Source organism: Hibiscus syriacus, unplaced genomic scaffold, assembly GCF_006381635.1.
Source record: "Hibiscus syriacus cultivar Baekdansim isolate YM2019G1 unplaced genomic scaffold, ASM638163v2 tig00111280_pilon, whole genome shotgun sequence".
NCBI lineage: Eukaryota > Viridiplantae > Streptophyta > Magnoliopsida > Malvales > Malvaceae > Hibiscus > Hibiscus syriacus.
In genome coordinates this window covers 106,280-178,368 of record NW_024063046.1, presented here as the reverse complement: position 1 = coordinate 178,368, position 72,089 = coordinate 106,280, and the positions used below count along the sequence as shown (strand labels likewise).

Genomic DNA, 72,089 nt, shown 5'->3' with positions numbered 1-72,089 from the left:
TCTGTTAACAAAAATCTTTGGAAGACTTATCTCTCTAAGAAGAGTCTCTAGAAGTTCTCGGAGACACCCTACTCTCAATAGAACCATCTTTCATTGGAATCGCTTTTCCAAATTATACTCCTCAGTTTTTGACATCATTCTTGACAGAACCAACAATTGATAGTCATATTTGCTATAGTTTGCCATTTTATTAACTAGGAGTGAGTAAATATCTACTCAAAAAATTGATTTTTTACTCGACTTGACCTGAAAAAACACAAATTGACTTTCGAGTAGTATTTTCATAAACTCGACTCGACTTGAAAAAAATTTGAAATTCAAATTGTGTTGTAAAATACAACTCAAATAACTCGAAATATTTAATAATTAGTGGATTGATTTTCAAGTTTATGTCGAGTTCTTTGACTTTATATGATATATGTATACCACATATGAAAAAAATATGAATATATATATATATATATTGTTATTAAAAAACCATTTAAATTGGAATAAAATAATATCATAATATTATAAATATTTACAATTAAAATTAAACAAAAACTAAAAAATTCGACTCGATCCGACTCGACTCGAAAAAAATCAAGACAACTTCGAGTTATAAAATAGAACTTGTCTACTTGAATAACTCGAAAAAAAATTACTCGACTTGATCAAACGCTCACACTAGTATTAACAAACATGATGACCTTAGGGCTGGCACCAATCATTAAAGGGTCAACATATTAATCCATCAAACAAACCTAATCTGTCTCACCTAGACTAATCATCTTCTTCTACCTTCAATCCCTCTCCTCACAAGGATCAACCCCAGGCTCACAATCAAATTAATCTTCAACGATTATGACTCTCCGTCCAAACTAAAAAAGATAAACCATCAATGACAAACGGGATAAACTTGTTCCATCAATAAAGTTGATACTAGACAACTTGATAATATTTTGAGAAAAAACTCTTTGGTAGTTTTCATTTTCTAAGAAACCTCATGGAACAAAATTGTAAATTCAGTCATAAAAGAGACATTGCACCCATTAATGCTATAAGATGATTCACCTTTCGTGTTATCTTAATTTGTTGGTGATTAAATCATTTTTCTAAAAGAAATATTTTGAACCCCACTTTTTTTTTAAATATAAATAATGTTGGTTCATTATTTTCTCCCAAATAAAATTAAAAGATTGAATAAAATTAAGTGTTTACATACATCCTCCTCCTCCTATTGATTCACCTAAATCAAAACTTTTATAAAGGAAAATATATGATGAATGACGGGTGTTGTTATTGACACCATGTAGACACTAGTTTTTGTCCGTTTCTACAAAAATATTTTATTATTATTTTATTATTATTTTTGTAGGCCCCACACTCAACCACCACGATTTAACAACCCCGATTTAGTGGGATTCAGAAAACACACCAACTTATTTGAGTCATATTGAAACACTAAAAATTGAGGCATTTGAGTCTAAGTGGGACTCTAAAACATCTCTAAAAATAGCCAATCACTAGGATATTTAAAGGCAAGAAAGGGGGAAGGTAACAGAGACAGATATTGGAACAAGCCATTGATTTGGGCAAAGAGGATTCTTTCTTTTATTTTAGCCTTCAGCCCATTATTGTTTTCCCATTTATGCTTATTCCCCTACTCTACTTCGCCTGGTCCGGAAAGACTTCCAAATCCTTGGAGCACCCGAAGGAATAAAAGTTTTCTGATCAAGTTCAGCTCGCAACAGTGCGGCTCGGTTCGCTCCACAATCCAGCACTGTACCATCGTCGTTCCATGTCTCATCAAGGGTTCCTCTCTCCAACTACATTTTCAGGTGTCCTAGGATATTTAAAGGCAGAAAGGGGGAAGGTAACAGACAGATATTGGAACAAGCCATTGATTTGGGCAAAGAGGATTCTTTCTTTATTTTTAGCCTTAGCCCATTATTGTTTCCCCCATTTATGCTTTCCCTACTCTACTTCGCCTGGTCCGGAAAGACTTCCAAATCCTTGGAGCACCCGAAGGAATAAAAGTTTTCTGATCAAGTTCAGCTCGCAACAGTGCGGCTCGGTCGCTCCACAATCCAGCACTGTACCATCGTCGTTCCATGTCTCATCAAGGGTTCCTCTCTCCAACTACATTTTCAGGTGTCCAGTTGAAGCGTGTTTCTTCTTGGAATTGATGTTGTCGTATCACTCTGCCACTGCTTCAGCTTTGATGACTTCGATGCTCACTGTTTCTCGTAGTAGCGTTGCTTGGTTCTCTGAAGGGTTAACTTTACATTGTTATAAAATTCTCCATCATAGTATGTGTAAAAAGTTGATTTTATTTTTAAATTTTAGCATTTTTATTATTATTTATTTTATGTTTTTTACTTCTTATTAATTTAATTTTATTACTTTTAGAATTTAACATTTTTAATTTTTTCCCTTTGATTCATTTAATATTATATATATATTATTATATTATTTAATATTTATTATTATTTCTTATCTAACATTTTTAACTTTTTAGGTATATTTTCAATCGATCAAAGGTAATTAGTTTGAATTGAATTTTTAAATTTCGATTTAAATTTTAATTTTAGCAATTAAGACAACTAACGAATTAATTGATACCAAAAGGGCAGTACAATGGTGTTAATCCTTCCTTGACTATAACCCAACCCGACACTTTCTGGTAAAACGCAACCAAGTAAGATGGTGTTTGATCCACCTAAATGTTTTTAAAATGATCGGTGGCGATTCTAACCCATTATTTCAAGTCGAAGCCCAATTCCGGGCCCAACAGAAAGACGATCGCGACAGCTTGGCAACTCTGCTGGGGATAGGTAAGTGAGTCAGGCCAGAATTAATTCTCGGTTGACTTTTTATGCGAAAATAATAAATTTTAATTTTAATTTATTTCTTCGATTCTAATTATTTATCTTTGATTATTTTTCAAATAAATAGTTGTACTGACATTTTTCTCAATGATTTCAGATTTTTGAAAAAGTTTTCATCTCAGGCTCTATACCTGAGCTCCGAACCCTTTTCAGTGGGGTGAAAGTGACACCTTCATGAGAATTTATTCTCCGCATAGGCCTGACAAGTAACCTTCGGGATTTATATACCTTATGTCTTCGTGTGAATTTATTCACCGTACAGACATAAGGGAATGTTTCCTCTCGAGTTTAAATTAGTCCACATAAGCTTGTAATGGGCTTAGGACTAAGGGTCTGGCAAGCCCAATGGGGCACCAACAAGGAGAACTCGGGTACCTTTTTTTAAGAACCTAAACTGGGAGACTACAAGGAGTTAGAGCCCACCCCAAAACCTCATTCTAAACCCTAGGCTATCTTAAGTTATTTCCTGCTTTACTTTCTGTTCAAAGCATGCGAACTAGAAAGATATGCGGTTAGGACTTTTTAAAAATTAACATGCAGGATAGAGATCATGTCCGAGTAGGAATACTAAGCATGCTTGGGTAGATATCATGTAGGGTAGGACTTTTTCATGACTGTTTTGATTATTATCTTTACCTCACTAACTCTTTTCATTTTTGCTCTCTTTTATTTTATTTTTATCTTTTTCATCATTCATTCAAAAGAGGTGTTGATCCACCAAAAACGTGTTTGTTAAACGTAAATAATTTTCATTAATGGACAAGAAGGTTATAATACAAGAGATGAAAAACTCAGAAGTCTAACTATGGTCAGAGAACACTCAGAATGGACTGAAATTCACACTATACGCACCAAAAGTTGACTTTTTGAGTTAGCAAAGGTTACAGGGGCAAGACGAGAAAAGGTTACCTTCAAAGACAACATGCCACTATAGACAAATTCAAGAAGCAAGCTTCGGATAGTTCCTATCGAGGGAGGACTCCAATGGCACTTTCGTTAGGAACAGGCTCAACAGAGAGTGAAAACCGGAGATGCAGTCCTTCGAGACTTTTTTGGGGCAAGCAGCTCGTCACTTGCACAGTTTAGCCAAAGGAGCCGGAACGGTTCGACATGATATTCAACCGGTGACAGAAAAAAGATGGAAAACGAATCAACTTGTCAGAGGTTGTTCGGGATCTATACCATCAAAATGTTTTTTGTCTCTTCAGATGTAACACTTTTGTCCCCAATAAGGATTGTTTATGATAACAGGCATATTTTTGGATCAATGCCTCGAACATTGCATGCATTATGCATTTAAACATATATTTGCATTTTGTTTCTTTACATTCGCATTAACTAACAGAAGCATGTCTCATCAAAAGGAACAAACACTAAACATACCACCTCAAGCATTGGACATACCCCATCCACATAATACTCGTTTCAAAAAGAAGAATATGGAAGCCAAAATTGCTCAGATCGAGGAGAACATGTTGAAGCTGCAAAGAGAGTCGGAAGACAAGATAAACCAGAGCAGTCGAAGTACTTTGGATACAATCACAAAGAGCTAAGAGTCCTTGGTCGATCAAATTGTGGCCAAGTTATCTGGTTTACATCAAAAGAAGTCCTGGCAAGTGAAACAGATGAGGGCTCTAATCCTCAACATTTGGAAATAGTGGGGCATCCTAATGAGGATTTATTCTATTTTACAGTATCCTGTTTGGACTTGTTTTTTGAACTTTCTCATATTTTATTTTTGTAACTTGCTTTTGAACTTTGACATATTTCTTTTTATGAATTTTTTATGAGCATTGAATCAAATTTACAACTTGAAATTCTTTGAATATCAACTGAATTGAAAAAACTATGTAAATGATTCAGAGTTACAGATCTTTGACAAAGTAACACGATTAAAAGCCGGTAAAACAAGGAATTTGACCTTACCCAAAAAATAAGCTCAAACACCATACCATTCTCTTGCAAATAACCAATATAGCCTTGTCCCTTCATAAGGCTTGGTATTTAGATGTGTATAGATACAGACAACATGGGGCATCTTTTGTATATGGCATTACTATACTTTTTGTTTAAGACGTTTAGTGATGATAATGATCTTCACAGATGGAATAGTCAGGTAAACAAATCTAGTTTAAGTCAGTTGCTTGGAAATTAAACTCTAAAGATGAGATTCCTTGACTTTCAACAACACATAGGCTATAACAGGTTCTTATTGACAAACTTAAGAAATTGGAGTCGTCTACCCTTATTATAATATTATATATACAATAAAGCTTGAGTTGTCCCTCTAAAGCAATTGGTTAAACGCCCTGACTTTATGGATAAGATTCAGCTAGCCTGATAAATGTGATTATAATATACAATAAAGCTTGAGTTGTCCCTCTAGAGCAATTGGTTAAACGCCCCGACTTTATGGATAATATTTAGCTAGCCTGATAAAGGTGATTATAATATTAAGTTGTCCCTATAGAGCAATTAGTTAAATGCCCCGGTTTTATGGATCTAGCTAGCCAGACAATGGTAAATTTATCTAAATAAGGAGTTTCGATAAAAGATAGACTAAGGGAGTTAAGAAACACCTATTATAGTCAACTTCACACGAGCACTCAGGAATTTCATCTTTAGACCGATATTTCGGCACTACCATTGTTAGAGGAGCCTACGAAACTTGAACAAATGGAAGATTTTAGAGGACCAAAATAGAAGATCTAGTAATTGATCATGCTAGTTGCGTCATTTTGTCTGCATCCAATTAAAATGCCAAGCCAAAGAAAAACATGTTGCAATGACCAAAAATGACATTTTTTATGGCTGAAACCTTAGGTCAACCTAAAGCCAACTCATCCATTTGAATATTTGTCAAAGAGCTATAACTCTGAAAGAGGTAAAGAGCTATTGATTCTTTTGATATTCTTTGAACTCATGTTTATGATTTGATTCGATTGCGAGTCTAGATTAAGGGGAAATGTTTTACAGAATTTTAACATTTTTATATCTTTTTTCTTCCCTCCTAAAATAAGAGAAAGGAAAAAAACATTTTCAAACAAGACAGTCTCAAATGTGAAAGGCTGCAACCCGAGAAGAAAATGGGGCATGGTCGATTCTGAGTATAAGACCGACATACAAAATGAGGCTCCATCTAGAAGATAAAGCAGAGCCAATTCATGTTGCATGCATCTTAGGCATATTTAAGAGCATCACATTTGTTGTTTTTTTCACAAACATAATTTTTGCATCTTTAGAGTCAAGTTTCAACTTCAAGGAGAAAGATACTTGATTCAAAATAGTTTGTAAAAAATCGATGGTGGTTGCTTACTTACCAACGATGAGCTACACCTCAACCAATTTGATATATTGAAAGATCGACATATCTTAGAATCAACTTCAGACGGGTTTGAGAGCTAATTCAGAATGGATCCAATTCACGTTTTCAAACCAGATTTCAACTCCACGACGGAGGATATCTAGCTGAAAAATTTTGGATTTCCCGTGAAAGGGAGTCATCTAAAGAATTATGATCAGTTTAAACCCACGGATGGGGACCATCCTTCATTTAGAGGAAATTTACAGCATTGATTAAGTTGAGAAAAGTTGTTTGTCAACAAACAACTTTCTAGTTTCACTTAGAGTCAATTTCAACTTCACCGCGAAGGATATTGAACTTGAAGCAACATTCATCTTAGATTGGATTTCAACTTCACGACGAAGGATATCCAATTCTAGGCTCAACTTTACAACGAATGGGTCATCCATGATTTCAAATTCACGGCGAAGGATATCGTGCCCACCAACAACATTCATATTTAGATTGGATTTCAACTTCACGACGAAGGATATTCAATTCAAGGCTCAACTTCACAATGAAGGGGTCATCGACGATTTTAACTTCACGACGAAGGATATCGTGCCCACCAGCAATATTCATCTTTAGATTGGATTTCAACTTCACGATGAAGGATATCCAATTCAAGGCTCAACTTCACAACGAAGGGGCCATCAACGATTTTAACTTCATGATGAAGGATATCGTGCCCACCAACAACATTCATCTTTAGTTTGGATTTCAACTTCACGACGAATGATATACAATTCAAGGCTCAACTTCACAACGAATACACCATCCACGATTTCAACTTCATGACGAAGGATATCGTGCCCACCAGCAACATTCATCTTTAGATTGGATTTCAACTTCACGACAAAGGATATCCAATTCAAGGCTCAACTTCACGATGAAAGATATCCAATTCAAGGCTCAACTTCACAACGAAGGGGCCATCCACGATTTTAACTTCACGACAAAGGATATCGTACCACCAACAACATTTATCTTTAGATTGGATTTCAACTTCACGACGAATGATATCCAATTCAAGGCTCAACTTCACAACGAATGGGTCATCCACGATTTCAACTTCATGACGACGGATATCGTGTCCACCAGCAACATTCATCTTTAGATTGGATTTCAACTTCACGACGAAGGTTATCCAATTTAAGGTTCAACTTCACAACGAAGAGGTCATCCATGATTTTAACTTCACGATGAAGAATATCATGCCCACCAACAACATTCATCTTTAGATTGGATTTCAACTTCACGATGAAGGATATCCAATTCAAGGCTCAACTTCACAACGAATGGGTCATCCACGATTTCAACTTCACGACGAATGACATCGTGCCCACCAGCAACATCCATCTTTAAATTGGATTTCAACTTCACAACGAATGATATCCAATTCAAAGATCAACTTCACAGCGAAGGGGCATCTTTTTACAAACCCTCGAGTTCGATTGCATTCAGCTCAAGGGCATAACAAATTTACAGCATAGCTCAAGGCAAGAAGGGTTATTTGTTAACAAAAAATGTCGAGCTTGATTCCATTCAGCTCGATGACGTATCAATCGTATGGTAGCAGCAAGGAATTACTTTCCGGTTAAAGTTTAAACCAAGGTCTTTAAGTTAAGAGGAAGATTTGGAGCATTCTTTCAGCTTAGTACAATATGGGTCATGGAAAGAAGGGATATATGTCAATGACGACTTTCGAGTTCGATTTCATTCAGCTCGAGGGCGTATCAACCGCGTTGCATCAACAAAGAACTACTTTCCGGTCAAATTTTCATACCCATGTCTTAAAATCGAGAAGAATACCAAGGTCGACTAAGATTGGCAACAAAGAGACACTTTTCGATTCACCTACGATTTTGACTTCACAACGAAGGATATCGTATCCAAAGGATTGACCCAACTTCACGACGAATGAGTCATCTGTGACACAACAATGAGAAACCTATTTCATTCAGGTCAAATTTCAGCTTCACAACAAAGTATATTGGGCTAGAAGACAATCCAAGAGTTACTTCCAAATACTTTGAACTCAACTCAACTTCACAACAAGGGTTATCGCACTCAAGAGGTCCATGATTTCAACTTCATGACGAAGGATATCGTGCTCAGGATTTTACAATTCAACTCAACTTCACAACGAATGAGTCACCCACGATTTCAACTTCAAGAAGAAGGATATCGTGCCCAATGGATCGACATAGTGTCACAACAAACACTATCAAGTTTCAAATCAAAGAGAACTGGACAAAAACCGATTGTCTTTTTCATCTTTTCCCTATTCTTGTTAACACAAAAATGTGCAAAGATGGGCAGCCGTAGACACCCGTTTTTGTCCGGGTCTACAAAACTATTTTATTATTATTATTATTATTATTTATTTTATTATTTTTGTAAGCCCCACACTCAACCACCATAATTTAACAACCTCGATTTAGTGGGATTCAGAAAACAAACCAACGTATTTGAGTCCTATTGAAACACTAAAAACTAAGGCATTTGAGTCTAAAAACTAAGGCATTTGAGTCCAAGTGGGATACTAAAACGTCTCTAAAAATAGCCAATCACTAGGCTATTTAAAGGCAAGCAAGGGGGAAGGTAACAGAGACAGATATTGGAATAAGCCATTGATTTGGGCAAAGAGGGTTCTTTCTTTTATTTTAGCCTTCGACCCATTATAGTTTTCCCATTTATGCTTATTCCCCTACTCTACTTCGCCTAGTCTGGAAAGGCTTCCAAATCCTTGGAGCACCCGAAGGAATAAAAGTTTTCCGATCAAGTTCAGCTCGCAACGCTGCGGCTCGGTTCACTCCATAATCCAGCGCTGCACCATCGTTGTTCCGTGTCTCATCAAGGGTTCCTCTCTCCAATTGCATTTTTAGGTGTCCAATTGAAGCGCGTTTCTGCTTGGAATCGATGCTACCGTATCACTCTGCCACTGCTTCGGCTTTGATGACTCTGATGCTCACTGTTTCTCGCAGCAGCGCTGCTTGGTTCTCTGAAGGGTTGACTTTACATTGCTATAAAATTCTCCATCATAGTATGTATAAAAAGTTGGTTTTATTTTATTTATTTAATTTTAGCATTTTTTTATTATTATTTATTTTATGTTTTTTACTTCTTATTATTTTTATTTTATTTTATTACTTTTAGATTTAACATTTTTTTTATTTTTTCCCTTTGATTCATTTAATATTATATATATATTATTTATTTAATATTTATTTATTATTTCTTATTTAACATTTGCAACTTTTTATGTATATTTTCAATCGATCAAATGTAATTAATTTGAATTGAATTTTTAAATTTCGATTTAAATTTAAATTTTCGCAATTAAGAAAGCCGATGAATTAATTGGTACCGAAAGGGCAGTACAAGGGTGCTAATCCTTCCTTGACTGTAACTGACTCCCGAACCCGACATATTTCTAGTAAAACGCAGACCAGGTAAGATGGTGTCTGATCCACCTAAATGTTTTTAAAATGAACGGTGGCGACTCTAACCCATTATTTCAAGTCGAAGCCCAATTCCGGGCCCAATCGAAAGACAGTCGCGACACACCCAAACCCTCATCGAATATTATTTGTGCCCAATCTAATTTCTATATAAGTCTTCAGACTATTATAATTTATTTAAAAAAATTTATATGCTAATATTTTGATATATTTTCTATAATAATTTTATTTGAAAATTCAGAATTGAATAAAAACAGAGAATTTTTATGAAACGGGCCTCCAAATAAATTTTTTAGTGCAAAAAGATTTTTTTTGCTAAAAATAAGTGTCTAACGTTTTTTTCGTTACATTTTTAGGTGTATACCGCTATATTTTTTTATTTTTTTATAATAAAATATTATTTTTTAAAAAAAGAAAAAAATTAAAAAATAAAATCACCCATTTCTTCCCTCTCCCTCTCATCGCCCTACCTCTGACGACGAAAGGTCACCACTGACTTTTTAAAATTTTGTCAATACTAGTTAATATTTGACGGAAGTTCCAACATGACAATTAATAAAATTGATATAATTATACGTTTGGTCCTCAGTTTTTATATATTCTATTAATTTAGTTATATTTTTGATTTAATTCAAAAAATTAACTATCCAATCAGGAGGTGTCACGTGTCAACCGATTATTCTTACACATATCACTAGTGATGTGTGTTATCATCAGATTAAAGAGTTTTTTTTATTAATTTTAATATTTAATTCAATTAATTTGTCACCACCAGTATAAAAGGAAAACAAATAAGAGAAAACATTATGTTGTCTGGGGGAATCGAACCGAAAAATAATTTTAATATTTGATTCATTTAATTTGTGACCACCAGTTTGAAGGACATTATGCTGCCCGAGGGAATTGAACCCAAATCTCAAGTGTATGATTGTATGTGAGGGCTAAAGCCATCATTTTTACTAGCTAGTACAATATTTAATTTATCTGTTTTAAATTATAACATAAAAAGGAAATAATAAAAATCTAATAAATTAATTATATTTCATATATATATATATATAATTATAGTTAATGTAAGATTTTCATATATATATATAATATTTTAAAGTAAATGTGAAATAATCTTTTAAAAAATAAAAAAAAATTGAATTATAAATTTTTTATTTTTATGATTTAATTTAATTTTGTAACTTTGGATTCTCTAAATAATTTTTTAATATAATTATATTTTAAATAAAATTCATGTATAATCATTTAAAAATAAAAAAACTAAACTCATTTTTAGTTTTAATCCTTGTATTATCTAAAATTTAATATATATATATATATATATATATATATATATATATATGAAATTAATTTATTTATTATATTTGTTTAAATGACTTATTTCTATCATTAACATATATTAAGGATATATATATAATCTTGTAAATGTTACTCAAGTATGTGATTTGTCTTGGTTGTTAAAATGCTTTCATTTCAAGTAGGTCTTAGTTTCAGATCCTATCAATTCCATATTATTTCCTTTTTATGTCATAGTTTAAAATAAATAAAACATTGTACAATGTAAAACCAAATGTTGGTTTCAGTCTAGTGGTAAAGGCATGCCTACATGTACTTGAGGTCCTCAGTTCAGTCCCCTAAATAGCCAAAAATATGTATATTCTTATTTGTCGAAAACTTTGGATTATTACTTTTTTAAATTAAATTAAAAATATGACTAAATAAATATGACTAAAAATATGGTATGGCTTGTTTGAAACCAATTAAACAGTGTATACACTCATTTTCGCCCGGGGCTTATTTAGTATATGTATCAATATAGTATAGTTTTTGAAAACATTTTGAAAATATATAATATATGGTTTTGAAAGCATTTTTCGAAAATATATATAATACTATTTTTTAAAATATAATGCTATTTTATTTATTTCTTTTCAGTTATTTATTCATTTTGTTATTTTTCTTTTTCTTTTTTTAGGGGTCCAATAAGTCCAAAACAGTCCAAGAGGCCCAACAAGGACCCAACCGGGCAAGTAATGTGTGTTCTGAATCGGGTCTGATGTGGCAGTTTCTAGAAGGTCCAGTCAGCGTTTCTAGAAAAACAATAGATCAACTGCACGTTTCTGAAATTCGGATTTGAATTAAACTCATGTTTTAGGATATTATTTTAATTTTATCTTTAGGAATTTTAGTTTAAATTGTTTTAAGTATTTTAATTAGGATTTAGGATATTATTTTTAATATATTTTATCTTATCTTTGTTTTAGGAATTTTAGTCTAAATAGTTTTAAGTGTTTTAATTATGATTTAAGATATTATTTTATGAATTATCTTTAGCTTGTTTTTAGGAATTTGAAGGTTATAAATACCCTTTCAAGGTAAGACTAGATCTCTCACATATGAGAACAAAATCTTCTTTTTCTCTCTAGCTTTCTCTCTATTTTCGCATATTCCTTTATTTTCCTTTAAATTTCGTTTTCAAATATGCTAAGTATGACATTGGTCATGCTTAGCTAATTTTCTTTTCAGTCGAGGGCTAAAGCGAAGACACAATTTCAAACATGAGAATTGTAAGAAGGATTGACTTATTGAAGCACATTCGAATTCCTAATAACACGCTTAGCAAAATTGTTTGCTAAGAGAAAACTGAGATCGGAATCAGTTATTGTTGAAACAACATAATCCAAGTTGGTAGCGAAGAATTGTCATTGTAAGCCGACATGATTTTGAAGTAAAGATATGTTTCGATGATCCGAAGAATTTGAGGCAAAGCTGAAGTCTGAGGTTGCTTTCACTATAAGTTTCTCTTTATCTCAATCTCTTTAGATTATTTATTTAATTATTTTCTTTTATTTAATTCTTATCTTTTATTTTAAAAATAACTTTTAAAAAATCCATTTTTCATCTTTACTACTATTATTTATTATTTTATCATATTTCCCTTTTATTTATTATTATTTTTATTTTTTCTTTTAACATTTTTATATTTTATTATTTTTCTTTTCTGAAATTTAATATTTTCTTCATTTATTTTATTTTTTCTTTTAACATTTTTTATATAACATTTTTTTAAAATTTAATATTTCATTCTTTGATTTTTTAATTTAATTTTTTATATTTCTTTTATTTTATAATCTAACGTTTTAACCTTTTTAGAGGTAATTTCAATCGATCAAAGCTAAGTAATCGAATCGAGTCTTTAAATTTTAATTTTAATTTTCGCAATTAAGACAACCGATAAATTAAAATGGTACCGAAAATGCAGTTAAAGGGTGCTAATCCTACATTGACTGTAATTGACTCCCAAATCTGACATATTTCTGGTAAAACGCAGATCATGTAAGATGGTGTCCGATCAACCTAAATATTTTTTAAATGATCTGTGATGACTCTAATGTGTTTTATTAAAGTCAAAGCCCAATTTCGGGCCCAACCCGAAAGACGGTCGCGACAACTTGGTGACTCTGTTGGGACAGAGTCAGGCTAAGGCTAATTTTCAGTTATCTTCTTAAGTGAAAATTGTAAGTTTAAATTTTAAGTTAATTTTTTGATCCTTATTACCTATCTTTGATTATTTTTCAAGTAAATAGTTGTACTGACGTTTTTTCAATGATTTAAGATTTTTTTTTTAAAAAAAAATCATCTCTGGCTCTATACCTGAGCTCCGAATCGTTTCTAAGTGGAGGTGAAAGTGACACCTTCGTGGGAATTTATTCTCCATATAGGCCTAGCAAGTAACCTTCGGGATTCATATACCTTATGTCTTTATGTGAATTTATTCTCCGTATAGACATAAGGGAATGTATCATCTCGAGTTTAACTTGGTCCACATAGGCTTGTATTTGGCTTAGGACTAAGGGTCTGGCAAGCCCAAGTGGGCACCGACAAGGAGAACTCGGGTACCTTCTTTAGAACCTAAACCGGGAGACTAAAGGGAATTAGAGCCCACCCCGAAACTCCATTTCAAAACCTAGGATGTTTTACTTCCGGTTCAAAGCATGCAGTTTGTTAATTTTTACTTTTATCATTATTATTTATATCTTACTAACTGATTTTTCTTTCATGCTTTCTTTTTTATCATTTACATCATAAAAAGAGGTAATTAGTCCAAAAGAAGTGTAATCCACATTTATGGACAAAGGGGTTGTAATGCAAGACATGAAAAACGCCGAGGTTCGACTATGGTCCGAAAAGACTCAGAAAGAAAAGGAAGACAATCTACAAGGAAATTATGTGTCATATCTGGTTGGCTATGTTTCTATCAGCCTAAAGCAAAATGATGTTTAAGAATTACAAAGTATTTAGGACAGCTGGAAAAGTGACCAGAAAGGGAGGTTCTACCAATGGTACGGTGATATTCCACTTCTACTCTATGTCAATACCAATGAGCCCCTAATTTGAGCCTTAGTACAATTATGGAATCCAGGGTACAACTGTTTCACATTTAACCAAGAAGACATGGTACACACAATTTAAGAATATACTGCTTTGCTGCACTGCGAAGGAATCAGAATGGGTTAGGTTTACATCAAGCACATCAGGAGTCAACCTTTCAAGAACGAGTTGGGAAAAGTGGCGGGGTACATGAGAAATGGGTAACTGATTGGATTCAACATAAAGGTAATGGAGAAGGAATTGCTTGGACTCATATCAAGCAACTAATGAAGAATCACCCTGATAAATAGAAGGCAATGGATCTTTTTGCACTGGGCATTTATGGTTTGGTTATTTTCCCAAAGACATTGAGGTACATTGAGGCAGTTGTGGTGTAATTGTTCGATCAACTCCTGAAACAAGTTAATCCAGCACCAAAAATTTTAGCCGAAACTTTTCGCTCCCTCAACCACTGCAGAAAGACTGGAGGAGGAAGATTTATAGGGTGTGCACAGCTTCTCCAAGTTTGGATCCATAGTCACTTCTGGATGACTAATGAGATTTCTTACTGTCGATTTAGCACCACTTATTCTCCTTTGGAGGAATTCCTCACCTTAAAATGGCAAAAAGGCATCCCAAAAGAAAAATGGATAAAGGTATTCACACACCTTCATGATAGGGATGTTGTCTAGAGAGCCCCCTAGTTGACCCATAGTGACATTCTTTTCTGATGTGGAGATTCAGAAACTATGACATTACTCATATTATGGGGAGGAGTCAGATACTCTCCACTTTTGGCACTTCGAAAATATGGGGCACGCCAGTTTGTCCCAACAACACATGGAATATCTAGAACGAAATTTGCATATCATGGGGACAACTACAAGAAAAATGTAAAAAAAGTAGCTGAGTCATGGATGAAAATGTTCTGTATGGATGTCGTGGCCGCTAAGGACATGCTTACTCCAGACTATTTGGAATAGCGAAGGTTAAGGAAAAATGACATCATCCCAATGCTAGACCATGAAGACACTCGAATCATGGAAGAACATCTTAAGCATGTTCCCTCCAAGCTAGAGATATCAAGAAAATAATTTGAAGACGAAAAGCAGGAGATGAAACAAAGTCTAAGGGAACTCGAGGCTGAAAGATTCTAGTAGAAGTTGGATGTTGATACTCAGAAGGATCGGGCAGACAAATTAGAGAATGAACAAAAGAGAATTTGTTTTGAGCTTGAGGATTTGAGAAAATGATATCAAGAACAAGTGCAGAGCAATTCCAATCTGAAAAGGTCTTATGAGTACTGAAAAAGTGAAGCTAACGGCCTGAAAAGGAAGTTTGAAGGGCATGAGGAAAGAGAAACCTTGAAAGAACAGCTAAAGACCACTCAGAGACGTTTGTTAGACAGCCAGCACCAGAATAAACATTTGAGGATCCAGATAACTGATTTAGAGAAGTCTCTTCAGAAACAACAAGAGCAGGATGACAAAACCATAGCTGAGTTAGAAGTCATTGTGGACGGGTTCAAGAAATAAGCAAGTGAGCTTCAGATAGTTCCTTTTGATGGAGGATTTTAGTGGCATTTTTGTTGGGAACACACCCAGCAAAGGGTGAAAGATAGAGATGCAGTTATCCGAGATTTCTTGGAACAAGTACGAAAAGCAGCTCATCACTTGCACGGTTTAACAAGAGAAGCCAAAATAGTCCGACAAGGTATTCAACCAGTGACAGAGGAAGAAAGAAAACTTGTTAACCCTATTAGAAACTATTCGGGGTTTAGACAATTTAGTCAGGATATACCTTTAAGACATTTTTGTCTCTTAAAAAAAATATTTTTGTCTCAATAAAGATTATTTATAATAACAGACAGTTTCTCGATCAATGCCTCTAATTCTCATACATCATGCATCATTTTCATATCTTGCATTTCATTTTTATTTTCCATATTTTTTACATTCACATTAACTAGCAGAAAATGTCTAGGGAACAAACATCAGATATACCTCCACGAGCCTTGGACACACATCATCCTTACAACACCCGCATAAAGAAAAGGCAAATGGAAGCCAAAATTACTCAACTCGAAGAGAACATGTTGAAGTTGTAAAGAAAGTTAAAAGAAAATATAAGCTAGAATAACCAAAGTATTATGGAAACGATCACTAAAAGCCAAGAGTATTTGGTTGATCAAATTTTTGAAAGGCTATCTAGCTTGAGTCAGGTAAGCACGCTTGGGCAGGGTCTTCTGAAGGGGTAGCTATGTCACCTACCCCGTAGGCAGTTATTTCACATGGAATCTTACCATGAATACAAGAGGACTCGTCCACTGCAAAAGTGAAAGCCTCGTCAACTGTAAAGATACAAACTTTATTATCAAACCCTAAGAATAATCTGGATGACTACAATATACCAGATTTTGATGAAGAAGATAAGGCAAAGAAAATAGATAAAAAATCAAACTACTGGAAGACCAAATGAACGTGGTTAAGGGGGACCATGATTATTATAGGGTTGGTGCTCTAGAACTGAGTTTAGTCTCGGATTTGGTGCTATTACTAAAATTCAAAGCTCACGAGTTTGAGAAATTTGATGGAATAATTGCTCTTCATCTCACATTATCATGTTCTGTCGAAAGATGAAAAGATATGTAGGAAATGATCAGCTCCTGATTCATTGCTTCTAAGAGAGTCTGTCTAGTTCAACCATCCGGTGGTACAATCAGCTAAATTGATCTCATATCAAGACCTGGAAAGATCTAGCCAAGTCATTCTTGGAACAATACAAACATATAAACGATATTAGACCTGATCGAGTCAAGCTACAAAGCATGGAGAAAAAACATAATGAGAGTTTCAACAATATGCACAGAGATGGAGGGATTTATCTGTGTAAGTTCATCCACCCTTGGATGAGAAAAAAACTAGGAAACTCTTCATACAAACCCTGAAGACTCCTTACTTCGGGTTACAATCACATCAAGAAATTTCTCTAACTTAGTTATGGTCGGGGAAATGATTGAAATGGCCATAAAACAAGGCAAGATCGATGGAGGGGAATCATGTAAGAAACCTCCTATGAAGAAGAAAGAGAGAGAGATTAATAACATCAACACCTACAATGCCAACAAAGGTGTTATAATCTTCAACTCAAAAATAACTGCAGCTGTACCATCAAATACTTCTGTTCAAAATCTAAGGGAACTTAGGAAACAAAGAGAAAATGAGTATTTTGATCTTATTCTCATGACGTACAAGGAACTGTATCAATAACTCTTTGACACTCATGTAGTGTCACCATACCTGGTGAAACCTATGAAGCCCCCATACCCCAGATGGTATGATGTGAACGCTCACTACGAATATCATGGTGGACTGACATGGCATACTATTGAGAATTCCTCGCATTCAAGAGGCTCGAACAAAGAATGCGTAACAAGAATTGGATCCACTTCGACTCAGGAGCACCAAACATTGCACAAAATTATTTGCCTAATCATCAAGAGACTGAGATTAATGCAAATACTACAAATAAAAAAAATGAAAGTTAAGACTTGTGTTTCTGAAATAACGTCTCATTTGGCTTGGGTATGGAGACAAATGGAAAAAGTAGGGTTTCTTGCACCACATTTTGATACATCAAGGAGTGGAGTTGATAACCACTGTTGTTACCATAATAAAGAAGGGAATGAAGTGCAAGATTGCCCAAAGTTTAAAGATTTGATCCATCTCGTGATGGATATGAAGGAGTTGGAATTCTATGATGAAATCCAAGACTCTCCAGAAATGGATGTTTGTGCCACCGGAGAATCATCCGAAAGTAGATATGGCAGGGGTAATCCTTTAGTAATTACCCCTAAATCGAAGATAGCAAAGAAAACACAAGCAAAGGTGGTGATCACAGCACCTCGACCTTTTTCCTACAAGGACAGCATGCTAGTGCCTTAGAAGTATGAATGCCAAGTAAGCACCCTGAAAGAAGATGATAATGAAGCAGAATATGTCATGGGGAAACGCTACTTCCAAATAGGCTAAGTCCCCTTAGAGACCACTTGATCCCTTCAAGTGGGATGTGCTGACAATAAACGAGCCAATAAAGAAGAAAGAAGTTATATAATTCCTAAAATTTTTAAAGTACAATGAGTACAACATCATAGACCAATTACATAGCTTGCTGACACGTGTTTCAATATTGACACTGATGCTAAGTTCAAAGGCACACATAGAAGTACTTTTGAATGTCCTAAATCAGACCTTTGTGCCACAAGACATACAAGTCAGCAAGATGGATCGACTGGTTAACAATATTCATGTTAATAATCTCATTTCATTTTTTGATGATGAGATTCTGTTTGGAGGACGAGGTCGAGCTAAGGCATTACACATCACCACTCATTGTAAGGGGCACACCTTACCGAGTGTGTTAATTGAAAATGGCTCAGCCCTAAATATAATACTTAGTTACGTTGAAAAGGCTGACAATAGATGCTTCCCACATGAGAACATGCCAGAGCATGGTCCGAGCATTTGACGGGACCAAGAGGGAGGTAATCGACAAGATTGAGGTTCCTTTAACCATCTGACCTGCTACTTACAATGTTGAATTCTTGGTAATGGATATCATGCCTTCCTACAACTTCCTTTTGGGAAGACCTTGGATCCATCAAGCTGGAGCAGTACCGTCTACGCCGCACGAGAAAGTCAGGTTTGTCATCGATGGGGCTTTGGTAATTGTTAATGCTGAAGAAGATATTGTGGAGAGTGTGACCACTAATGCCCCATACATATAAGCAAATGATGAAGTGGTAGAATGTTCGTTCCGCTCCTTAGAATTTGTGAATGCCACATTTGTGGCTGAAGGAGGAAAGATTTCTAAACCCCGGCTCTCCGAATGCACTAAAATGGAGATCAAATAGACATTGGGAAGAGATGCCAAGATGGGAAGAGGATTTGGGAGTCTATTGCAATGAATGATCAACCCTATCATTCCTATAACAAAGCTAGACTAGTTCGGGCTTGGTTTTCAGCCCAGCCAACAACAGAAGTTGAAGAAATCCAGAAAGGCTGAGACAGAAGGTGGACCAGATTAAACAGGAAAGATTTTCAATGGGAACCCATGGTTTTTCCACCTCTTCATGAAACATTTAAATCCGGTGGTTATGAGTTTGGGTCGACTTCACCAGATTTGGAGGCTGCTTTGAAAGATTGGAGTATTAACACTATAACCACAGAGAATGCCGAAAATACTGACGGGTCAGGAATCCGCCCTTTACCACTTGGATTGGTGCTTAGCAACTGGATGACTAAAGAATTACTTGTGGTTTTCAAATTTCTTTCAGAGTAATACTCAAACTATCCCTATTCGCTTACACTCAGGGTAATAGGTCATCTTTTGTAAGGGTGAATTTTTTTTTTAAATTCAATAAAAGTTGCAGTTTCTTTCACGACAAATATTTTCCTTATTCTTTTGAACTTAATTTTTTTTTCATTTAATACTTTTCTTTTGAATTCAATTTTCTTTCGTTTTATCCTCTTTGGAATTTAAGTTTCGGCCATTCTATGTAGGATATTTTCCTTTCACATATAAACATTGCATTTCTCATTCAGGTCCCAAGATAATGATAATACATGTACTGATGATACTGACCCGGAAGTGGATTTTGAACAGTTTGATTGTCTTGGGGAAGTTGATGAATGTGACAATGAAGACGAGTGCAGTTTATCTTCCAAATTGTTAAGGATGGTAGAAAGAGAAAACAAGAAAATATTGCCGCATGAAGAGAAAATCGAAGTCTTGAATCTAGGTACGGAAGAGGAAAGAAAGGAAGTCAAAATTGGCACAACTCTCTCAACTGAAGCAAGACAAAACTTAATATACTTATTTCAAGAATACAAAGATGTGTTTGTATGGTCGTATCAAGACATGCCGGGACTAGATATGAATATGGTAGTCCATAAACTGCCCATCAAACCAGAATGCAAATTGGTGTAACAAAAGCTAATGAAAATGAGACCTGAAATGCTCTTTAAGATCAAGGAAGAGGTCAAGAAACAATTCGATGTCGACTTCCTCCAAGTGGCCAAGTATCTGAAATGGGTGGCTAACATAATGTTGGTTCCAAAGAAAGATGGTAAAGTATGCATGTGTGTCGATTACCGAGATATTAACAAGGCGAGTCCCAAAGATAACTTTTCTCTGCCGTACATAGACTCTTTGGTGGATAATACTGCCAGGAACACTTTTTTCTCATTCATGGACTGATTCTCAGGATATAACCAGATTAAGATGCATCCTGAGGACATGGAAAAGACCACATTCATCTCAATGTGAGGAACTTTATGTTACAAGGTAATGCCCTTCGGATTAAAGAATGTCGGGGCAACATATCAAAGAGCCATGGTGACCTTGTTTCATGACATGATGCACAAAGAAATCGAGGTTTATGTTGATGACATGATTATCAAAGCACAAACCGAAGATGAACATGTCGAGAATCTAAGAAAACTCCTTCAAATATTAAGAAAGTTCCAGCTGAAAGTGAACCCCAATAAATGTACCTTCAGGCTAACATCCGGAAAACTATTAGGCTTCGTTGTCAGTAGGATAGGTATCGAAGTCGATCCAGATATAGTCAAAGCCATCAAAAATTTACCTCCCCCACAAACACAAAAAGAGGTTCGAGAATTTTAGGCAGGTTAAATTACATAGCGCAGTTTATATCTCAATTGACCGATAAGTACGACCCAATTTTCCGCATTCTTCGAAAGAAAATTCTGGAACATGGGATGAGGATTGTCAGACTGAATTCGAGAAGATAAAAGAATACTTATATCGCACCCCTATCTTAATGTCTCACAACTAGGGCAAACATCTTTTCTTGTATTTATCAATATTTGAGAATTCAATGGGGTGTGTTATGGGTCAGCATGATGAATCTGGGAGAAAAGAAAGGGTAATTTATTACCTGAGTAGAAACTTCACTGATTGCGAGGTCAGATATCCTCCTATCAAAAAGGTTTGATGTGCTTTAGTCTGGGCTACACGTAGACTCAGACAATACATGATGTACCACACCACTTGGCTGATTTCCAAGTTAGACTCACTAAAGTATTGATGGGTGTACGTGAGTCAAAAAACTATAAAGGGAAGTACCATATTAGATTTCTTGGCAAGCAGAACTGCTGAAAATTACGAGCTGCTGGACTTTGACTTCCCAGACGAAGACTTGATGGCCATATCCTTAGAAGAAACAAGTACTTCCACATGTGATTCTTGGAAAATGCATTTTGATGGTGCATCAAATGCATTAGGATATGGCATTGGGGCAATACTAATCTCCCCTGAAGGAAATCATTACCCATTCACTAGCAGACTGAATTTTGATTGCACTAACAACATGGCAGAGTATGAGGCTTGTGTTTTTGGGAATCAAACTGCTATTGAACAAAATATAAAGACCTTACGAGTATATAGAGATTCAGCTTTAGTGATCTATCAGCTATGCAAAGAATGGGAAACGAATGATGTAAAGCTGGTGGAAAACTAATATTGGATAAACTCGAAGAATTTGACGAAGTCTCTTTCCATTACGTACCAAAAGAAGAAAACCAAATGGCCGATGCTTTAGCTACCTTGGCAGTCACATTCAAGGTTGGTGGTGAGTCTGATATGATGCCAATTGAAATGCAGTCGTATGAGTACCTGACTCATTATTACCAAACTGAGGAAGTAAAAGTCATTAAGCCCTGGTATCATGACATTCTACAATACATCAAAAATCGAAGTTATCCAGAAGAAGCCATCGAAACCGATAAAATAACTATTAGAATGTTGGTGGTTATATATGTTCTTGATGGAGAAGTCTTGTACAAGAAAAACCATGATCAGATCTTATTGATATGTGTAGATGCAAAAGAGGCAAAGATGATATTAGAAGAGGTACATAATAGAGTTTGCGGAATGCATGCAAATAGACATATGATGTCAAGGCAAATTATGAGATACAAATATTTCTGGTCCACATTGGAAAGCGACTGCATCAACTATGCTAGAAGATGTCCAAATGTCAAATTTATGGGGATAAAATCAATGTTCCACCTCAACCTCTTCATGTGATGACCGCACCATGGCCATTCTCTATGTGGGGCATGGATGTTATCAGGCAATTTCATCCGAAGGCTTCAAATGGCCATCGTTTCATTCTTGTGGTAATTGACTATTTTACGAAATGGGTAGAGACTACATCATATGCCAGTGTTACTCAGTCCATTGTTTGTAAGTTCCTGAAGAAAGAGATCATATTTCGGTATGGTTTACCTGGAAGAATCATTACCGATAATGCCACGAACCTGAACAGTAAGATGATGGACGTTGCGTGTGAATAATTTAACATAAAACATCATAATTCTACTGTTTATAGACCGAAGATGAATGGAACGGTAGAAGTAGCAAACAAAAACATCAAGAAAATAGTGGAGAAAACAACTAAGATATACAAGGATTGACACGAGAAATTACCTTTTGCTTTTTTAATTACCGAACCTAGGAACGAACTTTGACTGGGGTAACCCCGTTCTCATTAGCATATGGGATAGTAGCAATACTGCCTATTGAGGTAGAGATTTCATCACTCCAAGTCATGTCAGAAGTTAAACTAGATGATGCATAATAGGTCCAAACTCAATATGATCAGTTGAACCTAATAGAGGAAAAGAGGTTGAAAACCATTCACCATGGTCAACTCTACCAAAAATGAATGATTCGAGCACATAATAAAAAGGTGCGTTCAAGGGTATTCCATGAAGGGGATCTTGTACTAAAGAGAATCTGGCCAATTCAAAAAGATTTCAGAGGAAAATGGATGTCAAATTGGGAAAGACCTTATGTTATAAAGAAAGCTTTCTCCGGAGGAGCATTGATTCTGACTGAAATGGACGGGCCATAATTACCAAATCTCGTTAATTCAGATGCAGTAAAAAAATATTTCGCTTAGGGCGCCCTAAGTTGAAAAAAACATTTAGGGTGAAAACCTGAAAGGGCACCTTAAATTAAAAAAATGTGGGTCCAAGATAGAAACCTGCAAATGACTCCTTAAGACCAATGATGGATCCAAGTTGAAAACCCGAAAGGGCAATTTGGATAAGGATTCAGGAAAGGTTCTGCGTCACGACATCCAAATCTTCTGCAGACTTAACGATTCAGGGAAATGTGGCACTTCTGAACATTGTCTCATTTTCAAAGTCCCATTGGCAAAGGTTGTACTCAAAAGTCGTCTAACGGTGTATCAGTTCAAAAGCGCTCTTATTATTGTGATCTAAGGCATCTATTTATATATTTTTCCCCAAAATGTTTGTCATATACTTTGTTCATTTTCCTTATAAATAAATATGATCATTTCTCTAAGTCAATTCCTTTTAATCATCTTGTGTTGAATTTAAACTTAATGATTTATTCACTCTTGAAAAGATAATTGGGTATTATTGTACAAAGATTTTTCTGAAAGGTACATATATTTGGAAGCCGGTCAGGGATTATGCATTATACTTGAGATGACTAAAAGGCATTTTTCTATACATCGGATTTAAACATGGTGAAGAATACAAGATCAAGATCAGAAATTCAAGATTCCATAATCAAGAGTCATCAAGACTGACAACCAGAGATTGAAGATTTCCCCCCAAATCCTAAAATAGCATATTTCACATATGCATTTTAGGCACACATACAAACATTGCATCCATAGCATAGCATATATGCGAAAGATATTGAACTCGAAAGTGAAACAATTTACAAGAGTGAATTTCAACTTCACAACGAAGGACATCCAATTCAAAGCTCAACTTCACAGCGAAGGAGCCATCCACAATTTCAACTTCAGATATTAATCTCAAAGCGATTCAATTTACAAGATTGGATTTCAACTTCACAACGAAAGACATCCAATTCAAAGCTCAACTTCACAACGAATGAGCCACCTAGGATTTTGACTTCACAACGAAGGATATCGTACCTAAAATATTGACCCAACTTCACGACGAATGAGTCATCTGTAACACAACAATGAAAAACCAGTTTCATACCAAAGTCTTCAGGTCAAATTTCAGCTTCACGATGAAGTATATTGGGCTAGAAGACGATCCAGGAGCGACTTTTCAATGCTTTGAGCTCGGTTTCAACTTCATGACGAATAATATCGTGCTCATGATTTTTAGTTCAACTCAACCTCACGGTGAGGGAGTCATCCGTAATTCAGTCCAAATTTACTATCAATCATGACATCGGATTTCAACTCTACGACAGATGATATTCGATAAGATGGAATCGACTCCCATAATAGATGATGTTAAATTCGGTGATACCTTTATATTGGACGAAAAGTGTGTCTTTTACTCTTTGATCTATTCCCGTTACACGCTATGGGCAAAGAGGGGCAGCTGTAGACACACTTTTTTTGTCCGGGTTTGTATATTCGTATATCCTATAGTATATTTACATTATATATTTATAGTATAGAACACGTGTATATTATATAGTACCTTAATATATATATTACTATTATTATTTTAACAAATTAATATTTTTCCTTTATTTTTGTTAGGTACAACCCAACTCGAAAGACGGTCGCGACAAACAGTTAAGTGGTCATAATGATAAAATTTTGAAAATGGTGGTCATATCGACACTAACCTCATAGTTAGGTGGGCATTCAAGTAGTTTACCCTAAAAGATATCATAGGTGTGTAGCTCATATGATATGACTTATTTGAAACCAATTAAAGAGTTAAATGATCATGTTGATAAAATTTTGAAAATGATGGTCATATCGACACTAACCTCATATTTAGGTGGACATTCAAGTAGTTTTCCCTAACAGATATCATGGGTGCGTAGTTGATATAGTATATAGAGTGCTTGTTTTGCATTCGAGAGCCTCTGGTTTTTTATTCACCGCACCTTCTCTTATTCTTTTTTTAATGAGTAAAATATATACATGGTCCCTTATGTTTTTGGTCTAATTGATTTTGGTTATCGGTTAAAAAAGAATAATTTTGGTTCATTGGTTTAAAAAAAGAGTGATTTTAGTCCCTTACGTTATCAGTCCGTTCGATTTTAATCCTTCAGCCGTTAACCCTTTAACGAAGGTGTTATGTGATAATAAAAAAATAAAAAAATACACACTTCTTCTTCTTCTTGAAAACGTGTCCCTATACTCCCTTGATGCCGGTAAACAAGTCATTCTCGTTGGATTTCTTGGTGCTTCATCTTCCGGATACAGGTAAACCACATATAGGCTTATATATTATAAAATTTTTTGCAAGTGGGTTCTAAACTCCCATTATTGTCATTGTTTTCACAATTCCATGCGGCATAAAGCATGTTCTAGGTTTTATTGAAAAGGCAGAGAAATATATGATGTTGTAGTTAATGACTCATATGTGATGAAGGCATGGACAACAAAGATGGTTATCGAGTGGGAGCCTGATTCTCTTGATGAAGCTTTAAGATATAGCATGCACATTCTTTAGTGAATTCTAGAACGAAACTGAAAAGAGCTTAGTAAACGCGGAGATGTTGTTTACAGATATTGAGGCAAGCTCAAACTTATTAACCATTTTGTTCATTTTATGACTAATTTTAAGCTCAAGTTCATCATTCTTTTCAAGTAGGAAACTACGGCTAAATGGAGATGTGGGGTAATTACTAATTACTATCGTCTAAACTACATCCCCTATTAAATTGTAAGAGCATGTGAGGGGGGAAAATTATCGTTTAGAGCTGTCAGAACAGTCTAAGTATCTGGAACCTTTAGGTTTATAGTAAACAAAAAACAAACTACAATGACAAGAGATAGAACAGCCAAGGAAGTGTATGAGATGACAAATAGTGATTTTAATTTTGTGGGTTAGTAATACTCGATTAGGACACATGAAAAGTTGTCTCAAATGCTGCGACGCATTTGTTCTTTAGGCTTAGGAATTTAGATAAGTGTTAATTGCTTAGGCATGCAAATGCTTGAAAAAATACCTAACAAGTGGCTGCATGCTTTCCCATGTAGGGAATTCGTATTTGCATGGATAATCATAATATCCACCACCATGGATAATGCATAATATTCAGCACTATGCTTTCCCAATGGATAATGCATAATATTCAGCACCATGCTTTCCCATGGTGGGAATTCGTGTTTGCATGCTTTTTCAGTGATTGATTCGTTGGTGGGAGGAAGAAGAAGAAGACATGATTTATCTTTTACTTTTTAGTTGTCCAGGTTTCCGTTAACGAGTTAATGGAAGTTAATGATTAAGAGACTAAAATCAAACGGATCAATAACGTAAGAGATCAAGCACACTTAACTTTTAAATCAGTGACCAAAATCAGTTAGACAGAAAATAAAGGGAACTATTTGTATAATACGTAAGCATTTATTAAACTCCTCATTGAAACTCTTTTGACAACAAAGATATAAGTTGGTTTACTCTTATTGATCTTATAGTATATACAATCATCAACTAAATTTATATCAAAACCGATGAGATAATCACTTACTGACATTTATAACACCATTAACGAGATGCTTACTTGAATTCAGAGATCGATTAACTCAACAAGTCTTCTATCACATTTCTTATCTACTTAGAGTGTTTATCCATTCAATTAATTTATCTTGATGGATTTGTTAACCACACTATTTTATGTGAGATCGATACATCACACACGAGAGTGTATCCACTTTATTACTTGAAGCGATAATGCAAGCTTACATTTGTCGGTACACACATCAATATCTAACTGTACGTACCAAAAAAATTAGATATGCATAAATAATAAAGTTAAGTATATATTTAATCAAAAAGAAACTTTTTCAACAAACAAATTTTAAAAAGTTGAATTTATTTATAAACATAATGAGAATAAGGCATTGGCTTATGGGAGGTTAACACTTATTTAAGTTTTAATATGCATATATAAATATATATCATGTGTGAATTTTCATTGAAGATTTTATCTTAATTTTAAATTTATTATATGTGAGTGTTGTTCAGATACATTTTAATTATTAGTTTAATTATTAATGTGTATTTGTATAATTCTCTTATTCATTCATTTTTAAGAAATAAATTATCTACATCTCGATTCGACTACCAACTAGTTGTTTTGGTCCAAATATCATTTCTTCGGTAATTGAGTGTTTAAATATTATAGAACCGAACCCTGTACTTTATCAAATATTTGAATTTCCCTCTAACTTCATTTCCCACATTCCATTTGTTGTTTCCAGTGAGATAATAACAGATTTGGTACCTATAATTTGTCAAGTTTTTTTTAATATAATTTCTCCACTTCCAATTCCTTGTAAAATTATCACCTAAAGTTTCATTTAGTGCATCAATGTAGTACCTCCCTCTGATGTTTTTTAATGGGATGATTGAGAGATTTGACCCTTTTACTTTATCAAGCCTTTTAATTTAGTCCATACGATATATAAACACACACAAAAAAATATATGGGGTGGGCCATGGTATAAGGTAGGCCCAGGATAACATGGAATCAAGAATCAAACTGCTTCTTCTCCAATCTCCCATAACTGTTCCCGCTCTCCCATCTGAATATCTGATCCCCATTACCATTCTCGTTTCTTTCTCGGGCAGCCGTTGAATCTCCGTTCAAGGACCGGTGGAACGCCGCCCCGGAACTGCCAACGCCGGTCACAAGGCTTCTTTCATGCAAAAACGCTGGCAAGATAATATTCCACGAATACAGAGTTTTTGCCATTGATCTTAGTAAACGGGTGAGCAAGATAATATTCCAAGAATCTCTGAAATTGTCTCTTTAAATTGTTGTTCATAGGTTAACCAGAGTCTTTAAATTTTTGTTCATAGGTTAAGCAGAGTCTTCACTCACATATGGCTGATTTGGTTCAAAGACTATCCAAGAAAAGGAGCGTGGAAAAGGAAAAGGAAAAAGATATGGAAAAGGGTCAAAAACACATTGATCAACTTAGCAACCTACCAGACTCCATTATTTGCCACATCCTTTCCTTTCTCCCCACCAAATTGTCAGTTGCCACCAGTACCTTGTCAAAGCGATGGAAGCATTTATGGACTGCTGTTCCCGTCCTCTCCTTCAGTTCAGCTGAATTCCTTGGTACATTGGGCAGCTTTGTGGATTCTATAGGTAAGTTTTTAACCAACTGTCAAGCTCAAAATGTGTACCAGTTTACCATAGACTTTAAACCTTTCTTGGAAGTGGATGAAGAGCATCTGGGTACATGGGTTGCTGCTGCAGTAGAAAGGAATGTTCAAGAGCTGAAACTCAGCCTCAATTTTTCACATGTACCAACGGTTAGACTGCCTGGTCGTTTATTTGCTTGCAGAACACTCGTATCTCTCAAGCTGATTGATAATATTTTCATCGATCTCCCTGAAAATGTTTGTTTACAAAATCTAAGGACTCTGCAACTGGAGCGATTACACTATGCAAATGAAGGGTCTTTCAACATCCTACTTTCTGGTTGTCCAGTTCTTGAGGACTTGGTTGTTGAGAGGATTTTGGATGATGGGATTCTTGATATGGTCATCAATGTTGCTTCATTGAAGAGACTGAATCTGAAGAATTATGAAGCTAATGATCACGGTTTACTGATCAGCGCTCCGCTCTTGGAAAGGATAGAGCTGTCGCAGAAGAATTTTAATGTTTTGAATTTTCAGATAGATTCTTCCAGCTTGGTGGAAGCAATCATAGATATCCATGTAACATGTGAGCCCATTGAAGCGTTCGCTAATCTTGAATTTCTTTCTTTATCAGAATTTGCCTTATTTAGTATGGCGTTTCATGAGTTCCATAATCTGGTATGCCTGGAAACTACAACAAGCTGTGCAAATTGGGATGATCTGGAAGAGTTGCTTCACGGCTCAAACAATCTCAAGACTTTGGTATATCACATTGAAGTACCAATACTCCACAGGGGTCACAACTGTGATAAGTCATTTTCGAAGACTGTTCCGGTGTGTGTGTCTGCGAGTTTGAAGGCCCTTAAACTGACGGGATTCATCAATCAAAACTGTAACTGGACATTCATTCAATATATGCTGAAGAACGCCAAATTCTTGGAGGAAGTGAAGATCAGGACTTCCTCGATGTTGAAGAAACGACGCAGGCATATTAGAAACATGTTGAACTGCCCTAGGGCCTCAACAGAATGCCAGATTCGTTTTTTCTTGGACTCGACAGGCAAAGAATATCGGTTCTGATTGAAGTTCTCTGCATTCTGGTTTTGTAAATGTAGTTGCTTGTGAATATTGCTTGTTTGAGTGTTGAACACTGAATGAACTGAACAGGTACATTTGATAATAGTAGTCCCTGACTCCCTGCTATAATCTACAAAGTTGCTTGTTTGCGAATATTATCTCTTGTTCCATAATCTGAACAGGTACAAAGTTGTTTTTTTGATGAGTCAACTCCTTCGCTAATTAATGCTGCAAATACCTTTTCTTTCTGTTTTTTAACTTGTTCCTTTTTCTTTTACATCCATGTAGTTTATGTTTTGTAATAATCAAAACTAACAACAAACGGGATATATAGAAAAATCCAAATGAAAAAATATAACCAATGAAGGAACGAATATCACCTCTTGTGCTGCTATGTTTGGTATAATGTTTATTTCCATGATTTTAGACAACTTTAATTCAAGGAGCTTTCTATTATGATATCAGATAAGAGGATAAAGGAGATTGGGACAATAGTCATAATTAATTTTAAATATACGAGTAATTTTTTATGTAAATTATATAAATTAAAATTTATATAATCATAATTATTTGAAATATAAATCTTAAATCTTAAACTCTAAGTCTTAACTAATAGACTGTGTATAAAATTTCCCTAAATATATTTATCAATATTTATTTATAAATCTTGCATGAAACTTTTTATTTATCGATTGATAAAGTGACATTTTATGATTTACCGAAATATATAAGACTTACCATCAACAATACACTAAAATATTATCTCTATAAATAAAATGAAAAAAAAAAACTCCAACAAATTAAGTAATGTTTGAAATTGTTGATAGAACATAGGTGATTCTGTCAGTTGATGACAGTACATCTCTTTTAATTTTGGTGGAAAGTCGTAGTTAATAATTTATCGATAATTAGTCATTTCATGGTAGAGCAACAAGATGTTAAGGTCACATACTTACACCGGTGTAAAGTGTTACAATTAACACATACTTGCTTGGGGTGTGCAAAAAAACCCGATCCGACCGATCCGATCCGTTGATCCGATCCAAAAATTCGGATATCGGATCCATTTTTTTAATTTTCGGATACTTCGGATCAGATATCCAAAATATTTTCCGGATTATCGGATCGAATACGGATCGATAAAAAACCATGTTCGGATTATCTGAAAACCCGAAAAAATTTGAGCTATATTCGACCCAGAGCTGTTTTCTCTGTCCACTGCCGTCTTGATCTCCATATTCATGGCCAATTTGGACAAGGACCTCATAAGCTCTATTTCTAGTTCTCTTATTAGCCTGCATAAATTTCGATCACACATAAGAAATTAGAAAGAACGTGTAGGAATTAATCCCACAAACATTGTATTATACAGGAGTACCATACAAAAATAACATGCAATGCAATAATTTTTACTTCCAACAGATCTTGAAAATTAGACAAACAACGGATAGATGTCTACCAAAAACCTCTTCCAAAGCAAGGATTATTTCAGTCGGGAAAGAACTAAGAATTTCGTGTCTCCTCAAGTTTGAATCCTCCTGTACTCTGAAATTTTGAAGTACTTAGTGATCCTATAATCTCTTTTATTATGTTGTTAAGACTTGATACTCTTGTGTGATATTTTGAAATTTTGAAATTTTGCACATCTTGTGTTGGTTTATTGTGTTGTTAATGTACATTATTTTATGCTATTTAACATTTAGGGGACTATATTATTGTACTATGTTATTTAAAATTTTAATTGTAGTGGGGCATGTAATTACATAAACAAATTGTTGGAAAACAAGTAAATATGAATATTTTAATTTCTATTAATTTTTTTTGATTTTTTTGTAAAAAAATGGATTCGGATCCGGATATTTGGATATACGATCTCGGATATCCGATTTTTTCGGATCGGATATGGATCATTACTTTAGGTATCTGAAATTTTCGGATATCCAAAAACTCGGATCGGATAATATCCGATATCTGATAATGCACACCCCTAATACTTACAGTGGTGTAAAGTGTTATATACATTGATATAAATTTATTTTAGGGTAAAATACACAAATGACCCCCTAACTATAGGATACTACTTTGATGAGTCATTGGCTATTAAAAGTTATAAAATGGTCCCTCGATTATAATAAGTTGTTTTGTTGAGTCATTCGACTATTAAAAGTTACAAAATGGTCACCGACTATTCATTATGTTCCAAACTCGTCATTTTCTGTTAAAAAATTAACGACAGTTCGAGTTGGATGTTAAACTGCTGACTGAGATATGATAAAACTTGATCTCAAAATCTCAAACGACAATCATATCTCAGTCGACATGTTAATTTCCAACTCAGATGACCGTTAACGTTTCAACAAAAAAAGATGAGTTTAGAACATAATGAATAGTTGAGTGATCATTTTGTAACTTTTAATATTTGAGGGACTTAACAAAGCAACTCCCTATAGTCGGGCTACCATTTTATGACTTTTAATAGTCGAGGGACTCAACAAAGAAACTCCCTATAGAACATAGGTGATTGTGTCAGTTGATGACAATACATCTCTTTTAATTTTGGTGGAAAATCATAGGCGATAATTTATCGATAAGATGATGTTGGCACGCTCGACGAGCGTTGATGAGTACGGTAAACAATGAGCACCATTAAATTAAATTAAATTATAAAAACGTTAAATCATAAATTACTAAACGTATAATTATAAATTAGTTAAAATCTAAATGTAATTTAATTAAAATATAATATTTATAAAACATTATTTTTAGGGTAAACTATACCATTGACTATCTAACTATTTACCCTTTTTACTTTAACCATTGATTTTCCAATTTTATCAATCGGGAGACCTAACTATTTAAATCTTGTCAATCAAGCCACCTGCCGTTAAATATTAATGGAAGAGATGATGTGGCAGTTAATAAAATTTGTATAATTATACATTTAGTCTTCATTACTTTCATATTCTGTTAATTTGGTCCTAACTTTTATTTCATTAAATAAATTTAATCTTCAATTCGATGGTGACATATGTCACTGTGTAATTGGATTTTTTTAATTTTTTAATTTAATAAATTTTCCATCCAATCAAGTGGTGCCATGTGTCACCAATTTAATGAATAGAAAATAAATTAAATCAATAACTATTGCTGGTGGGATTTGAACCTGGGACACAAGTTGAAAAACTAAGCGTCTTAACTACTAAGCTAGACCACTAAATTTGTCTAATATACAAAACATAAATTTATAATAAAGTTAATGGTAATAAATGACCTTATAAAAACTCAGACATGAAATAACTGAATAATATGAAATTATATATATATATTATAATTGATTAATAAATGAATATGTTTTATTTAAATTTTAAATCACATTTAATGCAAAAATAAAATAAAAGTGAATTTAATATGTTATAATTGAAATATATAATTTTACAAATTTTAAATTAATAAATTATCTTCATTATTCTAATTTTATTGAACTAAAATGTATCATATCTTATATTTTAAAATATTATAACAGCGATCGAATTCTAATCTTATTTAACAATTCTATATTAAAATAGACTAATTCAATAAAATCAAGTTTCTCCTAAAATTTTCTTTAAATATATAATGAATAAATAATAAAATATAAAATTCTTACTCTAACTGGGATATAAACAAGTCAATGTGTAAGTTAAAATGCTTACTACGATAAGCCTTCAACCATTAGAAAAATTCTAAGTTAACGAAGCTCTTCGTTATATTTTAATTATAATATATTTCAATTATTTTTATTTTTTCATTAAAATAATTTAAAATATAAATAAAATACATTCACATATTAATCAATTATAATATTTGTAAGTGTGTGTATATATATATATATCATATTATCGTATTATTCAATTATTTCATGTTGGAGTTCTTATTAGGTCATTTTCCCTTTTCTTATTGCCATTAACTATATATATTATGTCGTTATAGGTTTGTCATTTGAATGGTGCAACCCAGTGGTTGGGGCGTTTTTGCTTCTTCTCCTCATGTATTGGATTCAAACCCCACTAGCATCGGTTATTGATTCAATTTATTTTCTATTAATTCAATTGGTGACACATGACACCATTTGATTAGATGAAAATTTTATTAAATTAAATAAAAATATTAAGAAAAAATATTCAATCACATAGTGACACATTTCACCATCTAATTAAGGATTAAATTTATTAAATTAATTAAAAATTAGGATCAAATTAATAAAATGCATAAGTAATGAGGACTAAATGTGTAATTATATAAATTTTATTAACTGCCACATCACCTCCTCCGTTAATATTTAACGACAGGTGGTTTGATTGACAAGATTTAAATAGTTAGGTGATCCGATTGATAAAATTGAAAAATCGATGGTTAAAGTAAAAAGGGTAATCAGTCGGCTTTTCATGGTTGAACAACAAGATGTTAAGGTCACATACTTACACTGGTGTAAAGTGTTACAATTAACACATACTTATACCGGTGTAAAGGATTACATACACTGATATACATTTATTTTATGGTAAAATACAAAAATGATCTCCTAACTATAGAGATGACTTTGATGAGTCTTTGACTATTAAAAAATCATAAATTGATCCCTACTATAGAAAGTTGATTTGTTTCTTTCTCTTCCGTTATCAAAATACTTCCAACAAATTGTTGCTTTTACACGAGTTGTCTAAGGCTTTTTTAGTCTCTAGAGCTGCCTTATTCGCAGCCTGAGCAACGTACCTGAAAACGCCGTCTACGGTGGTCCAAAGCCTTAAACGCCCAACTAGAGAATGACTCTTAACCAGCTGAAGCAAAAATAAAAGAAATGTGAGCCCATCGCCGTTGTTACAGCCTATGACTACCTATCGGCGGTCCACCTCGATACCGCCGGGATCGATATCTTCCTGGTCGGAGACTCTACTTCCATGGTTGTTCACGGCCATGACACCACTCTCCCTATCTCACTCGACGAAATGCTCATCCATTGCAGTGTAGTCGCTCGCGGCGCCACGCGGCCATTACTCGTCGGTGACTTGCCATTTGGGACCTATGAGACCAACATCAGTCAGGTATGTACCTCTATGAACCAAAACAAATTCTGTGCACTGCATTATATTATTTGGTATTGATGAAGAATAATTGCTTGAATGATTTCTCTTACATTTTAAGGACAAATATCGATGACGAAACATTGCTTGGATGAATATTGATCGTGATGTAATTGCCGTTTGGAATATGAACGAGCAGTTGATACGGCTGTTAGGGTCTTAAAGATGGATGCTATCAAATTGGAAGGAAGGTTCCCTTCGAGGATCTCCGCTGTAAAAGTCATCGTCGAGGCTGGGATCGCGGTTATCAGACATGTCGAACTTACTCCATAGACAATTAACGTACTCGGCGGATTCCGACCACAAGGCAAAAATGTTGCTAGTGCAGTCAAGGTATCTTTCATTGCCTCTTTTCATTTGGATAACGTTTTGATTATTTGTGTATGTTTATCTTGAGTTTGGTTTATGCAGGTTGTAGAGACTGCAATGGCTTTGCAGGAAGCCGATGTTTTTCGGTTGTTATGGAATGTGTTCTGGTTCCCGTGGCTGCCGCAACCACGTCAGCTCTTCAAATTCCCACAATTGGCATTGGAGTTGGGCCTTTTTGTAGTTTACATGTTAATTCTGTTCTATCGTTATCTCCGTGCTTTGGTATAAAATTGTATGTATAGCAACTTCTAGTAGTATATTATGGTCTATTATTCCTTCATTTTTTGTATGAATTAATTATAATTTTTCTTGATGGAGGCAGGATCTATAGAAGGTCAGGTGGTGGAAATGGGACTTAGAAAAACAACATTACTCAACTCTGAGAAATTTCCAGTTCTGGTTCCGAACTCACTCTTTTCTAGTCATGTTAGTTTTTCTTTTATTAGAAATAGAAGAATCATCTTTTCACATCTCATTGATTGTACTGACTACTGAGAGTGCTTATTTTCTTATGGACACATTATATTAATCATATCCAAACCCATCTGTCTTGATTGTTTACCTTGTAAATGTTTAGGTTATTGTGAGCAAATCACGTGCCCAATGGCGTGCAGTGGTGACCAAAATTACCTTGCAAATTGAAAGTCTGGACAAGGTTCCCCATATATCAGATGACATTAAGAGCATGCTGCGATCAAACTCGAAAGTTTTCTTAGGAAAGGACGCCCCTTACTGTTTCCTGTCAAATGTAGATAGTTATTATGCAGAACTGACTGTTGGATGCAATCTCAGGCACATGGTAATCTCTCATCCTCGGTTCCTTCTTTCAGATGTGTGTTTCCTTTGAGTTTGATCTTGCATTGTGTTACTGGTTTCCCTAATCTTTTTATCAGTTTCATATTAAGACTTAATCCCACTTAGAGACAGAAAAAAACCTGATTTGTTATGCCCCTTTAGTAACATCCAAACACCGGGTTAGTAACCAATTTGTAAGATTTTAAAATTTCGTGATCAAATTAGAAAATTTTAAAGTTTAGGGGTTTATCTAGAAATTGTTTGTGTAAGATTGAATAGCAAAGAGAAGAAGTTGCAAGGGCATATTGGTCATTAGACAGGAAAATAATTTAAAAGCCCATTATGGGTGTTTTATATATATCCACGTGTAAGAGGGGAGGAAAATCAGAGAATTCTTGATATCTTCTTCATCCTTTCTTCCTCAACCTACCGTGACTCCATATGCTAAGGTAAGGATTCTTTTAATGGGTTATTCTTTTTTATTTTTAAGAGGTTTTGATTCTTGAAGTATTAGGAGAACTTAAGGAAAACTTAAGGTTGCTTAAAACTCAAAGATTGATAAGTTATGAGAGATTAAATATAAGAGGTTTTTAAGTGAATTGTTGAGAAAGAGTTAATAACTGAAGTTTGAAGTTAAATTTAACTTGTCCTCAGTTAGAATAAGAGAATTATAAGGTTAGAAAGGTTTTATAACCAAGTTGAAAATTTGGTATGATTTTTTATTTCAAGTAGGCTATTGAGATTTTGGATATTTAGGAGTACTAAAGTGAATTAAGTTGGTTTGAGAATATATAGTTGAGTTTGAAGGTTTTAAAGAAGAGTAAAATGAGAAAACTAGTAAAGTATTGGTAAATTTTTAGGTTAAAAGAAGAATTTTTGGGTTTAGTACCGAGATGAAATGCGCTGACTTAGTCAATCGATCAACTATCACCCAAATCGAATCTCTTTTATTCGGAGTCAAAGGTAGCCCAGTCACAAAATCCATTGTGACATTCTCCCATTTCTATTGAGGAATGGAGATTGGTTGCAACAATCCTGAAGGGACTTGATGCTCAACTTTGACTTGTCGACATGTTAAACATTTAGACACAAATTTTGTAATGTTTCTTTTCATTCCTGGACACCAATAACGACTCTTGAGATCCATGTACATTTTGTTTCCACCAGGGTGCATTGTCAACGGACTACAATTAGCTTCTGTCAACAGATCATTCTTCAATTCCTCGTCATTCAGAATCACTAGCCTCCCTCGATAATACAAATTCCCATAAGGCTTAACTTCAAAATCTTTATTTTCTTTATTCTTTACTTGCTCTATTATTCTAAAACATCTTTCATCTTTACCCTGTAATTCTTTGATTCGATCCAACAACGTTAGCCTCAGCATCAATTCTGCACATAATATACAATCTCTGTCTAATGAAAACCTTGCATCTAAAGCTCTCAAAGCTGTGAATGTCTTCCTGCTTAACGCATCTGCTACCACATTGGCTTTTCCATGATGGAAATCAATAACTACATCATAATCTTTAAGAAGCTCGATCCACATTCTTTGTCACATATTTAACTCTTTCTGAGTCATCAGATACTTCAAGCTTTTATATATGTATTAAGGTAACAACGTTCACCATATAGGTAGTGACGCCATATCTTGAGAGCGAACACTACTGCATGTAACTCCAAATCATGTGTCGAATAATTCTTCTCATGCGATTTTAATTGTCTGTATGAACATGTCATTACTTTCCCTTTCTTGCATCAGTACACATCCCAGGCCATTATAGGATGCGTCACTATAAACCAAAAAGTTCTTGCCCGATTCAGGTTGAACAAAAACTGGAGCTTCTGTTAAAATTATTTTTAATGCTTCAAAACTCTCTTGGCATTTAGGAGTCCAAGTAAAAGATACATTTTTCCTCATCAACCTTGTCAAAGGCAAAACTATCATCGAAAAGTTCTTAACGAACCTTCGATAATAACCTGCAAGACCCAAGAAACTTTGAACTTCAGACACATTCTTTGGAATTTCCCAGTCAAATAACTTTGATCTTTTGAGGATCAACTCGAATCCCCTCGGCATAAATTACATGCCCAATAAATGTCACCTCATTTAACCAAAACTCACATTTAGATAGTTTGGCATATAACTTCTTATCTCGTAAAGTTTGCAAAACTATGCTAAAATGCACATCATGTTCCTCATTAGACTTTGAATATACCAAAATATCTTCAATTGATGATATCCAGAACGTAAATCAATCTTAGAGAAAATTGAAGCCCTCTTTAACTGATCAAATAAATCATCAATTATTGGTAGGGGATATTTGTTCTTTATAGTCACCTTGTTGAGCTGTCTATAATCAATACAGAGACGCATTGAACCATTCTTCTTCTTTATAAACAACACTGAAACTCCCCAAGGTGATACACTTGATCTGATAAACCCCTTATCTAACAATTCATGCAACTGAATCTTTAGCTCATTGAATTCTTTTGGTGCCATTCGATAAGGTGCCATTGCAATCGGTTCAGTTCCATGCATTACCTCAATTTTAAATTCAACCTCCCTGTCTAGAGGTAATCTTGGCAGCTCAACAGGAAAAACATCTGGAAACTCCCTGACTGTTGAAATCTCTTATAATCCTTTCTTCTCAGCTTGAGTATCAATCACATTAGCAATGAAACCTTGATATTCTTGTAACAATAATTTCTTGGCCGTCATTACTGATATTACATTTGCTAACGGATTAAATCTGTCACTAAATATTATAACTTCTAATCCTTCTGGACTTATCAATGTTACCCTCTTCATTCTATAATCAACATTAGCATGATAATGATATAGCCAATCCATTCCCAATATCACCTCAAATTCGTCAAAGGGTAATTCCATCAGATTAACAGAAAATTCAATTCTCTGAATCCTTATGGGATACCCTCAACACACTCGATTTACCCGAACACTATGCCCTAATGGGTTTGTCACTATCACATCACTACTTGTTGCTTCTAGTTGAATTCTCAACTCTCTCACCAACTTAGTACTAATGTATGAATAAGTTGAATTCAGATCAATTAATACCAAAACAAATTTATCATACAATTAGAAAGTACCCGCAATAATCTCTGAATCATCACGTTCTTCGTTCGTGTTTATGTTATATACTGGGGCAGTTGAACGTACTTCATGTTGAGTAGAGGACTCAGGCTGATTTCTTCCTTTACCTCTTTATCTTCCTCTCTGAGATACCGAAGCGGATCGCTTCGATTGTGTAGGCTCGCCAGCCATCAACGGACAATCCCAGATAAAATGTCTGGTGTCCCCATATCGAAAACAAGCTCCGAAGACTACCCGACATATTCCGATATGGTTCCTTCCACAACGTTGACACTGTTTGGCTTGACCCTGATTAGATCTCCCAGTTCCAAACCCTACAGATTAAGTATGTGTGGCTCTCATCGGATTTGATCCTCTAGCAGAGGATGCAGCTGACTCAGACCTTGCCTGAGATCGAAAACCAGAATATCTGCCACTTTTTTATGGTGCAGAACTCGACGAAACACAAGATCTCTTAGACATCTGAACTTTCTGCTCCCCAAACCTCATTCTAAGCTCTCTCTATAGCTTTAGCACAGTTAACCACTTCCTGGAATGAATACAGATCCAAAACTATCAACATTTCTTTCAATATCAGATGCAAGCCCTCAACAAACCATTCACATGCATCATTCTCGGGCGGAACAAGTTCAATAGCAAAACGACTTAACTTATTGAACTCATACTTGTATTCATACACGGTGTGATTCCACTGCTTCGGGCTCGTAAACTCTTACTCCATTTGTCTTACAAACTAATCTCCAATATACTTGCGTTTAAACTCTTATAAGAACAAGGACCATGTGATTTGGTCACTTGTCATTCTTATGGTGAAATTCGACCACCATACTCTAGATTGTCCACGTAACATTGAAATTACTCCATCTAGATTCTCCACTTCAGAGCAGTGGAGACCTTCCAACATGATCTTCACATCATTCAACAAAAGGTCTGCATCAACAGGACTTTCCTCCGCTTCACCTTTGAATTCAGGAGCTCCTAATCCTTTCAATTCTTTAGCTACATTCATTTTGATGGTTGAAGGAACAAGAGGTTGGAAACACATCAGGATAATGTCCAACATCTTGAAGAAAACTCCTTTATCTTGTACAGGCACTCCTTGGGTGCATGTTCTTCACCTTACCTGGCCAGGGTAGGTGAATTACTACTTCCCTCAGGTCTATCATCTTCCACTTCACTTCGGGAGCTCTCGTGTTCAAATATCTAATACGATATAATCAATAAATTCTATTAGCAAGACAACATTCTCATTTCTTATCAGATAAAAAATTCTCACTATTTTGTTGGCATGTATACTTTTTAATATACTTTGGACTTCGATTTATGCCTATAATCAACTAATCCTTAGCTCTGATACCATTAAATATAACACCCTAACCCATATCTGACCCATATACGAATTCGAAGTGTTGCATTGCCTTTTTAAAGCGTTTACTTTTTCAAGATAGTTGAAAATCATCTTTCATTAAAATAAAATACAAATACTTTACATAATTAGAAAAAAAAGGTTTACAAAACCGATCAGAGCATATTTAATTTAAGTCTTTATCTACATACCAATAAAATAACATATAACAAAAATATATACTGCTTAAATTAATTCTGATCTCATCTTTAGTCGATAAATATTGTTTTGCCCGTCTGTCCTAACTTTGATCTCCTTGTTTCTTTGATCCTACGTGTGAAACACTCACATGCTAAGTCACAGATTTAGTGAGACATATAATACAATAATGCAATAATGAAATCATGAAACATGCAATACTATATAATATCAAAGTGTAATAAAAATCATCATATATATACTTAACAAGAATATACATGAATATGCATTTAACAAATAATAACCTACACATGATTCAATGTTATTTCATGTTATATCTTTTCTTAGCTCATGGTACATTACTGAGAACTTAAGGTATGTGAGTGCATTTAGGTTGTGCACCAATACTTTCACTACAGCTCGTATAAAATGCATCGAAGTGCCGCGTAGAAATTTGCACTGATGTGCCACATAGAATGTCCCAGAGGACCACATATATGTCCCGAAGTAACGCATAGAAATTCCCGAAGGACCGCATAGAAATGTCCCGAATGACCACGTAGAATTGTCCCGAAGGACCGCGTAAAACCCTCAACTCTTGGCATGTCAATTATACCATCAGCTCTCATATCATATATTATGGGCTTTACCATTTACATCATATCTTATAACTTATTTCACATAGTCAAGTAATCACATAGGTCATGTCTCATATCTTAGACCATTAATTCATATAAATGCGTAGATCCTATCACATAACTTATATCTTATACTCATTTATCCACATAGTTCATATAACACCTAGACTAACATATAATACATAACTCATGTATAACATTGCAAGTAACATATATAAATATGTATGTACTCAAATACACATAGAAACCATATTAATCACATTTTAGTATTCATGCAATCATGAAAGCAAAACATGATAAACAAACTCATCGCGAGTCTAGTTTCCATATAATTATATGTCATAGTAATATGTGCTCACCTTATCCTCACTTAGTCCAATCAACTCCTATAACTCTTTATCTCTCTCTAGATCGATCTTAACTCGTTGACTGTTCCGAAACTTACTTATGTTTGATATCTATACAAATATACATTCGATACGAATATCAGAATTCTAAGCATTATGAATCGATTATTAATAACCTAAGATAAAAGAATTACTTAATTCAAATTTTCACTTTGAATAATATCAGTACCCAAGGTACATTACCGATACTTCAAAGTGAAAATAAGAAATATTGGGTTATGGTATTGATACTGGATGAACAATATCGATACTATAAGCTAAAAGTTGGTAATTATTCATGGAGTATCGATACTAAAGGGGTAGCATCGATACCAAGGGCACCGATACCATTATGCAAGTATCGATACCATTTTTAGAGATGGAATTCCATAATCGAAAAAGGGTATCGATACTGAAGTATAGTAACGATACCACAGTAAGAAAGTATTGGTACTGTACCTTGGGTATCGATACTATTTAAAGTGAAAATTTGAATTAAGTACTTATTTTAGCTTATGTTATTAACGATCGATTCATAATGCTTAGAATTCTTATATTCATATCGAATGTATATTTGTGTAGATATCAAACATAAGCAAGTTCCGGAATAATCAACGAGTTAAGATCGATCAAGAGAGAAAGAGGTATAGGAGTTAATTGAACTAAGTGAGGCTAAGGTGAATGCATATTACTATAACATATAATTATATGGAAACTAGACTCGCGATGAGTCTGTTTATCATGTTTTGCTTTCATGATTGCATGAATATTAAAATATGGTTAATATGGTTTCTATGCGTATTTGATTACATGCATATTTATATATGTTACTTTCAATGTTATACATGAGTTATGTATTGTATGTTAGTCTAGGTGTTATATAAACTATATGGATAAATGAGTTAATGGTATAAGCTATGAGACATTACCTATGTGATTACTTGACTATGTGAAATAAGTTATAAGATATGATGTAAATGGTAAAGCCCATAGTATATGATATGAGAGCCGAGGGTATAATTGACATGCCAAGAGTCGAGGGTTCTACGCGGTCCTTCGGGATAATTCTACGTGGTATTTTGGGACATTTCTACTCGGTCCTTCGAGACATATATGTGGTCCTTCGGGACATTCTATGTGGCACTTCGGTTCAAATTTCTAAGCGGCACTTCGGTGCATTTTATACGAGCTGTGGTGACAACATTGGTGTACAACCTCAATGGACTTACATACCTTAAGTTTTCAGTAATGTACCAAGGGCTAAGAAAAGATATAAATGAAATAACATTGAATCATGTGATAGGTTATTATTTATTAAATGCATATTCATGTATATTCTTGTTAAGTAGATATATGATGATTTTTATTACACTCCAATATTATGGTATTGCATGTTTCATGATTTTATTATTGTATTAATGCTTTACGTGACTTAGCGTGTGAATGTTTCAGACGTAGGTTCAGAAAAACAAGGAGATCCAAGTTAGGACAAGCGGGCAAGACAATATTTATCGACTGAAGATCAGATCAGAATTAATTTAAGTAGTAGGTACTTTTGTTATATGTTATTTTGTTGGTATGTAAATAAATGCTTAAATTAAATATGCTTTGATCGGTTTTGTAAACCTTTTTGGTTGTAATTATGTAAAGTGTTTACATTTTATTTTAATGAAAGATGATTTTCAACTATCTTGAAAAAGTAAACGCTTTAAAAAACAATATGACACTTCGAATTCGTATCCGGGTCGGATACAGGTTAGGGGTGTTACACCACTTGCCTTTCAAAATTTCTTTTTTACCCCTAAAATAATTCATGTATCCCTTTTATATTTTAGTTTATCATATATACTATTCCAAATTTACAATATTAAATTAAAACTAAATAGCAAAAGATAGGGGTGAAGTAGCTATGGATGTAATCGATGTCCTTGGAGGCAAGTGGTTTAAACATATATGCAAAGAGCGAGGAGGATATGGATAAGGTAATCTTTGCCTTTGGCCATCTCCCTTTCCGTCCCTAATCCCACTACATAAAACAGATGTAAAAATGTTCCTCGAGTTGTTTTGCTCTTTGATTATTGCCGGGAATGTCTGGTGCTCGGCAGCATCTTTTCTAAAATTCATCAGTTCAGGTCTCACTTGTGTTTTTAATGGCATCACTGATATCCCCATTGATGTTTGACATGCAATTATAGAGCAAAGATGAATTGTACTCTGCACAACAAGATATTCTTCTGCAATCGATCCAGATTATTCGGAAGCATGGTGCTTAATTGGGGAGTGCCTCATTCCAAGGTACACCCACTCAGTGATAAGAGTCCGAGCCGTAGGAACTACGAGATCACCCGACCGACGCCTGAGGTATCAGAGGTTTGTGGGATGTCCATTTCTTTTTTCATTTTCATCTAGATGCCATAAATCATGGAATTCAATGGAAATAGGAATTAGGAACATGTTTAGTTTAAAGTGAGTTTTTCACATGGCTTTTGACTTGGTGAAATGTATTTTGCCCAACTGAGCAAATGGTTCAATCAAACTGTTATCGGACTTTTTTTTCTTTTTTTTTCTTTTTGTTTTGCCCATGCAGCTGATTTTTTTAGGAATTTATTTGCATTTTTAAGTGAAAGCATTTGAAAATCTATAAATGGTTTCATTTAATGCATTGAGTGTATTGTGTTATTTTTGGGTAAACTACACATTTAGTCACTCAAAGTAATGTGTTATCATTCAACTTGAAAAGTTTTCAAACTTATCATCTAATTTCGTTTTTTGGTCATCCGATTATTAATAGTATAATAACAGTAACAAAACAGAGTTTTCGAAAGTTTTATTTATGAAATTAGTCTAATATCTCACCCAAAGTTGTTAGACCGTTGTTGGCCATTACTTGTAACTTAACTAATTCTAAAATTTTATCTTTTCTCATTTTTATCATCTTAGTTTGTTTTTTCTTGAAATCGATAAAACTTGAATCATAATTTTAATATATTAGTTTGTAGAAGTTTGTTCTACAACTTTCACTATTATTATTTGGATTTGGAAGAAAATATTTTGACTTCAATAAATCAAAGAGAGTCCAAAAAGTTGACGTTGAGAGAAAAAATCCCGAAGTTATTTTTCTTGCACAAGTTTACTCAAAAAATTAAATAATATTATACAATTAATTATCGCATGATCATTTTTAAAATTAAATAACAAAATTAAAAATTTTAAAGTTGGATCATCAAAACATTTATATAATACATATAAAATGTATTGTGTTATTTTATCAAAATTTATACCAATCTAAAATCCCTTACTTAGCTCGGACTTACGTTTCTGTCTATATGCAGAGATTTTTACGCAGGGATTTATTTGTAGGGATTACTTCCCATTACAGACGCGCATATGTAGACTGCATATGAAGACTGTTCAACTATGTATTTATTTATTTCTACATGCATTGTATTTTATCTTTAATTTTTAATTTTCTGACTGCCGGAGGTCTTCCACGGAAGCTGCTCTCAACATAGCGTTGGGGGCAGCCTACTACCCTACCTCCACCTTACCCCATTATATACGGGAATAGGGTTTTGTTGTTGTTGTTGTAAAATCCCTTACCATATGGGCACAAATTGCCCGATCAAAGGAAACAAAAAGTAAGGAGAGAAGACATACATGTGGTGTGGAGACTCTGAAACAAAAACTGTAATGGCATTATTTTCTCCTTGATGAATTTGATTAAAGTCAGCTGAAAAATCCTGGTCTTATTTTAGTTGCTTCGAGACCGTAGGCACATGGTCATTGCTCCGTGTTCGTCTTCTCAGGCTCAGCAGCTACTTCGGTTGCCACATATGTTGCATCGTCTGAACCCAACTTTTGCAACTCCTTTATGAACGTCTCAGCGTCTTTGGGATTCATTTTGTATGGGGTGTGGGAATGACCATTTGTTACTTCTTCCTTGTATTCCAAGAGAGCTTTATTGATGACGTCGCCAACTCGTGCATACTGCTTGCAGAACTTCGGAGTAACCTGCAGGATGTGGGGCAAACGTTTTAGATAACATTTATTTCTATACGAAAGGAAAGAATCTGCTATCCGAAAGTGGCAATAGTTCGGTTAAACTTTGCATGATGCGGGTGTTGCAGCATTTTGAGTAGATCATTGTAAACGAGAACCTGTATTAATGGTCCGATCAAAATTAATGGCAATTATTATTCAAACACGCAACGGAAATGCTACCATCTTTTTCTTTTGAAGCAAAAAATGAAAGATCAAAAGTGAAGGAACATGATCACATAGCTTCATGACATGAAAATAAAGTTTTTTTTTAGTCTCTTCAAAATAAATATCATTACAGATAATGAACAAGCATTGCTGATATTCTACAATTATATTACTCGAACTTAGAATACAATACGTATATTCAACTCTTCCAAAGTTTTTCAATGCGAGAGGGGTTATATCCATATACCCATAGCTAGATATGTGTAGAACACGAGTGCCAGATAAGAAAAATGAATAGTCAGAGCAACATAGCTTATATTTTTAAATTAATATGGAGGAAGTGATGTTGAGTGTTAAAAGATAACGTGCATGGTGAGCTAAGGTGCACATAAATAGTGTGCTCTCAGTTGTATGTAAGCTAAACCTAAGTTTGTTAGGTTGTTAGTCCAGTAGTTAGGTTATTAAGGTGACGGTTTTCAACCTTTGTAAGCTATAAAGATACTGTACTTTTGTTGTATATTTCAGTGGAAATAAAATGATGTAGGTTCATCCTTGAGTTTCTAATATGGTATATTTTGCCAACCATTCTGGGCCTTTTCTTTGTTGTGCTTTCCAACGTGTTGTGCTCTGCGTCGTTCTCGTTGTTCGTCATGTTTACAAATAAGAAAGTAAATGTTATCTTGGACGAGACGAACTTTCTCCTCTGGAAGCAGCAGATCCTTCTCACGGTTCGTAGTCACTATCTCGATAGGCTTCTCAATGGCACGATGTTAGTTCCACCTAAGTTTATTGTTGATGAGAATGGAGCATCTGTTGTTAATGAAGCGTTTGAAGATTTCATGGCACAAGACAGTGCTCTTGCCTTAGGGCTTCTTTCAATGATTAGTGCTCCTCTTCTGCCTCAGTTTGTTGGTGCTGAGTCCGCAATGGCTGTTTGCCGCACTGTTATGCAGTTCTTTGCCAACATGTCTACGACAACAGTGATGAATTTGCACTATAACCTTCAGTCGTTGAGAAAAGGTGATGATTCGATGCGTGTGTATCTCACTCGAATAAAGGAGGTGTGTGATGCTCTTGCGTCGTGTGGCAGTCTTGTGTCGCAGGTCGAGCATGTTGTGAATATCGTGAAAGGCTTGCCAAGAGAATATCAATCGTTTATGTTTGTGATAACTACTAGTCCAGATACGCTTTCTCTTGATCGGATTTACTCCATGCTCATTGATACGGAGACATAGTTGGCTTGTTTTAATTCTCATACTGAGAATTTTTTGATGAGTACTAACATTGTTTAGGGAAATGTACACACCAGCTATACAACATCTGATAGTTCTCGTGATTACAAACAATAACATCCTGCCTTGATGCATGGTGGACGTTATGGTGGTACAGGTCGAGCCTGTCTGCAGTGTCAATTGTGTGGTAAGAATGGACACTCGGTTGATAGATGTTGGTATCGATTTGATCATGACTCTGTATGTGTTCTAGCAAATAATTCTCAACGACGATACAAGGGTGAATCGAGTAGTATTAACTATGTGAGTCTTGACAATGTTGGTTGTGTGTACTATGCCAGCAAGCATGGTGCTGTCTCGATGCAAGCTGGTTGTGTATCTCAGGCTAATATGGTCTCGTCTCTTCGTGCTCAGTGGGTTGTTGATTCGGGTGCTACACATCATGTGACTCCTGATGCTTCCAATATCGCTCACACTACTGATCTAGATGGTCCAGGTAATCTTTTGGTTGGGAATGGAGTTCCTCTTAATATAAATATGGTTGGTAAATCTTTATTGTGCTCGTCATCATCCTCGCGAGCTTTGTTACTTACAGAGTTGTTACATGTGCCTCAAATCAATAAACATATTCTTTCAGTGTCAAAACTTGCTAGGGATAATCACATATTTTTTTAGTTTCATGCTGATGGGTGTTACATTCGTGATGAGGTGGCGGACAAGCTTCTGCTTCAAGGAAATCAGCAAGAATGTCTTTATACATTTGCATTGGATAATAGTTCTAGTAATTGTAATAAACTAGAGGTTCTTTTGGCTGATGCCTCTTGTAATGCCCTTGATTTGTGGCATAGAAGATTAGGTCATCCAACTTTTTCTACTTCAAAATCTGTTTGTAAGACCATTGTTGTTACCATTTCAGATAATGCAAATCATACTTGTGTTGCTTGTTGTTTGGGTAAAAGTCACAAGTTACCCATTATTGAGTCTACCACAGTCTATGATGTGCCTTTTCAACTTGTGTTTACTGATCTTTGGGGGCCTTCAACTGAGCCCTCTGCTGGGTATCGATACTATATTTCTTTTGTGGATGCGTGTACTAGACATACATGGGTGTATTTCTTGAAGGACAAATCACAGGCAACTGTTGCATTTCGCATATTTCAAAGTATGGTTAAGACTCAATTTTCCTTATCCATCAAAGCAGTGCAAAGTGACTGGGGGAGTACATAAACTGCTAAAATGAGTTAGCTCAGGAAAGTGTTTTGTATAGGGCCACTTACCCTCATGCTTATGAGTAGAATATGATTGTTGAGCGTAAGCACCGATATTTATTTGAGTTGGCACTAGTGTTGTTAGCTCAAGCCTCTCTTCCATTTCGTTTCGATCATATGCAATAGCTATTGCTGCTCATCTAGTGAACAGGTTGCCAACCAAGGTGCTAGGCAATATTTCTCTGTTTGAGAAGTTGTTTGTAAAAAAACCATACTACAAGGTCTTGCGCGTGTTTGGTTGTAGGTTTTTCCCGTATCTTCGAGCGTTTCAATCGCACAAGTTGATGCCCCAGTCTCAAGTATGCACGTTTTTGGGTTACAGTCCTCAACATCGAGGATTTCAATGCCTCGACCCCACTGGACGTGTATTTATTAGCAGACATGTCAAGTTTGATGAATTTGTTTTTCCTTTTACAGAGACAAAGCCAACTGCAAGTTATCTTGCTCAGCTCTCTTCTCGGTCAGCAGCACTTGAGATTGTTGCTGAGCGCCACAACATGTGTCCTCAAGTAGTAATACTGTCACATATGCAACTACTAGTGCCACCTCACATGCAAATACTGTGTTGGGTGATGATGGTCATGATTCTTTGATGGCAGGTGCTGACTTGGGCAATAATGTTGATGAGTTAATCGATCGACGAATATGGCCAAGAGGGGGTGAATTGGCAAATAAAATTTTGGTGGAAGCTATGCAGAAAATTGAAAGAAATTGCGCAACGATTTAGAGTGGTTCGACTTTCTCAACCAAAGTCTATGTCCACTACCTTAGCTATCAACACTAAGGATTTTCCACAAATTCACTAATTTTTCTTTCTTTTGAGGACAAAGAGTAACCTTACAAATCCCTCAAGAATTATACCCCAAATTCTTGATAACACTCTCTCCCAAAGAGAACAATACAAATTTTGCAAACTTACAAGGAAATCCTCACAAGGTAGATTGTTTGCACAATTCTAGAACAAAGAAAAGAACACTCAAGAATGAATACAATTGAGTACAAGTAGTGTTCTTGAAAGCAAAATGAATATTGAATGAAAAATAGGCTTGAAGTGCTCAAACAATGAGTTTGATGCTTTCTCTTTGATTCTCACTTGATTCTTGTTTCTTGCTATCTCTTGTTTTTGATCAATGGCTTCTAAGCTTGTTTAAATACTCCTTCAAATGATTCTGAACGTTGGGGATGATTAGTGGAGTCAATAGAGCCGTTTAAGTGTGATAACAATTAATTAAAGCAGTTGGGAGCGTCAGTGCATCGATGCATAACAAGGTGAATCGGTGCATCAAGTGTAAAATTCAAATATTTTGACCATTGGAACACTTAGTGCATCAGTGCACCAAGTGTGCATCGATGCATAAAATGCATTCGATTTTTTAAAAAGCGAGTGCATCGATGCATAAAATGTATTCGATGTTTAATTTATTCATTGGTACATCGATGCATGGATTGGTGCATCGGTGCATGCCTTTGAAAAATTGATGTTAGGCTTGATTTTGGTTCAAAATACTTTGTGAAAATTGTTTCAAAAATATATTAAGTATAAAACACAATTTTACACATTTCGTAAGGTTTGAAATTGATCTTGAAAGACTTGGAGTAATAATTTGATATTCGATTAATTAAATCGAATATACTTAGAAAATCATTTGTAAAATCTTAAAATTCATTTAACTTAATTTGTTATATCGAAACATCAAAATGTTTTCAACAATCTCCCCATTTTTGATATAACAAAACACTTGAGTAATTTTAAGATTTTGAAAATCAAGTTTGAAATTACTCCCCTTACTTTAACACTTCTCCCCTTTAAAACACTTTAACATTTCTCCCCCTTTTTGTTAAATCAAAAAGACTCTAAAACGATTTTAAACAAGGATTTGAAAAACACAACCAATTGATTATAAGTAAATGTTGCTTAAGCTGCTAAGATCAAAGATCAAGAAAGGGGTTAGCCATTAGTTTCATAATCAATATTCATAAACGTAAAATGACATAATTGGTCATAATGCAACTAATATATAAATGATGCAAAAATTAAGCTCAAAATGAGAATTCAAACCAAACCATATATATATAAAATAAGTTCAAATATCCAAACATCCAACTCCTAGCAAATTCAAACGTTTAACAATCCAAAGCAAACAATCCAGAAACATCAAAATCAATCTAAGTTTGAAATTCAAGAAAGCATAACAAGGAAAAATCTATTCCATCGGAGGATCGGGAGGAGGAGGAAATCGTGCTTGCATCTCAAGAGAAATAGCATCCATACGCACAAGCATCTGCCATTGAAACTCCATCTGTTGAGCTTCCAAAGCATCCAAGCGATGATGCATGACTTCGTTGTTAGCAGTCAAATGGGATTCGATAGAAGCAAACCGTAGATCAAATGTCTCCAAAAACGAGTGAAAATATGGAGGCATTTGATCCTCTTGTGGTGCCGACGCATTGTCGGGATCGTTAATATCTTGAAATATTCCTTGAAGCTCGTGATAATCATCTGTAACCGGATCTGGAGGAGGAGGAGCACGAGAAGAGCTAGGAGCAGCTCGTCAGGAACTAGCTCCCGGAGTTTGCTTAGAGGGTCGAAAGACCCATTGACCGGTTTCCTCATCTTGTTTCCACTAGGCCTTCTTTAACGAGATGAGATTGATTGGGTTTTGGAGAGGAATGAGATTGTCAAGAGAGACATCTAGACCAAGTTTGATAAAGAGGTTACTAAGAAGACATCCATAAACTAATGTTTCGACATGTTTTGAAGGAACAATGTTTATGATATCCACTAGTTGACTAAAAATAATGTGGGACAAATTTATTTTGTTCTTATTCTTAAAACAGTGCATCCACCATAAATCTCTAGCACGAAGAGTGGAGTACCTACCTCCAGATGGTCTAAGCCACCAAGAGATCATCAAATGAAGAAAACGATCGTGATGAGAACGCAGAGTACTAACACTAGCGTTTGGAATATAGGGATAATCCACAGTTTCATTCTCATTATATAACCCATCATCATCTAACCCAAAACGTGAAGCTATAGTTGCGGGGTCAATATTAATATATTGGCCTAAAACATAGGATCTAATAGCAATAATCCCACGTTGAGTATTATTTTGAATGCACACCGCATTATGCAGACTAACTGATGATAGACGATAGGTTTGAGATGAAACAATTTATCAAACTTCCAAGTTTTAAGAATCGGAATGTATTCAAAGTCAATATCTATCATGGCTTGAAGAGAAGGAATACGTTCTTCCCGGATTCTATAGGATTGGAAAGAATTTATATACCTATGGTACAAGTCATCTCTACGATGTTCAGGCATATTGAAACATAGTCCTATAAGACTATTAGGTGGAGAAGGAACGGGATTTGGAGGTCGATTTGAATGACTAGATGAAGTCCTAGGGCGTTTGGGATTAGACATGGTTTAGGAATCGTAGTAAGGAATATAACCTGCAATTTTGAAACACATGTATGCAAAATAATCAATTCCAAAACTCAAATGAGTCCGCAATAATTCAAGGTTCTCTAATCCAAATTCTAATGGGCATAGTTTTTTGAAAAACTATTTAGAAAACAACGTTTGAAAAATTATAATATGTATAGTTTTTCATGAAGACAACATAATTAAATCAAAAACATCAAATTAAAAAAAATCAGATTTTCGATTTTTTTTCGAAAATTCAAAAATTTAGTGAACATTTGTGAGTTTTTGATGAAATTAGTTGTAAAATCTAGTTTATAATCATCAAACAATCAATGCCCAATATAATGTTCATCCTAGAACTAATCTAAACTAGTCCTAAGATCAAAAATCAATGAAATAGAGTTTTTGAAACATTACCTTGAAAATTTTTGGATTTGAGGGAATGTGATGTTATTTTACACGATTTGATGATTAAAGCAGGATTAGGAGATGAAGAGCTCGAAGATTATGATCACAAACGATGATTTTGGAGTATGAGGGTAATTTTGGTTGAGAGAAGGGCGAACAGTGGGGTGTTATGAGTTTTTAGGGTTTGAAACAAATGATAAAATAAGCCTTTTAAACCCCAAAACCCAAAAGATGCATCGATGCATGGCCTTGTGCATCGATGCACATTCAAGGCGTGCATCGGTGCACCTTCATGGTGTATCGATGCACATTCAAAGGGATGCATGGATGCACTGTTAAGTGTATCGATGCATAAAGCACAAAAATGTCAAAAATCTGTTTTAAACACTTAAAATGCTAAATTAATTAGCTCTACTGGTATTGGCAACTAATATAATGAAAATTAATCATGTTCAATCAATCAAATTAATCCTTAAATTTCATTTGAACATAAAATTAATTTTCACCAAGCAACATAAACTCCCCCTAACTAATAGCAATGAATGCAATCAAAAATTACTATTATAAGCATTTTTTCATTTATTCTTAAAAGTGCTAAAATTATTTTAAACACTAAGTGAAGATAGGTCAGTTAAACCTAATTCTCTCCTAAGTGTCCAAAATATTTCTTTGTCTAAAGGTTTTGTAAAGATATCTGCTAATTAGTGCAAAGTATCAACAAATTCTAGAACTACATCTTCCTTAGCGACATGGTCTCTAATGAAGTGATGTCTAATTTCAATGTGCTTAGTTCTAGAGTGTTGGATGGGATTTTTAGTGAGACAAATAGCACTAGTATTGTCACACTTGATAGGAATGGTACCTACTTCAATTCCATAATCAAAAAGTTATTTCATCCATAGAACTTGTGCACAACAACTACCGGCTGAAATGTATTCCGCTTCAGTGGTAGATAATGCAACACAATTTTGTTTCTTTGAAAATCAAGAAATCAGCATATTTCCAAGGAATTGGCAAGTATTGGAGGTGTTTTTCCTATCTAATTTGCATCCTCCATAATCCGCATCAGAGAAGGCATGCAAGCTAAAACTAGAGTCTCTAAGATACCAAAGTCTTAAACTAGGAGTGTCCTTAAGGCATCTAAAGATTCTCTTAACAGCTAGTAAATGTGATTCCTTAGGACATGATTGAAATCTAGCACATAAACAAACACTAAACATAATGTCTGGTCTACTTGCGGTTAGATAAAGTAAAGATCCAATCATTGACCTATATAATTTATCATCCACACATTTACCTCCTTCATCTAAGTCAAGCTTTGTTGATGAGCTCATTAGAGTGTCATGCGATTTGCCATTTTCCAGTCCAAACTTCTTGAGTATATCTTTGACGTACTTAGCTTGATTAATGAAGATGCCATCTTTTCTTTGCTTGATTTGGAGTCCCAAGAAAAATGAGAGCTCCCCCATTATGCTCATCTCAAATTCACTTTGCATTAGCTTAGAAAATTCTTGACAAAGAACATCATTAGTATAACCAAATATTATATCATCAACATAAATTTGAACTACTAATAAATCTTTACCTTTATGCTTTAAAAACAATGTAGTGTCAACATTCCCTTTTGAAAAACCTTTTTTGATTAAAAAGTTTGACAATATTTTATACCAAGCTCTAGGAGCTTGTTTTAAACCATAAAACGCTTTTGTCAATTTAATAACATTATCCGGAATTTTTGAATCTTCAAAACCTAGAGGTTGTTCCACATACACTTCTTCTTTTATAAAACCATTTAAAAATGCACTTTTAACATCCATTTGATATAATTTAAATTCATGAAAACATGCAAATGCTAATAACATTGTAATTGCTTCCATCCTAGCTACGGAAGCATTTATTTCATCATAGTCTATGCCCTCTTCTTAAGTGTACCATTGAGTAACAAGTTTAGCCTTGTTTCTCACTATATTACCACTTTCATCAAACTTATATTCTTAGACATAATCCAATGTTCATCTTTTAATGTTTCTTTAATATTCTTAGGCTCAATGCATGAGATAAATGCAACATAATTACATATATTTCTAAGAGAAGATTGAGTTGTTACCCCTTTGGATGGATCACCTATAATCTCACCATCCTTGACATAGTTGTACTCTCTTGGGTAAGATACTTCCCTTTCTTCAATGGTTGGATTGTCGAGAGGATCTTGAGTTTCCCCATCTTTCGTTTCTTCCTTTGATAATGATTCTCCAACATCATTTATATTTGTAATGCCTACATCATCATTCACACATGAATCCTTCCTCAGAAGGGGATTATCATCGAAAACAACATGTATAGACTCTTCTACAACTAAAGTTCTTTTGTTAAATACTTGATAAGATTTAGAATTTAAGGAATAACCCAAAAAAATTCCTTCATCACTTTTAGCATCAAATTTGCCAAGGTTCTCTTTACCGTTGTTTAAAACAAAACATTTACATCCAAAAGGATGAAAATAGCTAATGTTAGGCTTTTTATTTTTAAAACGTTCATATGGAGTTTTCTTCAAAATAAGCCTAATCATTACTCAATTAATAACATAAAAAGCGGTATTTGTGGCTTTCGCCCAAAAATATTTTGGCAAATTGTTTTCACAAAGCATGGTTCTAGCCATTTCTTCTAAAATTCGATTTGTCCTCTCAACAACTCCATTTTGTTGAGGGGTTCTAGGTGCTGAAAAATTATGGCTAATACCATTAGAATTACAAAATTCAATAAATCCAAGATTTTCAAATTCAGTTCCATGATCACTCCTAACACTAGTTATAAAGTAACCTTTTTCATTTTGGATTACTTTTGAAAACGTGATGATTTTTTCTAATGCTTCATCTTTAGTACTTAAAAATAGAACCCAAGTATATTAGAACAGTCATCTACCAAGACAAATGCATATTGTTTTCCACCTAAGGCTAGTAGTCCTAGTTGGCCTAAAAAGATTATATGGATCAATTGTAATACTCTACTAGTTGATACGTTATTAATGGATTTAAAAGAAATTCTCTTTTGTTTTCCTTTAGCACAAGCATCACAGATTTTATCATTATCAAATTTTACTTTAGGCAACCCTCGAACTAAATCTCCTTGAATTAGCCATTGCAAAACACTCATACTAGCATGTCCTAGTCTCCTATGCCATAACCAACTATCATGCTCATCCTTAACAACTAGGCATAAATTAGTCATAATAATAGAGTCTAAATGCACCATGAAAATGTTTCTATTCTATGACCAACAAGCATAATCTGATTAGATGCAATTTCGATAACTTTACAACCATTAGTTTCAAACATGAAATTGAATCCCTTATCACAAAATTGACTAATACTCAAAAGATTATGCTTTAATCCATTCACATATAAAACATTTTTAATTTGTATGGAAGAGGTATTACTATTGTACCTATACCTTCAATGTGACCTTTTGAGTTATCACCAAAAGTCACCTCTCCTCCATTTTTGGCGTTGACCTCTATGAACCGGCTTTTGTCTCTGGTCATGTGTCTTGAGCATCCACTATCAAGGTACCATGAGTTTGAATTTATTTCCCGTGCCTTGTAGCAATGCTACTTTTCCTACAAACATAGATTAATTTTTTATTTTTGGTACCCAAATTCTTTTGGGTCCATATTCATTAGTTTCCAAAATCCTAGTCCCCTTAGGTATCCATTTGTGTAGGATATCCTTATCTTTAGTAGTAATGAGTCCTTTAGGAACCCATATACTTCTAACGATTTTCCATTAGAGGTTCTTCGGGGACCTCTATGATTGTAGTTTTTAAAACTTTTTCTAATAAAGTTGGATTTTGAATTTTCTCCATTTTCAAAACGTTTTGTTCCAACTTTATCAAAAAGAAGCTTTAAGATCATCAATTTTCTTTTGATGATCATCATTGACCTTTGAAAGTAATTTTTGCAAATCGAAAATTGTCTTTTCAAACTCTTCTAGTTTGATTTGCAAATCTTTGATTTTACTTTCAAGATCGTTGTTGGTTTTGGATATGAGTTTATTTTCATTTTTCAATTTTGAAATATCATTTTTATATTTTAAAAACAACTTCTCATAATCCGAAGCCAACCCATTATATTCCTCTAATAACTCATCATAAGATAAATCATCTAAATGAAATGAGTTAGGGGTTACCTTAGAATCTTCCCCGAATGCCATCAAGTACAAGTTTGCTACTTCTTGTTGCTCTTCATCGGAACCTTCTTCATCGCTCCATGTAGCCACATGAGCCTTGTGCTTTCTCTTTAATTGTGGGCAATCATATTTGGCATGCCATGACTTTTTGTATTCATAGCAAATGATCGGGTCCTTCTTTTTTGGTTCATTTTTAGGCCTTCATTTCGTTTGAATTTTCTTCCTCGGTAAGGTCTCATCATCTTTCTGAACCGTTTGGCAAACAATGACATTTCCTCGTCGTCATCATCTTCATCCGAATCACTCTCATCTTTAATGGATTTGAGAGCAACTCCAATGTTTTTCTTCTTCTCCTTCTCCATTGGTGTCTCGTCAATCTTATCGAGGTCCACCTCATCTTCAAGCATCATTTTATGAGTGAGGAGGGAACCAAATAGCTCTTCAAGAGTTAAGGACTTTAGATTCTTAGCCTCGATGATTGCAGTCTTCTTGGATTGTCATGATTTTGGAAGTGAGTAAACTAACTTCCTTACAAGCTTTTCATTTGGAATGATCTTTTTCTATATGATTTGAGATCATTGACAATCGTTGAGAATCTATCCATCATAGCTTTGATATCTTCATTTGGTTTCATCTGAAATTTTCATAGTATGTTAGAAGACTAATTTTAGATTCTTTTACCTCGTCGGTGCCTTCATGAGTGATTTGTAGTTTATCCCATATTTCTTTGGCGTTGTACAAGATGAAACTCTTCCATATTCATCTGGTCCAAGAGCACAAAATATGATATGGATGGCTTTGGAGTTGAGCTGGAACATTCTTGTCTCTCCTTCACTCCACAATCTTGGATGAGTGAGAGGCTTGATATATCCGTCTTCTACAACATTCCATGCTTCTATCTCACTTGCTTGAATGAAATACATCATCCTATTCTTCCAATAGGCATAGTTAGCTCTATTGAAGAAAGGAGGCTTGTTGACGGGCATCGAATCGAGACCGGAGTCGATGTTTGAAGTGGAGGCCATTGATGACTTGATTATCGATGTAACACTTCCTGAATCGACTTAAGAGGTGATTAAACATTCAAATGAGTGAGGCTCTGATACCAATTGATGATTTAATCGATTGACAAATATGGACAAGAGGGGGTGAATTGGCAAATAAAAATTTCGGTGGAAACTATGCAGAAAATTGAAAGTAATTGCGCAGCGATTTAGAGTGGTTCGACTTTCTCAACCAAAGTCTACGTCTACTACCTTAGCTATCCACACTAAGGATTTTCCACAAATTCACAACTTTGTCTTTCTTTTGAGGACAAAGAGTAACCTTACAAATCCCTCAAGAATTATACCCCAAATTCTTGAGAACACTCTCTCCCAAAGAGAACAATACAAATTTTACAAACTTACAAGGAAATCCTCATAAGGTAGATTGTTTGCACAATTCTAGAACAAAGAAAAGAACACTCAAGAATGAATACAATTGAGTACAAGTAGTGTTCTTGAAAGCAAAATGAATATTGAATGAAAAATAGGCTTGAAGTGCTCAAACAATGAGTTTGATACTTTCTCTTTGATTCTCACTTGATTCTTGTTTCTTGCTATCTCTTGTTTTTTATCAATGGCTTCTAAGCTTGTTTAAATACTCCTTCAAATGATTCTGAACGTTGGGGATGATTAGTGGAGTCAATAGAGCCGTTTAAGTGTGATAACAATTAATTAAAGCAGTTGGGAGCGTCAGTGCATCGATGCATAACAAGGTGCATCGGTGCATCAAGTGTAAAATTCAAATATTTTGACCATTGGAACACTTAGTGCATCGGTGCACCAAGTGTGCATCGATGCATAAAATGCATTCGATGTTTTGAAAAAGCCTGAGTGCATCGATGCATGGTCTGTGCATCGATGCATAAAATGCATTCGATGTTTTCATAAAATCCTGAGTGCATCGATGCATGGAGAATGCATCGATGCATAAAATGCATTCGATGTTCAATTTATTCGTTGGTGAATCGATGCATGGATTGGTGCATCGGTGCATGCCTTTGAAAATTGATTTTAGACTTGATTTTGGTTCAAAATACTTTGTGAAAATTGTTTCAAAAATATATTAAGTATAAAACACAATTTTACACATTTAGTAAGGTTTGAAATTGATCTTGAAAGACTTGGTGTAATAATTTGTTATTCGAATAATTAAATCGAATATACTTAGAAAATCATTTGTAAAATCTTAAAATTCATTTAACTTAATTTGTTATATCGAAACATCAAAATGTTTTCAACAAATGTAGGCATTCCTTCTCTGTCTGCTGATGTTTCATTCTCGAATGCTGATCCAATCATCAGTGGTGCGAATAATGAAGCTGCTCAGTCTGTTGGTGAAGCTTCAGTTGAAGAGTTCAGTGAAACTTTACCTGTCACTAATAATCATCCCATGCTTACACAAAGTAAGTGTGGTATCTTCAAGCCGAGAGTGTTTGTCAATGAATTCGACACGACTATACCTACTGATAATCATTAGGCCATGAAATCTAGTAACTGGGCAGCTGCTGTTCAAAATGAATTAGTAGCTCTACAACGGAATGGTACGTGGTCATTGATGTCACTGCCAGCTGGACGAACAACAGTTGGTTACAAATGATTCTTCAAGTTAAAGCAAAACCCTGATGGCACGGTTAATCGTTACAACGCTCGTTCTATTGTAAAGGGTTTTTCACAAGTGCCCGGACAATATTTTAAAGAAACCTTCAGTCTGGTGGTCAAATTTCCAACTTTGAATGTTGTTTTGTCTCTTGCTATCACAAACAAGTGGTCTCTGAGGCATGTAGATGTTAATAATGCCATCTTACATGGTAACTTAAATGAGGATGTCTTCATACAGCAACCACATGGGTTCGAACAATTTATTGCATATGGTACCAAGCTTGTTTGCAAACTCCAGAAGGCTCTTTACAGGCTGCGTCAAGCACCAAAGAATTAGCATACTAAGCTGAAGGATAGCCTTGTACATATAGGATTTCGCTCATCAAAAGTTGATGCCTCACTGTTTATTTCTCATGCTCAAAGAGTCTCTACATATGTACTTGTCTATGTAGATGACATTCTTGTTACAGGGCAATCTGTTGTTGAGATTGAACGAGTAGTTCATTCACTTCGCGATAATTTTTCCTTAAAAGTTATTGGTGACTTACAATATTTTTTTGGAATTGAGGTTCATCGATATGGTGATTCCTTGGTTCTCAATCAGAAGAAGTTTATTTTATAGTTATTGGAGAAGACATGCATGTCAAAGGCTACACCAACCGCAACCCCTATGGTTTTCAATAACAAGCTCTGCAGTGATGAAGGTGAACTGCTAGAAAATGCTCGAGAATTTTGAAGCATGGTTGGTGCATTGTTATATATATGTCATACAAGACCAGATATCATTTACAATGTGAGTAAGGTAGCTCAATTCATGCATGAACCTCGAGAGTGTCATTTGTTGGCTGCCAAACGCATCTTACGTTACCTGGCAGGAACTGTGGAGTTTAGATTGGTGTTTTCACCATCCAAGGAAGCAATGTGTGTAGTGGCCTTTCCTGATGCTGACAGGGGTGGTTGTGTTGATGATAGACGATCCATGTCAGGCCATTGTGTTCTAGTTGGTGGTAACATGGTGTCATGGACTACTAAGAAGCAAAATGTTGTCTCAAGGTCAACCACGGAGGTGGAATATCGAAGCCTAGCTGATGCAGCTAAAGAGGTTACTTGGGTTGATGCACTTTTAACTGATTTGGGTGTGAAACGACACGAGAAGCCTATCATCTGGTGCGACAATATTAGTGTGATTGCGTTGAGTGCAAATCCAGTTTATCATGCTCAGTCCAAGCATGTGAATTTAGATGTTCACTCTGTAAGGGAAAATTTGCTGTCAATCAGTTATGTGTTAGCTATGTTCCTGTTGTTCATCAAATTGTAGATGGGCTAACAAAACCATTGACCAAAACAACGTTTACCACTTTTCATGCAAGGGTAAACGTGAGTTTGCTGCAAGGAGAATAAGTAGGGAGAATGTTGAAAGATAACGTGCATGGTGAACTAAGGTGCACGTAAATAGTGTGCTCTCAATTATATGTAAGCTAAACCTAAGGTTGTTAGGTTGTTAGTCCAATAGTTAGGTTGTTAAGGTGACGGTTTTCATCCTTTTTTTTATAGAAATAGGAGGTCTCGTTAAAAACCTCCCTCATAGTAGTCTTTTACCCGTAAGGCTAGTACCGACTAGCGGAAGGAGGAAAATAGTACCTAATTATATTAATGATAAACCAGTTACATAAAACTTAAACACTCTCATATTACACATGTATTCTAAAACATACACAACAACTAGAACAAAGCTTAAAATCACTCAATTCCCTCCTTTGCTAGCTTATCAGTCTCACAATTACAATATTTAGGTTTTCAGCTTTTGTAAGCTATAAAGCTACTGTACTTCTGTTGTATATTTCAGTGGAAATAAAATGATGTTTTTAGGTTCATCCTTTTCTAATATTGAGTTTCTGCAAACCTAAGCTTTTCTCTACGATATTTACGAGAGCATATTGTATTTACAGAAATAACCTAATATTGCATAAACCTAAGCTTTTCTGCATGACAATAGAACCACATAACTCGATGAGTATGACTCTGTTTTCATGGTCGAATTTCAGCTATTGATTCATATCTAAGAAAAACCTTGAAGTCCATAGTATACTACTAGAAGTTGCTATGCAAGCAATTTTATACCAAAGCACAGATAATGATATAACAAAATTAACCTGTCCACTGCAAAAAGGCCCAGCTCCAATGCCAATTGTGGGAAATTTGAAGAACACATTCCATAACAACCGAAAAACATCGGCTTCCTGCAAAGCCATTGTAGTCTCTACAACCTGCATAAACCAAACTCAAGATAAACATACACAAAGGTTATCCAAATGAAAAGAGGCAATGAAAGATACCTTGACTGCACTAGCAACATTTTTGCCTTGTGGCCGGAATCCGCCGAGTACGCTAATTACCAGTGGAGTAAGTCTAATGTGTCTGATAACCGCGATCCCAGCCTCGATGGCTTTTGCAGCGGAGATCCTCGAAGGGAGCCCTCCTTCCAATTTGATAGCATCCATATTTAAGACCCTAACAGCCGTATCAACTGCTCGTTCATAATCCAAACGGCAAATACATCACGATCAATATTCATCCAAGAAATGTTTCATCATCGATATTTGCCCTTAAAATGTAAGAGAAATCATTCAAGAAATGCTTCTTCATCAATACCAACTAATATAATGCGGTGCACAAGGGAATTTTTTTGGTTCATGGAGGTACATACCTGACTGTTGCTGGTCTCATAGGTCCCAAATGGTAAGTCACCAATGAGTAATGGTCACGTGGCGCCGCGAGCGACTGAATGGCAATGGACTAGCATTTTGTCGAGTGAGATAGGGAGAGTGGTGTCATTGCCGTGAACGACCATGGAAGCAGAATCTCCGACTAGGCAGATAACGATCCCGACGGTATCGAGGTGGACCGCCGATGGGTAGTCATATGCTGTAACAATGGCGATGGGCTCGCCTTTCTTGTATTTTTGCTTCAGCTGGTTAAGGGTCATTCTTTGGTTGGGCGTTTGAGGCTTTGGACCGTCGTAGATGGTGTTTTCAGGTACGTTGCTCAAGCGGCGAATAAGGCGGCTCTGGAGACTGCAGAAGCCTTGGACAACTTGTGTAAAAGCGACATTTTGTTGGAAGTATTTTGATAACGGAAGAGAAAGAAACAAATGATCAATGTGCTTAAATTTTGGGAGGTGAAATTAGAATTTGTTGATTTGCGTAAGTTAGTTTATTGGAGAAATTGGGAAATGTAAAGTGATGTAGCAAATAAGGATGCCAATGATGGCGGCGCCACCTGCACTCCACCAACTTGGCACCGCCTCTTTTACAAGATTACTCATAAACATATAAAAAATATAAAGGTTAAACTACAAAATTGATCACTTTTATTTTAGTTTTCTAATTTTTTATCATTAGTTTTAAAATATTTTGTTTTAATCACTTATATTATTGATATGTTATATTTTATTTATTAATATGTTACTATGTTAGTTCTAATTAATTTGATGATGACGTGACATACTAATGAAAAATATTTCTAAATTAATTACAAAATTATAATTTTTTCATAAAAATATAGAAAATATAAATATTTTTTATTATACTAGAGTGGTTATAAGTGATAGTATTTGTTTTAAAGACTCTCAATCATTCGATAATGAATACTCAAATATGGATTAATTTAGTAAAATAATGATAATGAAAAAATCCATTATTATATAATATTAATACCTGGCTATATATTATTTCTGCTTTGCTTTTCGTTTCCAGTAATCGGCAATCATGGTATTTGTTTTCAAAGTTGGTAATTCTTATTGCATCTTTACTTGATGATTTGTGATGATTTTTGTCTTAAAATTGGGTAATTTCCTTGATTTTATGTTAAATGTTTACTTTAGTGTACGGAAAAGTGTTAGCCTAACTTCGAAGGAAATAACGAACGAGTAATCCTTTCGATATGAATTCAAAGTTTTTAGTTGGACTATTAATTTAGTTATTTTGCTTTTGAATAAACTACTGAGATCTTCTAAATTATAGCTGATATGGAATATAAACATGACCCTTATTTTTTTTAAAGTACATGCAACTAAGTATTTGATTAAATTCTGGAGATTATGATGCATTTAGTTTGATTTTTCTTTTCTTAAAGTTTTACATAATATTTTTTTTTAAAACATGTTTAAAGATTCTTTTGAGAAACAATCAAAGATATTGGTTTCCGGTTTCTAATAATGTCATTTAGACAACCTTATTATGGGTTACTTCAAAAACCATGACGTGATTAGAAAATTTAATTTTTTTGTTTTTGACTGCTATGGATTATATATTATATATTTGACATTGATATATTCGATTTAGTTTGATTAAAGATTTTATTTATTAGTATGTACTTTAATTTTTACTTTTGGTTAAATGTTGATTGTTTTGAATTCAAATTTGGTAAATTAGGAAGTTACGGAGAAAATGCATTTTTAAGAAACTTTTCAAAAACAATCAAAGATTTAAGTTTTCGTTTTTATAGCACCATTTATGTAACTTTGTTTTAGGTTCTCTTGGAGAGTGTAGTCCAATAAAAAATTTCAGTTTTGATCTTTCATTGTTATAGAAATATTAAATTTAAATATCGATATTTATTTTTGAGACCACTTAATTAAAGCAATAAGTCGTTAAAGTGATATCAGTTATGGAAAATGTTTTATTTTATATGTACATTTAACTTAGGATGTTTTAGTATTAATCGTTCTAAAGGAAGATTAATAGTTGACATAATCGCATGTACAACTTTATTAATAAACATGTGATAATTATTCGGTTTGATGTGTGAGTAATAAATCAACCCAAATGAAGATTTTTGCTTGACATATTTTTATTATCAAAGTTTGGTTATCGCACCAGATATCACTTAAGGTGAATATTTTGTCTAAAGATAAAATATTAATGAAATATCTAATATCTTGAGTCGAGGATTAGGTGTATTTAAATTTATTGTTATTATAGTCATAATTGTTTTTAAAATTTAATGTTTTAAAAATATTAAATTTTAAAAATTAATTATGACTATTATGATTATCTTTTTATTTAACTAAGAGATAAAATTAAAATAAATTGATTGATTGATAATATTTATATGATTTTATTTATATTGTTAATGCAATATATGTAAATATTCAATTCGGTTTGATCAAAATTTCAGTTTTGGTTGTTGGTTATTAGAATATATGTACTGAAACAAAATAGTTCATATTTTGGCTAGATCTAATATTTTGATATATTAATTGAAACAAAATGTCGTTAAAGTGACCTCTTTTATGTAGATTGATTTATTTAAAATATCAAGATGATTATGTGTTTCTTGCAATTCATGCGTTTATTAATTGCCCCAAAGTAAAATTAATATTTGATCAGATTCCAAGGGATGCATGTGGTAATAATATGTGGTAATTATAAGGTATTTTATATGAACATTACATTAATTCAAAGATTAGTGTATTGTTGAATAAGCTTATTGTCAATGTTTGATTACTATAACAAGAGTCTCGTTTACTGTTAATATTACTGTCCAAAGATTTGATATTAATGTAGTGTTTGGTATCTTAAGATAATAATTATCTATTATTTTTTAATTTATTTGTTTAATTAAGAATTTCAATGTGAGTTTAAATTTTATTTATGTTTTGTTCTATATTCAAAGGTCGAGTAACACCGTAGATTAGATGCTTGAGGCTAAAGGAGACCCGTTTGGCTAGCGTTAATTGACATTAAATAGCACGTTCGTGGTTAGCGATCGTGGGTACAAGGAGAATCTTGGATCCAATAATGTTCCTTTTGGAAAAGGTAAGACAACTTTTAAAAATTTAAAATATCTTATATTAATAGTAATGTATTAATATTATTTAAAATCATAATATATTTATATTTTTATTAATTTTAAATAAAAAATTCGTAAATTTCAAAGTAAATAACCAATGAAAATAATTTAAGCAATATTTAGAGAAAATATATAATAGAAACCATTATCCACGATTAGAGAAAATTAAACGAATAAAAAGTTGATAAATATTTTTTCTTCCTGTTTGTGTACTTAATAAAAAAATATAAAAAAAATTTGTGAATCAATTAATATTTCTCTCACATTTACATTCATTAAATGATTTATTTTTATACATAAAAATAAAGATGGTAATCCTCTCAATTTCTTATCGGAAAATCTTTTGCTTTGAAATAATGGCCAAAATCGTGCCAAGAGAAAGGATAAACGAAACCTGTGTATTGCTTTTGCTTTCTCATCTTCATTGAAACCCAAAAGATTTCTGTTGATATACTAATCCACCTTCCTATAATTGTAGCCTACATAAAAAAATTAGTTGATTTTATTCTCATATGTAATGGGGTAAGGGGGAGATAGGGTAGTACGTTACCACCAAATGCCAAGTTGAGATCAGCTTCTATAGAAGACATCCGTTATGAATTGCTCTCAGTGGGACTCAATCCCACAACCACAAGGTTAAGAGTCTTGCGTTCTACCAACTGAGTTAGGCGGGCTAGGCATAATTGTAATATAGACATTAATAATAATAATAATAATTAATTATAAAACCCCATTTCAGTATTCTTTCTGATCCATGCGTATAGCCAAACTGGTCATGAAAATCTCAAAATGAAGATGTTTCTTACCTAAACCAGGAAGAACATTCTGCGAACCACTCTCCAAACCTTGAAAATAAATAATGAAAGTTTTCCCATCTCGGAGATCATCACTCTACTTCTTATGTTTCTTCTTTTTTCGTTTTTCTGTTTTGGTCTCCGTTCTTGCTTCTAAACGCTTCAACTGCTGGGAACGTATCTCTACCAACTTCGACTTTGCATCTCGGAATAGAGCGTCTGATCTTGAAGCCATCAATTGCTGAAATCAAATAACATGCAACAGTTGGGCATAAAATTAAGTTTCTGCTGTTGTATTAGAAATTGAATTGATAATATTGGAAAAGCCATTTTACAAACCTTTAGATGATCCATTGCTGCAAGGTTGAAACCAAGAGTATCATGGCATTCCTGAGAAATTCAAAGTTTATGTCATTGAAATAGATCCTTAAGTTTTCCCAAATCAAAAATTTATGGATTATGTGACCATTTTGAACTTAAATTCAACAGTAGAAATGAAAGAGAGATCATTAAGGCTACTAGTTGCAGAACTGAATGTTTTTGCTCCAAGTGAATGCGCGGGTTTTAAACAATCATAATCCGAAGTACAAATTTACCTTAACTCTTGCTTAAATAATCTCTTTCAGAACAGCCAACACTGGTCTGGCAGATGGGGTACTAATTAACTGACTATGGTGTGTCTGCAACAAAATCGTAACAATCCTGCAAACCAGTTCAACCTGCACAAACAGCATATATTGTAATAACACCAGTAAGTATTACAAGTCTAGCGCTCAGACGCATAAGACGTATGCTTTCCTAACATCAAACGCGTTACAGAGAGAGAGTATTTACCAAAACATCCAACCATAAGCACATTTATAAGAGCATAGAGGCCAACCTTGTCATGATTTGAAGTCCAGTCCTTCGTATAAGAGAGCAGCTTGAGGGCATCTGAGAATGGTAATGCCTAGCCATAAAACAACTTTGACTCAGATATTGAGATAAATAATAAGATGCGGGAAAGATGAGAAGATCCTATCCGTACTGTACCGCATTGACAAGTTCAATTTAACTACTAGACAGAGATAATCCAGCCTCCATATATGAATTTAACTTGGCTATTAACATGGCTGAAATATGAAAAGCAACTCTTTAAAGTGACTAGAATTTCAGTTGATGAGGGTCTTTGGTCCCATTATTAGGCAAATATTAACTAAGCAGTAGAAGACCATGGACTACGATATGAAAAAAACAGTCGCAATCAGGTGGATCACAAAAAGATAAATGACAAAAACTGCTTATCCAGATGTTTCAATTATGAGCTTAATCCTCATAGGTCTGATTGCAGGTGTGTAACTGTCTCCATGCATGCACTTGAAAACATGGATGAAATAACATATCATCTTTTCCAGAATGTTGGACTAGAACTAGAGCAGATCCCATGCATAATGCTCAATTACCAGTAAAGTCTGCTCCAGATCATTGGTGCTAATATTTGAGAGAGCACGAAGGACATAATCCGATGGGGATAACCCAAGCATAATCAGATTCAGTTTTCTTCTAGCATTTTCTGCTGCTGTACAAATTTTCCAAATTATTCCAACAAGCATTTCTGAGCAAAATGAAAATCATCTCTGCAAGACAGATTTATCATCTTGGCAGTTGTATCTTTCTACAAGTAAAAAAAGTAACCGTTGTGCTGACACTCAATATAGTGGATAGGGAAAGTAACGAGCAACCACACCACCCCAAATATAGTTAACAGCTTTCTTTTCCTTTTCCCCTTCTTCCTTAGGGGAAGAAAAAATTATTTAAAAGTGTCAACCATTGATGATCAAAATACAACTTTGAAGTCAATGGAGAGGTTAAGGCCCTAGAAACCTTAATGTTTCAGGTACGAGTCCCAGCATGAGTAAATACCATGTGTGGGGTCTCAGTCCAGATCATATCCTAGTCTGGATATTTATGGTTATTCCAGTTTTTCCCCAAATTTAAACAAGCCAGTTAAAGACAATAACACGTCAGTATAGAAGAAACGGACCAAAGCAAGAGAAGAATACCTCATGTTCAGCTATTCGTTTTAACTCCACTTCTGCCACTTCTAGTGCATCAATAATTGAATCAGTGGCTGTCAGGGTTTCCAGAGTTCTCTTCCCTGCTAATGCAACAGCTCCCTCTTCTGGAAGTTCTTCCTTCGGTACATGTCTGTCTTCAAATGTATCGTCCATGTAAGCCTCGAAGATTTCTTCCAATCTTTTCTCTTTTTCTTCCTGCACACTCAAGCAGGGTTAAATACAAAAAGAAGAAAATCCATCTCTAAAAGTAATCACAAATGTAGTGAGAAGAACTAGCTTAACAATGCTTTCTCATTCCCGAGCCAAGAAATTCACTTCTGGTACACAGCAAAAATTCGAAAATACCTCGATAAAAAATGGCTCCTCGGTACGATCCCAACGGCGAATAGACCGGTCATGAGATCCTGTAACAACAAAGTCACCATGGTTGCTGACTGCAAGGCACCAAACAGCAGCATGATGTCCCTCAAGCGTTAAAAGCAACTCAAACTTATCAGCATCCCAGTACTTCAAAAGACGATCTTTCCCAGCACTGAACATGTAATGTGTGTTGTGGACAAATTGAACATCCATAACACTAAAAAATTACCTCTTAAGAATTAGTGATCAAAAGGTTCAGCAAAACTACATAAACAATTTAGGATCAAGAGAACTTTTGCATTCCATAATAATTAAAATCATACAAAACCTGTCAGCGTGTGCAAAGATGGATTTGTGGCAAATGCCAAAATCCAAGCCCCAAATCCTCAAATTCTTATCTGCAGACCCAGTTACAATTAAACCTCCATCTGATGAAATATCCATACATAGGACAGGAAGTTTGTGGCCGTATAAGGAAAGGAAAATTTTGAATGAATCCATAAAAAGGGAACTGAAAATCATTATTATCATTATAGCCCCCATAGTAGTGCAAAACAAGTTGACTCGCACATCCTGATTGACAATACAATATCCTACATGCTATTATGAAGTCAAATTGGGGAGCTACTCAGTTGATTAAACTTTATTTTTTCCATCGGAAGCTTATACCAGAACATGTTTAGAGAGAAAGAATCTGAAAACAAACATTTTTGAAATCAACAGATTTAATTAGCACATATAAACCAATCTTTGCAAGACATGATTAGTGCGGTGGCATACAGATAGATGCAAGGTCACATCTAATTCTCACATTTAAATATGAGCTATAGAAGGTTTTATACAGAGGGCTGAAGCCATAGACAAAAACTGAGATGGTAGGAAAGGGCAACTATATAAATCAACTTCATGTTTTACAAGTTGAGCAGGAAACTGCATGATGCTTCCATTTATAAATTCTAGGAAAACAATAACAAAATAAATTCATCAAACCATAACAAAATAAATTCATCAAACCAACCAACAGTGGACAAAGTAAATTCAAAAGAGAGAAGAATAAGTCGATCATTCCTTACCTTTACAGTGCAATCCAACAATGCAACAGCAACATATTTAGCATCTGGGCTAAAGGCAACCACTAAAACATCATCATTCATTTTCATAGTCCTCACATTTAATATAGTAAGGCTTTTGGAATCCTGAAAATCAACAAGACCAACCTAGCATCACTCATCTGTTAACTCAGCATGATGACTAGATTTGTAATAAAGGATGTGTTATACATTCCATTGTATCAAGGCAAAGCTAAACAAGATGAGAGTTAGGGAAAATATATGAATAAATGGAGTTAGATGCTGAAAAATGTTGAAGTAGGTGATGAAGGTATGAGGAACACACTTGACCAGGTTTTTGGTTGATGTATTCCCAGAACTTTACATCATGGTCTGCACTGCCAGTAACAAAGCCATTTCCATTTGGAATGGTAGCAATTGACCGTACAGAGCCACCATGAGCTCCAACAACTTCACTGCAAGTACCATTATCAATGTCAATAATTTCAATTTCCCCATCTTTAGTGCCAACAATTCCATATTTGTTATGGGGTACAATTAGACCACAGAGTCCATGGCCAGAATCAATTGTTTTAAGGCAAGAACCAGTACTTGGATTCCAAATCTTCACAGCATTGTGACCGGTTGACATCAAAACACTATTGTCTGAACTAAGTGTGACACTTCTAACATCGGAGGTGTCCTTCAAGCTCAATAGAAAGTGTTCTCTCAAGCTCGATAGAAAGTGTTCTTTCAAGCTTAATAGAAAGTGTTTTTTTCACTTCCATCACTTTTAATTGAATAAAACTCCAGCAAGTTATTATTCAAAGACAATGCTAAACTAGCTAGTGAACTCTCTGGAGTGACTGGACAAAAAGAGATGGAACATATCTTTTTGCTGACTAGAATAGTTGGAAGAAGCTTAAAAACATCAGGAACTGTAACAACCAATGTATTCCCAGCTCCTTCAGTATCATGATTTGCTTCCACATTTTCAGTTTCTTCAACTTCCATTTTTGCAGACTTCTTCTCTTTCTTCCTGTTTTTAAGTCTTTGTTTTGCTTCGCGCTTGGATTGAACTTCGTCAAGTACAAGGAATAGTTCAACAGTTTTTCCTGCCACCTGACAAGCAAGCAGATTTCCCGACTTGCTAAACCTCACAGTCGCAACCCTGTCCTTACTTTGTCGCGTAATTTCACCAAAGGGCTTCAGAACTTCCCACTTATTTTGAGTAGATAACTCACGGTCATTCCCAGTTTTAGCCGCAGTTACATTCACCATAGACTCTCCACTCATCAACTCATGCTTTACATTGTAAAATAATCTGAGTTCAAGATCTGCTGAACCAGTGACCAGGTATCTTTCATCTGGGTCAACATCAATAGACCAAATTTCACTATGATGGTCGCTAACTATTTGCATACAATGCTGAGTTTCAAGATCCCACACTCGCAAAAATTTATCCTTGGAAGAAGTAACAAGGTTTTTACCAGAATCAAGGAAAACAAGGTCCGTGATCTGCAAGTTGCAAAATGCAAAGAAATTAAAACATGTACAGTTAACAAATACCACGATAAGTTCTTAACTTTAATAAAAAGATTTACAAATGACAAACCTGATCACGATGTCCACGAAGGCGAAAAAGACCCGTCTCACCAACAACATCCCACAATATAATATCATTGTCTTTACTTCCGGAAGCAAGTAAAGATCCAACCTTATTGTACCTTCAAGCTGTCACGGCCCCTTTATGTCCATTCAATGTAGTCTCACAACTTCCTTTATCACAATCCCAAATCCTTATACTACCATCAGCATAACCACTTGCCACCTGCAATTTAAACCTTATTTTCATTCGCTCATACTAATTTTTATGAAAATCGCTAAGAATGCATGAAGCACTTTAAGACTCCATTTGGTTGTTACTATTACAGTTCACAATTTTTTAAAAGTTCCTAATTTATCAATGCGAAAACAACATCGGGCAAGTTTATTATTCAGAAAAGAATATATATTATATCTAAACGGAACTTTCAGGTATTGCTTCAATCAAAGCTACAAAATAAAACGGAGCATCCATTACAATAAATGATAAGGAAGGAGAATGAAAAAAAAATATTTTACCAGTGAAGAAGGGGAGGAGGCGACACAGTTTACGAAGAGAGAGGAGCCGCGAGAGGAAACAGAAGGAGATAGAGTTTTGGTGCAGACGACTTGACGGACGTGCCAAACACCGATCTTCTCGAGAGCCGGAGCTAGAAGGTGCTTGCCTGAGCTGTCGTATGTGATATTCGATTCAACAGATACAATTACACCGAAGGAAGCCGCCGGCTCGTACCTTAGATAGGATTTCACCATTGTCCCCGCCGCCGCCGCTGTTGTTGCTTCTTTTTGCTCTGGCAGTTTGGTAACAGATTCAAGGGTTTAAGCAGAGGTTTCTCTCCTTCAACTTTTGTGTGTTTTTCTATGGACTTTGATTAATATTAGCTCACCCTTATTGTTATATGTAATGGGAAAGGAAAGTCCTTCTCTACTAACTGAGTTAGACGGTTGTTTCAAATGTGTTAATTTGATTAATAAATATATTAATTTAAAACTCGATAAAAATAACTTATTTAATTTTGGGCTTAAACCGAACCTAATATGTTTTTCCATAATAGTTTTTAAATTCAATGATTTTTGTTTGAAAATATGTATATTCGAATTTTTTTAAAAACTCAATTTTTAAAATAAAACAGAATCGTCACTCTTTGGAGTTAAATATGATCAAATACTTATAAAATTATTTTTGAAAAGAAAGATTATTGAAACCCTCGTTTTAAAAATAATTTTATCAAGTCCACATTTAAAAACTAGGGAATAAAAATAAATACATTCGAGAGTCGATTATGTTGTTTTAGTAGCGTAATTACAAGTTCAAACCAAATTTAAATTGCGAATCTTATTCATACAAGTTAATATAAAAAAATTGCATTTTATTTGGAAATAAACAAAATTAGCTTCATAAACGGTTAGATTGAATAAGTTTATTATACGTCTAGAGAAGATCCTCTGGAAAGAATCAAATTTTCGTTAACAAAAATTTTTGGAAGACTTTTCTCTCTAAGAAGAGTCTCTAGAAGTTCTCGGAGACACCCTACTCTCAGTAGAACCATCTTTCGCTGGAATCGCTTTTCCAAGTTATACTCAGTTTTTGACATCATTCTTGACAGAACTAAATCTGACAGTTGACAGTCATATTTGTTATAGTTTGACATTTTATTAACTAGGGGTGAGTAAATATCGACTCAAAAATTTGATTTTTTTATTCGACTTGACCCGAAAAAACA

At 34.6% G+C, this 72,089-nt stretch overlaps 2 protein-coding genes and 3 pseudogenes across 2 annotated transcripts; 3 read left to right on the top strand and 2 right to left on the bottom strand.

Moving 5' to 3' along the window:
• Positions 1-27,958: 27,958 nt before the first annotated feature.
• Positions 27,959-29,305, top strand: LOC120157956 (F-box protein At4g09920-like). The gene has a single exon (XM_039168912.1). It carries the CDS (start codon positions 27,959-27,961, stop codon positions 29,303-29,305), a length of 1,347 nt encoding a protein of 448 aa, XP_039024843.1.
• A 4,934-nt stretch (positions 29,306-34,239) lies between these two features.
• On the top strand, positions 34,240-35,033 carry LOC120157955 (annotated as a pseudogene).
• An 82-nt stretch (positions 35,034-35,115) lies between these two features.
• LOC120157944 (mechanosensitive ion channel protein 1, mitochondrial-like) lies at positions 35,116-43,660 on the top strand. The gene is made up of 3 exons (XM_039168906.1): positions 35,116-35,217; positions 35,369-35,590; positions 43,467-43,660. The coding sequence occupies exons 1-3, from the start codon at positions 35,140-35,142 to the stop codon at positions 43,542-43,544; spliced, it is 378 nt and encodes a 125-aa protein (XP_039024837.1). The 5' UTR covers positions 35,116-35,139; the 3' UTR covers positions 43,545-43,660.
• Positions 43,661-45,051: 1,391 nt separating this feature from the next.
• LOC120157954 lies at positions 45,052-61,758 on the bottom strand (annotated as a pseudogene).
• Positions 61,759-65,234: 3,476 nt separating this feature from the next.
• On the bottom strand, positions 65,235-71,187 carry LOC120157968 (annotated as a pseudogene).
• Between the last annotated feature and the right edge of the window lie 902 nt (positions 71,188-72,089).

Bases quoted from the DNA above. Each gene is read 5' to 3' on its own strand.
- LOC120157956 (XM_039168912.1), top strand. From the start codon at position 27,959: ATGGCTGATTTGGTTCAAAGACTATCCAAGAAAAGGAGCGTGGAAAAG.
- LOC120157944 (XM_039168906.1), top strand. From the start codon at position 35,140: ATGGGACTTAGAAAAACAACATTACTCAACTCTGAGAAATTTCCAGTT. The intron at 35,218-35,368 runs GTTAGTTTTTCT...GTAAATGTTTAG, and splicing joins ACTCACTCTTTTCTAGTCAT to GTTATTGTGAGCAAATCACG. The intron at 35,591-43,466 runs GTAATCTCTCAT...ATGCAATTATAG, and splicing joins GATGCAATCTCAGGCACATG to AGCAAAGATGAATTGTACTC.